Source organism: Cydia pomonella, chromosome 3 (assembly GCF_033807575.1).
Source record: "Cydia pomonella isolate Wapato2018A chromosome 3, ilCydPomo1, whole genome shotgun sequence".
Classification (NCBI taxonomy): Eukaryota; Metazoa; Arthropoda; class Insecta; order Lepidoptera; family Tortricidae; genus Cydia; species Cydia pomonella.
Genome location: NC_084705.1, coordinates 30921843 through 30993931, shown reverse-complemented (window position 1 = coordinate 30993931; position 72089 = coordinate 30921843). Strand labels below are relative to the sequence as shown.

The 72089-nt window shown below is 38.8% G+C and overlaps 3 protein-coding genes across 3 annotated transcripts; 1 reads left to right on the top strand and 2 right to left on the bottom strand.

Moving 5' to 3' along the window:
• Positions 1-33562: 33562 nt before the first annotated feature.
• Positions 33563-38066, bottom strand: LOC133516683 (uncharacterized). The gene is made up of 4 exons (XM_061849705.1): positions 38048-38066; positions 37018-37151; positions 34296-34411; positions 33563-33677 (listed from the first exon to the last, which is right to left on the bottom strand). The coding sequence occupies exons 1-4, from the start codon at positions 38064-38066 to the stop codon at positions 33563-33565; spliced, it is 384 nt and encodes a 127-aa protein (XP_061705689.1).
• Positions 38067-51898: 13832 nt separating this feature from the next.
• On the bottom strand, positions 51899-56810 carry LOC133516682 (uncharacterized). Its single transcript, XM_061849704.1, has 5 exons — positions 56786-56810; positions 56579-56705; positions 55733-55814; positions 53050-53185; positions 51899-51906 (listed from the first exon to the last, which is right to left on the bottom strand). Exons 1-5 carry the CDS (start codon positions 56808-56810, stop codon positions 51899-51901), a joined length of 378 nt encoding a protein of 125 aa, XP_061705688.1.
• Positions 56811-70223: 13413 nt separating this feature from the next.
• LOC133516680 (uncharacterized) lies at positions 70224-71171 on the top strand. Its single transcript, XM_061849703.1, has one exon. The coding sequence runs from the start codon at positions 70224-70226 to the stop codon at positions 71169-71171; it is 948 nt and encodes a 315-aa protein (XP_061705687.1).
• Positions 71172-72089: the final 918 nt, after the last annotated feature.

Below are 72089 nucleotides of genomic sequence, written 5' to 3'. Positions count from 1 at the left end.
CTCTTTATGTGCAATAATCTGTATACATAATAAAAATAAATTTATGATATTAAATTGTAATTTTCGACGACCGGTTTGGCCTAGTGGGTAGTGACCCTGCCTACGAAGCTGATGGTCCCGGGTTCAAATCCTGGTAAGGGCATTTGTTCGTGTGATGAGGTGTTTTCTATGTATTTAAGTATTTATAAATATTTATATATTATATATATCGTTGTCTAAGTACCCTCAACACAAGCCTTATTGAGCTTACTGTGGGACTTAGTCAATTTGTGAAATAATGGCCTATAATATATATATATATATATATATATATATATTTAATTTTATTATTAAATTTCACTTTATATCCAACGATCACTTTGTATACCATAAGTAATTACTTGTGTATTCTTTTACATTAACTATGAATATTGTATTGAGAGATGAATAAATAGATATATGTATATCGTTGCCTGTAGTCGGTGTAACTGGCGCCTACCTACCGCTGAACAGACGGATGTTTGCAATGTTTACACGCGCCTGCAGCATGCGATACCGAGCTATTACTGTAGTGTGGTCAACATGTAGTGTTCAATTTTTTTTTTTTGTTCAAATAACAAATTGCACCTTACAGTTAATGCCAAAGCAGCACAAATTGGAACACATTAACAACATAAAGCATTAACATTATAAAGCAATAACACATGAGCAGCTAAGACACAGGAATTCATAACGGTATAGTACTCTCAGGCATCTCTCTTTCTAATATCCTCTTGCATTCCATTATCACTCGCCCCATCGCACTCACAAACAATCGCGTCGCAAAACAATATGACCAACATGGTAGATATTTATATCGCTGCCTGTAGTTGGTGTAACCGGCGTCCAACTATCGCTGAACAGTACCCCTAGTGTAAATAAATTCGATTTCGAAACGTGACGTACGCGTTTGCGTTTAGTCTCATTTTGTATTGGATTTAGAAAGAGCGCGCCAAGCGGGACGTTTTGGAAACTCAAAATCCTATACAAAATGAGACTTAACGCAAACGCGTTCGTCACGTTATGATGTCGATCAAATTTACACTAGGGGTACAGACAGATGTTTCCTATGTTTACACGCGCCTGCAGCATGCGATACCGAGCTATTACTCTAGTGTGGTCAACATGGAGTGTTCAATATGACCAACATGGTACAGCATAATGAAGTGAGTTACGGTTTGACTTTAAAAGTTCAAGTAATCAAGATATTTGAATTTATTACCATTTTATAACACCATATATTAGTGGCTCTGTGAGCTCTTAAAATGTAGAAGCTTAAAAAAGGTAACAACAAAAAATGCTTATTATCACAGTGTATTCGCAATAGCCTTATGTGCCATAGACGCTAATAGCACTTAAGTCCTTTATGCTAATTTCGACCATTTTGAAAATTTTCCATAAAAACTAATAACAGAAAAATCTATCTAACTGAACTTGCTCACAAAATTTCACGAGAATCAGTTGAGAATTGCGAGTGAATTATATCGCATATATTATATTAGTGAATTAATTTTGAAATCTGAAACTACTATGTTAATTATTTAATTAAGCTTGGGGTTTGCTGATTACTCTCTACTAAGTCATTTAATTTGATATCATTTGATATTTACCAGTCGCTTTTCGGTGAAGGAAAACATCGTGAGGAAACCGGACTAATCCCAACAAGGCCTAGTTTTACCCTCTGGGTTGGAAGGTCAGATGGTAGTCACTTTCGTAAAAACTAGTGCCTACTCTAAATCTTGGGATTAGTTGTCAAGCGGACCCCAGGCTCCCACGAGCCGTGGCAATATGCCGGGACAACGCTAAGAAAAAGAAGACTTTATAAAACAAATCATTTTGAATTTCCACGTTGTGGATATGTAATCTCCTGTAGGGTTAAGATGGTCGGCTCTTTATCATTTGTCACCATATCTCTCACGTTCTAACAAGTATGTAAGCGCGAAACTGACGGGTATAGTGACAAGTGATATAAATGGAATCATACTGCCACCGCTGATTTACTTAATAATTATATTTATCTCTAAATATTTACTCAATTTACCTGTGAAATGAACACGTTAAATTACTTTAATTACAATATTGTTTATATTTTACCAATTCTATTCCATTGACACCGTTTAGTTTAACGAAAGACCGAACATAAATAATTTAATCAAGAATGCAATTAATTCTCTTTCATTTTGTCTAAACGAAATGTTTGTATTCAATTCGGGGAATTATTTATTTCAATGGTCGTTTATTCCCTTTAAACTCACGGTTCAGTAAGTTGACAAAGTTATTTCTTGAGGCCTAGAGCCCGATTCGAATTAAAAAAGCTTGTTATAATTTTGATCTTATTTCGATATGACCTTGACGAAATCAGCATGCGAAATGAAGTAAAAAACTGCCTGAGATGCGTGCCAATCACTAAGTGCCCAAGTCAATGGAGAAAATAGTCTACGTGTCGGAAGCCGGTGTTGCTCGAAGATTCCGCATGATTAATTACGTAACTTTAGCAAAAATATCACGTTGACCGGCTAAATTATTTATGAATGAGACTTTAAAAATATTTTACGAATACAATTTTTAAACTAACTAAACCTAATATAGTTAGGTAACCCAGTTTCACGTAGTTACCAACTCCCTAATATAAAATATCAAATACTTTTACACCTACCTGAACGTTTCAAACGACGCATTTCACGAGCTAGTGAAGTATAGGACTCACATCGGATTTATTGGGAAAAATGTATTGCATTCTCGGAATTGTGCAGGATTTCATCTACCTTACGTATCAGTGCAGACTTATGACTGGGAAGACAATTTATTAAGTAAAGCTTTGTAGATGGCTTCGCAGCTTAGTGTAGGTAATGGAAAAGTACGAAAAAGAACCTTTCTATGGAGACTCAAAGTCTCTTGCTATATTTGAAGTGAGCGCGATTGTAGTAGCGGTCTTTTGGCTATGAGGCACTTTAGTGTTAGACTGGTGATAGATGTAGGCTGACATTCACAAAATAATATAAATAAATAATAGGGGACATCTTACACAGATATATCTGGCCCCAAACTAAGCAAAGCTTGTACTATGGGTACTAGGTCACGATAGATAAGCAAATACATACTTATACACATACAAAACACCCATGACTCAGGAACAAATATCTGTGTTCAACACAGAAGTAAATGCCTTTACCGGGATCCGAACCCAGCACCATCGGCTTCATAGACAGGGCTACTCACTAGGCAAGACCGGTCGTCAAAAGCTTACATTTTTGCTACAATGACTAGCTGCGTGCTGTCCTTATGTGAAGGGCGCTTTCAGCAGTACAATCATACCCAGATTGCCGGAAGGTAATAAAACTCCTATCATTTCCTTATCAATACTTGTAAATTAAAATTCTCCAAGTCGTGAAATATTTTGTTCAATCGTAAATTAGTTTGAATGCTTGTAAACATGACTTTTACGCTCAATCGTGTCAATAATATTTCACCGTTCCTTTATATTTTCTAACAAAGGCTGCCACGGCCACAGAGAACTGTTTTAAGTATTCCCGTTGCTTGCAGGAACAACAGCGAGGCGAGTTGCCATCTAATTCGCCTTGAATGTTCGTCGTTGTTCGTTGAAAACGCTTCACTGAGTTGAAAAGATCGATTCATTATTTCTTTTTTAGTGTCCAAATTGTTGTGATAACTTGCTAAATAACTAATTCTATCCATTTGAATATGTGTTATAGAATTCAGTATGTGTCATCTTCCTAATGCTGCGTAGTTAAGGAGCGCCCTAACTGGTTACTGGTTAGTCCATGGTTTCGACTCGAAAAGCAATTGGATTGAGCTAGACCTCCCTTAACAAGGGACGTTAAGAACCTAAAGTTGATTTGTATTATTTAAACTTAATATACCTACAAATTATATTAACAACGACAAATTAAGTCGTTGAAAAGGAATAATATCCTGCATCAACTGTGCGGGCAAGTTGGGGAGCTTTAGCTGAATGCTTAGATATGCATTGAGCTTGTCTACTCGGCTGAATACTGCGCACCGACGTGGCTTGAAAATGCACATGTCCACAAAGTAGACAATAAGTTGAACGAGTGGCTATGAGCGCTACTTACATCTCTGGCACCAATAGATCGACACCGGTCCACTGGCTGCCGGCAATGAGTCACGTTGCTCTGCGACAACTACAAGCTTTGAAGAACGAAACCGAGAAAATTGTTAAAAATCTATACAAAAATCATTTATGTTCAGGCATCATAATAATTATAATCTTAAAAACTCTAAATCATTTTGGTGACATCAGTTTTTTGTTGCGTCAATTGTTCTGGTGTAGAATTCGGCAGATTCCCACGGAATTGTCAAAATATCACAACCTTCGGCCCAAAATCCGCGCTCACAATAGTTTCCAGCAGCGGCCGCGGCACTCGCATCGAGTTGAAGTGCATATAATGGCACGATTGCAATTTGAAAACCCCCAGCTCGGTTAAAAATCTCGTGCCACCAGAAATTTTCATGATGAGTTCTGCCATCCACCTCCTCAGTGAATAAAATTCCGAAATCCCCCTTGTGCTGCATCTCTGAAATTGAACAATTTCAACATCTCAGATTGGTGCAAAAGGGAGTGATCTGATGCCACAGCAGCGCAAACCACCAATATAACTGACCTAACCTGACACTAATAAGTGTTTGAACTCCCCCGTAATCATTGGTGCTGCCTAAATAGGTTGAGACCTCGACGTGGCCCCCATAAATCCGGTTAGGAAAATTCTCCACTCTGCAAATGCTGCGATCTTCCTCGCAGACCACCGATCATATTTTCCGTTGCTGTCCTCTCCACTCATATTCTTAACCAGCAGCTGAAGATTTGGACTCAGTCATGCCTGACTTGGTTTTATGGCTTAACAATCTCAAAGCTCTGTGCTACATTTTGCATGCCATACTATTCATATAATTCGGCCTCTATACGTCCCATAGCTGGACACAGATTTCCTCTCATACGCAAGAGAGCTTGGACTTTAGTCCCTACGCTGGCCTAATGCAAGTTGTAGGCTTCACTTATGCCTTTGAATTTCTTCACGGATGTTTGTTTTCTTTCACCGAAAAGCCAGTGCTAAATATCAAATGATATTCCGTACATAAGTTCCGACAAACTCATTCGAACAAGCCAGCTTCGGATTGAAAGTCGAACGTCAGACCAACTAGGTCTAGTTCATCACTATCATAATTTTAAGAGCCTGGCTCTTGTCGGTGGAGTAATGACTATTCCGTTCTTCTCTCTGCCACTGGTTTGAGCTCCTAATGGGTCCATATTGGGTTGCATACAGATTTTAGTAATTGTTTGATACGCATAACAACTTTTGTCATAATCAACATTGCGCATACAAATGAAAAGTAACATTATATTGTGTCATATATTTTTAGCCATAATATGTATTTGATGACATACATAGCAGTTGTCATAAATTTTTTGTGCATACCTAACGAACCTAACCTTAAAATTTATGCGAATTAAAGTAATGATTATTATGACTTACAATTTTATGCATAAAGTGTTATGACAATTAAAAATATGACAAAAGTTGTTATGCGACCAGAGGGAGTCCCGCTCCGGATACGTCACTACGTTGATTTTTTCTTTAGCATGGTCCAAAAATGCACGTCTCGGACTTCCTCTGCCTTGGCCTAGTTACTGTTAACTATTAAATAAATAAATCTATAATAATTTAAATGCAGTAAAAGGGAATATAAAACAATTTTCAATTAAAAACACTCAAATTTGAATGCTTCGATTGATATTTCAGTAGTGTAAATTTATTCGATAGCGTGACGTGACGTACGCGTTTGCGTTAAGTGGGATTTTGAGTTTCCAAAACGTCCCGCTTGGCGCGCTGTTTCTAAATCTCATACAAAATGAGACTAACCACAAACGCGTACGTCACGTCACGCTATCGAATACATTAACACTAGGGGTTCAGTTCAGGATTCGTTTGAAAGTTCGTAATTGTTGTTGGAGGCCAATTTGAAGCTAAAATCCTAAAGACGATGTGTTTGTCTTGTTACTTTTGTATCATGTGAGGTTAAATATCTTCGAATAGGCCTCTTCGTTTAATCTGAGGTACGAGATTCATTAGCAAGCATGTTTCTGCAAAGATAAATGTTGGTGTTCGGAAATGTTCGACTCGTTGAGTATGCGTTTGGAATAGCAACATTGCAAACCAAAATCCTTTGTTCTTTTTCCAATAATAAATACTAGTCTACGTTTGTTATTTCCTCTCGTAGAAAAAAAAGTTACCTTTCTTGTCGTTGAATCCGCAAGCACTAATATAATAGTGTTCGGTCATTTAACGACATAGTTACAGAAAAGTACATAATGTAGTCAAAATGTTAAAGTATACAATAAGTACGTTTTTCCAGGAACTTTCTGCCTCGCACAGCTAAACTGTGGAATGAACTGTCGCCTGCGGACCGATACGACCTTCAAACCTTCAAGAAAAGAGCGTACTCCCATCTTAAAGGCCGGCAACGCACTTACAACCCCTCTGGTGTTGCAGGTGTTCATGGGCGGCGGTAATCGCTTACCATCAGGTGATCCGTCTGCTCGTTTGCCTCCTCTACCATAAAAAAAAAAAAGTAAAAGACTTTTTTTAATTATATGTACACCTCCATTCAATTGAAGTCACCAAGATTTTTTTTATACCGCAGAAGAGAAAACATGCAATAAGTATATTAAAAGTAAGCTTTATGGATAGGTACTTAATACTAATTCACCTTGTAATTTAGAAAAAGATTTAAATTTATTTTAAATTGCTGAAATTTCGTTTCAATTATTTAAAAGGGACTTAAATTCTAATCGTCGTTAGTAGAATACCTAGTTTAGAATACCAGAATAACAAGTTTAAAAATAAATTAAATTGAACACCGGCCCGATTCGAAGAATAATTAAGACACGTTTAAGATCTTTAAAAGATCGATATCTAAACGACATGTAAAAATTTACGTTTATTTCGATTCCACTGTGATTCCAGAAAGATCTATTAACGATATTTCTAACGTCAAAGTGAGATTGGTTGCCCGAATCGAGCTGCTTCTGTTAACTACACGACATACAAACGATATCTAAATGAGAACTTATCTAAACCAGAACTTATCGTTGTCGTATTTCATTCATCGAATTGGGCCGTAAGATTAAAAAGAAAATGGTTAGAAATATAGATATAAATTTAAATAAAAAAAAGATACATTTCAACATAAAGTAAGCATAATTCAACAAAATTATTTTAAGAGTGGCAGGATAAGGTAAATCAGAATCCGAATCAGAACCATTTATTTTGCTAGAACATTAAAAAAATAAAAATAAAAATTTTATTGGCATTAAGGTAAGTACATTTTAGTGTTGAAGTCCCTGACTTCTGAGCTAGGTAAAAACCTGTGTTACAGAAGTCAGTGTCCTCTCCCAAACATAATAGTAACTATTAAGACATTAACCATTTTCATTTTAGACTTAAAACATTACACAGATATTACAATTTGTCATGTCAGTAGATAGGTTACATGAATGCATGTTCTGCCACACTTGGCATGCAAAACTTACACTAGGTAATACATTTAGCCTAAGTTTACAATAACATTAAATTTCTATAGCTAATAATTCGATAATTCTGAAGCTAAGAAAATTATTACGAGTATTATACAAATTTAAATAAAATACCTATTATTATTATTCATATAGTTTCTGTAAAGGTAGTTTTGGCAGGAAAACTCGGACTAATTGATTCCGTATTAACTATACATATAGAGTAGTGTTATTGTAGTACTGCATCCTTAAGATGAGGACCAACCCTCAATCACCTTTTTCATACAACCGTAGTCCTCATTTTCCTCTCTGAGAAGGAGCTCCGCTGATATATCCTCGTAATGACGATAAGTACTTAATTATCATCTATTAAGAATATTTTATGTACAGAATACAATACCTTAAAACCGGCACGTATCGAAAACGTTTATACAAATCCGAAGAGATACGGCTGTATTCGTATCTCAAGCTCGTCAAAACAAAACGAACAAATGCATAGTTGCATTAGCAACAATTCCAAACACGATCCAACTGCGTGTCGTAATAGCTTAGTGGGACATACTGCTGATGTCACTGACTAACTTAGAGACAAATCTGTACATATCATATCTATCTCTCTTATCCTAGCCGATTTCGATCTCGGCGACTGCATTATATTCCTTAGGTGTGGGAACTAAGCTGGACCGCCAGCTTGTGCGCCCTCATGTGACTGCAGTAGCCAATCTTCGTCTGGAGTTCTCGATCGGAAGAGGAGATGATAGAGGTCTCACTAAGGAGACTGTAAATAAAATTCGAGTGGCACAGAGAGCCATGGAGTTTGCCATGCTCGGCATCAAACTTCAAGATTGAGTGAGGAATGTCGAGATCCGACGTCGCACCAAGGTGCAAGACGTCGGACACGTCATTACCAAATTAAAATGGAGCTGGGCGGGACATGTTGCCAGGCAGAGGGATGGCAGGTGGGCCAAAATGCTAACGGAATGGTGGCCGCTTTCAGACGAAAGGAGTGCCTGGCGTCCGTTGGCTCGTTGGGTGGACGACATTCGGAAGACTGCGGGTCACTTCTGGATGAGATTGGCTCGGGACCGGGATAAGTGGCGTACTAGAAGAGAGGCCTATGCTCAGCAGTGGGCGATAAAAGGCTGATATGACGATGATGACTCGATCGAGGGCATGACAAGACTCCGTCTAAGTAGTTATAGGTTGAGGCTGTAGGTGGTCGGGTCTTCAGAGCATCTCTCTTATTAACATAATCATTTATACAGTCAGCAAAGATATAAGCTTAGCGACAGTACTAATGACGCGCTACAATACTTTTGCAGTAATGCTGCCGACTGCATTACTGCCGCAAATCATAAAATCACCTTTTTAAGGATTCCTGCAACAATCCAGTTTTACATACATTTGCTGCAGCAACGAAATCGGCAGTAATGTCGCGCTGCACTGCTGCAGCAGTAATGCTAGTATATAGTCTAAATGCCATCAAAAACATAACTTGTATAAAAAACAAGTCTCGCAACTCAGTTTTTCTATTGTAAAAAGTTGTGAGATCCATAGACCAAGTCGGTTAATTTATTCAGTCCGTACTTAAGGGATCTTCTGTCTTAAGGTTTTATGTAATTAGCTAACCTAACAGCATATTATAGTGATCATATCAATATTAAAACTCTTTTCTGTTTTAAATAAACATTATGACTCGGCCATCGCATGAAAACACAATATATCTCACAAGTAATACGTATTATATTATTTTTATTTTTTTTTTATTTTTAGTATGTATGTATGTATGTTTATATTAAATTAGATTGTTTAGTGCGATTTTTTTGCGCCGGATGCCCGGCTACGTGTCGTCTCGAGGATTAACGTGAAGGATTAGGTAGTGAGAGTTTTGGACAAAGCTTGTTGCAGATTTTATCTTGTATAGTCATGGTATTGAATATCGATAGGACAGAGTGCCAAAAATTTGTATACATGCAAGGGCTTTGGCAAAGTGTGAACATATTTTTGGCTCTTTGGCCGTATCGATATTTAATACCTTGACTACATTTATGACGAAGCCTGTGGCGGATTATCACTGATGTAGATTAGACGAAGCTTGCGCTGTGTATTTAGATGATGGTTTGTGTTTTAGTAAATTTAGTAATTTTCATTTAATAAATGATTGTTTTTAATTACAGAGACCTAACCTTTACAGAGATTAAGTAAATAACAAATGAAATACACGGAAGAGTGATAGAGAGAGATGACTACGCTACGCTACGGAGCGTTAACAATTAGCGAGATGGCTAAGCACCCTGATTTTCAAACATGCTGGTAATACTGTCTGCCCGTGTGTCGCAAGCTCCTCCGCCCTACAGCTGAAACCCTGGCCATTTTTCAACCGCCAGCCGGCATAATGGTGCATCATTTATACCTGTGATCACCGGCGTGTGTGCCAATTCTATTTGTTGTATATGTGTTAGATTTACATCTTTGTTGTATTTGTCTTTCTATTTGTTATAAGTGGAATAAAATGCTGTTGAGTTCGTTGTATTTTTGTATTGGATTTTTTTTATTGTTTTATTTTGAATGTTTGTGCATTAGTAGTAGTATTAGCCACTCACTTGCTTCATATTCTTCAGTGACCTCTATTATTATAATAAAATAAGGGTGACAGCTGGTAACTACAGTTACCAAAAGCAATTGAGTGGGTAGTAAACTCTTTATTGTACAAAAACACATAATAAAAGGAACTTACAATTAGGAAAATATTATTATTATATTATATTATATTATAGGACATTATTACACAAATTGACTAAGTCCCACAGTAAGCTCAATAAGGCTTGTGTTGAGGGTACTTAGACAACGATATATATAATATATAAATATTTATAAATACTTAAATACATAGAAAACACCCATGACTCAGGAACAAATATCCATGCTCATCACACAAATACATGCCCTTACCAGGATTTGAACCCGGGACCATCAGCTTCGTAGGCAGGGTCACTACCCACTAGGCCACACCGGTCGCCAAAGCTAAGTACAAAGGCGAACTTATCCCTTCAAGGGATCTCTTCCAGTTAACGTTTGAGTAGATGAGAGGAGAGAGTGAGAAGAGGGTGACAAATGCAGCAACATGTACAACAAGGTACCAAAAAGTAGAGGATACAAATGCATACAAAATTTATAGGATAAACATAGGTCCATATATTACACAAAAAAGTAATAGGGAAATGAAACTAAAAAAAAAGATTGAAAAAAGTGGAAAATAATTAGTAATTATACACTAAAAAATGAAAATTATTTAGCAGTCAGATAACCACAGCTTCTTCAGCCTAACCTTGAGCGACGCAACCGATTGTGCTTGTCTGAGCGGAATAGGCAGCTCATTCCACAGTTTGACTGCACGCACTGCGAAAGATTTGTCGTACCCACGATTCTTATGGGGGGGGGGGTATGGCAAGTGACAAATTCGCCCTAGAGCGCAGCCGGTGATCACTGCCATCAGTCAAGAATTAAAAATTTTCAGATAGGTAAAGAGGAGAAGTGGATGTAAATAGAAAATTAAATAGAAGAGAAAGAGTGTGAAAATCTCTATTAGGTACTTGAGTTACCACTTTATAGCATATACAGGTTGGATTTTCTTTGAGTCAGGGCAGCTACCAGATCCTGTGTCAAGTTTTGTAAGTAAAACTTAATTTCGCTGTATTATTTTAACTATAGTATCTGAAGCTACATAAACTAATTACAGCGGTGGCATAATGGTTCCATTTTTATTACTTGTCGCTATACCTGTCACTTTCTAACAAGTATGTAAGCGCGAAAGTGACGGGCATAGTGACAAGTGATAAAAATGGAACCATGGTGCCACCGCAGGACTAGATATACCTTATTCTATTGTAAGTAGAAAGTTTCAGAGCAGAGCGTAACCTCGTATGTATGGAATACCGAGCTTGGGTCCCTTAAGTTTAGTTACTTTTTGAATTAGGTACTTATTGAGATCTGCTATAGTGTAGGCGCCTTAAACTAGACAGTGCCATTCAATAAGGCTGTGGTCACATAAAAATAAACAAACAAGTGTGTGTCAAGTACGACCCAGATCACAAATAATTCAAGTGCGGGCTGACCCCTTGCAAATGGAATACTTTAGTAGTTCCTTTCAAAAGGCGAGTTTTCTAGTTGGTGCTAGAAAATGTAGCTAAAGTGTTTGTGGTGTCTGTAACCGCATGCAATTTAAGGTGTGAGATGCATTTGAGGTGATGTTCGGATACAGAGAGAACCTGCATTAATGTTGCAGTATTGTAGCAAGACATTATTGCAGAACTTCTTTGCAGCCTCGAAGCTTTTGAGGTTAGCCTCGTGATTAATTCCTTTGTTATTTGCTGATTAATATTGTTAAAAGTGTAATATCGATAGCTTATTATTCAGTAAACTAAGATAGGTAGTGTGCAGTGGAGAATTAATATTGAAACGCGCTTCACCACCATTTTGGAGTCAACGGCCGGTAGTCTACGTGCTACTTGTAAAGTCCAGTTATCGCTTTACAAGAGCTGATAAAATCACCGTACACTGTCTTGTACACTAACCGTACAATTTTAGTTATATTTAAAGCTCCTAATACTTGATAAAAATGAGACTTAACGCAAACGTCTACGTCACGCCACGCTATCGAATAAGTTTTTAATTATTAATTATAGTTTAGTAACATAACAATGTATTTGCATAACAGGCAACCAGTATAATGTCCACTTTGTATACTATTTTATACTCAGAACGTTTTTTATTCATGAAAACCAACATCATAATGTTGAAGGTGTGGTTTCACAATCAAACCACGGAAATTCGTTCATAAACTTTATTTGATAGAGTTTGCTGAAAGTTTAACAACACTGAATTACTAATTAATAAAGAAACATAAACATTATCTTTATGACATTGACGACCGGTCTGGCCTAGTGGGTAGTGACCCTGTCTATGAAACCGATGGTCCCGGATTCAAATCCTGGTATATAAGATATTTGTTCCTGAGTCATGGGTGTTTTCTATGTATTTAAGTATTTATACATATTTATATATTATATATATCGTTGTCTAAGTACCCTCAACACAAGCCTTATTGAGCTTACTGTGGGACTTAGTCAATTTGTATAATAATGTCCGATAATATTTATTTATTTATATTTGCATAGAACATAATCTAATTTTCTAACCGTCAAAATTACGTCTGTCGACATATCATTTTACCGCAAAGAAGCGGCCAGTGTGGGTTGAAACAGTACGCCCCCCTAGACCGTGGTTACGGTCGATGATAATCCTGGAGGTATGCTGGAAATCGAACATGTCGACCGCTCCGCTCCTTTGTGCCAGGTCTTAGTCTGGTGACGTTTCGTCATCTGTACCACGATCCTGATTCGAACCTAGAGCTGTTTCATTGCCTGTACATGCAGGTGATGAGAAATGGGGGACATTATCTTTAGCTAAGTATGCTGATTTCAATCGGTCTATTGTAACCGTAACCGTTTTTCCGTTGACTTCGATGTGATGATTAACTAGTTTCCCCCCGGGTTGGAAGATCAGGTGGCAGTCGCTTTCGTAAAAACTAGTGCTTACGCCAAATCTTGGTATTAGTTATCAAGCGGACCCCAATTTTGCCACGGCTTATGGGAGCCTGGGCCAGGCTCCCATAAGCCGTGGCAAAATGGACAACGCGAGGAAGAAGAATAGCATTGTAATCTTGAAATAAAATAACAATATGTAATAAAATAATAAAACAAGGAACATGTACAATTGATACATGTTCCCAATAGATCTTACTTCGTCTTTAACTTAAGCAAATATCCGGCAAGTTCCGATCGGTTTGGTAACAAAAACTAATTGGAGTTCAAGAGTTACGGCCGCCTTATTAAACGGGCGCATGGCATGAGCGAGCAGCGGGTAAAGGATAACTTACGCTAGACGGGGCCGGGCCCGGGCCGGAGCTTCCGTCGCTTCGTTTTCTATGGAAAGCACCAAGCGATCATCGATCAGCAGTCATAGAAAATGACGTATCGGAAACCTCGGCCCGGGCACGGCCGATGCTTCCGGGTATAGTTCGTTTTTTGCATTAGAATATGGGTAAACAATCTTGAAATGTCTTTTTTTTTTACAAATCAGTAACTACATATTACTTATGAAAGCAAACGAGTACAAAAGATCGTATATGATTTATAATTGATACATATTTTTCAAGTGTGTTTCAATAAAACGACACGTCAAAATCATTTACCTTCTTTCTAAAACTATTCGTAATAAAATGGACTAATATAGCAATGACGTAGTTGTAGAACTTTCTCAAAATAGAGAATATTACGCAAAACTCTGCGTAGGGGGCGCCACTAGCACAAACTCTAAACAATAGCCTTGATGCATCAATGTCATATTTATTAGTAATAAATAATCTGTGAAAACTTCTCAAAAACTGTTAAAGGCATAGTATATACAATGTACTCTATGGTTTATGATTTGTTCTAGTGCTACCTCTGGCGGCAGAATATTGCAGTATTACATATTACCCTAATGCCGAAAATTTCTGGAAACTTTCAGGAGAACGTTATTATGCATGTTTCTAGTTAGAAAATTATCTTCCAGATTATGAGTTATAATTATGAACAGTTAACGATTAGTTGTCAAGCCAGGCTTCCATGAGCCGTGGCAAAATGCCGGGACAACGCGAGGAAGAAGAGATTGGCGTTTGTGTCAAGCGGCATCGAAATTGTAACTATCTGTCAGAAATATTGTCAATAAACGTGCAGGAAAAAACACCGAGAAGTTTCTTTGATAATTTTGCAATTTCTAAACATTGTTTTTGGCGCATTACTACTTCCGGGTCAATTTGCATACCTACAAATGTTTATTTAGCTTAAAGCTTTAAAAAAATTTAAGAAATTTTATAATTTTCTTTCTCTCTTCTTCTTAGTCGTATACTCTTGTCAGAGTAGTCGTGGTCATTGCGGTCGTTGTATTTTCTTTGGGCGAGCCGTTATAAAAAGTTTATCAAAACTTACGTAGTGTGCAATACAGGCAGTTTATTTTGTACTAGAGTAACATGAGTAAATAACTTCTAAAAATAGGTAACGGACAGTCATAGTTTGTCGTGGCCGGCACTATCACCAGAGCTTTAAGAAATCAAACAAAGTAGTTAATCAAAACTTGACAACAAAGTCCGAATGAGGGACACACAGCGTACTAGATCGTCTTATACAACAGTTTCTTTTCTGGGTGAGATGGGAGTAAATGTAAAACTTTGAAAATAATACCTACTACATTCAAATATTTGTACATAAACAAGCCTTTTCTTGCCTTGAGATTTCACTTGCCAGTACAAATATCGCTTCCGCTTACACTCATAACATAGACACGAAAACTTCTGCCTGTTAGTAGGCAAATATTGCGAATAAACTTCAAATGTTGGCTTTATTAAACCAATATTTATATTAGTATGAAATGCTAAGTTCTGGTTTACCTTAATGTTTGTCCAACTAAAGTTGAAACCCTATTCAGGTACGATTGCTTCAATGAATTATCAAAACCCTTACCTACATAGACTTTGTGTTTACATAATACAAAGGTTACGTATAGACTACTTATAAGTAGGTAGATAATATGAAGTTTAAAAAAATGATGTATTTAGTTATATTTTTCGTTTTCAAACCTGACAGGTTATTCGTATCTTACAAGCAAATTTCGTCTTTATGGTAAGCGACAAAGTGGAACCTTTTGATTGGAAACGTCACATTGTTTATTTTTTACCGCACTTTGGATACATTTTGGTAGGTAGGTACATTGATTCATATTATTTAATCAAATTCAAATAAAAAGAATTTCAAACACCAAAATCCGGCTACTTACTCAGGTTCGAAAACATATGAAACAAGTCTTTATTTAATAGACGATAAATATAAGGTGTACTAAGTTAATTCCCGATATCTCAGAAAGTAGTGTAAATCCAAAAATCACTCTTAAATTCCATGACATTAGAGTAAATTTTCGGAAATTAAAGTATTTGCGATTCCCAAAATACCGTCTCTTGGTAAGTTAAGTAATTCATCCGTTACCTGAACGGACGATCTACAGCAAACTAACTCAAAGACAACGCTTCACTGTCGCCCTAACTTTATAACGATAGATCTAGAATAATCTAAAATCGGAGTGTACACTGGATTAGCATTTCGCTATTAGTTTAGTACGTGGATAACGTCACGGGCGTAGATATATATCTAAATAGACAAGCCAGTTGTACTGAAGATAAACAAAGTAAGTGTAAACCGATTATCATAAATACCATACATTATCGTAACAGAATTATATGTCAATCTTGATAAAAAGATAGTGTTCGTGAAATAGCCTAAATAATTTGTTTTCTTTATCTGTTTTTGTACTTTTATACCTTCCACCCCTTCCCAGAAAAAAGCCTTTAAGTGGTTTTGTCGTTTATCGAATAGCCCCAACGATTGGCTTTCCATTTGAATTGCTTGCCCGTTCATTCGACTTAGCTCTAGGCCTTCCTAGAAACCTCTTGGTTTCCTTTTTAGAGATACCGCTAAAATGAAAGGGTATCCCCTTCCTAACTAAAAAAAAATTATGACACCTGTGCTGTCAATGCACTAGACATCTAGTCCTTCACTTTAAACATAAATAAGCAATATTTGATTATATTTTTACGAAGAGAAAGTTGAAAATTGCATAACCGTTATAATTTATAATCAATACCCCTTCAAGAGAAACTCCGCTTAGAAACGGGTATCAGCCTACCCGTATTATAAAGCGCTTAAAAGCCAAATGAAAGAGGATTGAAATGAGGAGGAGGAGGAGAGATTTAAAAAATACCCCTTCCAAAATCATCGAAGGGGATACCGGACCGGTCCCTAATGTGACTAACGGTTCATATCCTTTGAGACTCTGGTAGCTCAAAAACTGTCTGTGTCAAGAACTGGCAATGTTCAAGTATCGACCCAAAAAAACCATTAGGATTAAGTTTCCGTCTTCACCAATTAGACTATTGTCAGTCCTCAACCGTGCGTTTCTCCAGAAACTTCCTTTCTGGCATAGCTAAACTGTGGAATGAACTTTCACCTGCGATATCTACGGTCCGATAAGACCTTCAAGAAAAAAACGTATTTCCATATTAAATTCCGGCAACGAACTAGCAACCCATCTGGTGTTGCAGTTGCATGTGTCCATGGGCAACGATAATTGCTTACCATCAGGCGATTCGTCTGCTCTTTTGCCTCCTACATATATCATAATAAGTAGTATGAGTGCGGTGTCCATTTAAGCATCTATCTATGATCACAGGCGAAATATATGTACCCCGAGTTCCCGCTTGTACAGACACTACTGACTGAGTTTGATACGAGTATGCTATACAGATACACTTTGGACACTTCATACATTATGTATATCTAACAGACTTTGAGCAAGCCCTTCCCGGTTTAGCGTGAGTCATCCTCGGAGGATGACTCACGCTAGACCGAGCCGTGCCCGGGCCGAGGCGACCGACACGTCATTTTCTATGGCGGCTGATGAGGTGATCACGTGGTGCTTTCCATAGAAAACGAGGCGCTGGATGCTCCGATCTGGCCCGGCCCGGTCTAGTGTGAGTCATCCGTAGTTCGTGCCATCCACGATGACGCGCAGATTTGTCAAATACGAGTCAAGGCACGCGTCTTCGTAAATGACACGATGTAGATCAATGTCGTAATTCATAGACAATCAGGGTTGATTAGTATTTTGGTTGATAAATAAATATTAAAGTAATTATTTTACAAGAAATGATCAACTTTTATAGCATATATATTTTATTCACTGATAATTTTTAGATCATTTTGACCACTGTTTATAACATCTCAAAAAAATTACGCGCATGCCAAAATTAGCTAGCAACTTTAAACTAATTCAATATAACAAATAAGTACGATATACGTTTAATTTTTTAATAAAAAGTTTTTTTACTATGTGCGTCTGTCTGTCATATCGCTAAATAACTCAATAAGTACTTACCCTAGGTATGGATTAGAAATAGGTATGAACAAGGCTTACCAGCCCTTAAGCGTCAGCACGCATTGAACGAGTTTTTTAAATTATTTATGGAGAATGCCTAATATTTGGCAAAATTTCAGTCTATTTACTAGGTCAAGTGGGTTATCCTTCGAAAGAGCTTTTTTATAGCGCAGTAAGCACAATACACAAATATATACTCTGGCAAACGCACTTTGTCAGAAGAAAAAGACGCAAAGTTCAAATTTGGTATAGGATTAACCCTTCGCCTTTTTTTTTAATTTGCTGCCTTTTTCTGATGGAAATGGCTTGTCAAACTATATGTCGATACGTAGACTGCTAAAATCATAGTCGCTTCCATAGTAAATAAATAATAATTAAACAGTGCAAAGACTGTTCTTTGCACTGTTTAATTATTAACTATTAAAACTCCTACAAGCTATGTAGCTTGTAGAAGTTTTATTGTCCCGTAATTGCTCTTATTTAGCATAAAATACCGATCACATCGATTTCGTATCCGGCTCGCTTATTACGAAACTTACCCCGACTCGATCTGCTTCGTTCCCATTGCACCGAGCGCTTGCGAGTCTAATGGACGATGGCTTTGTAGATTGGGGCGAAGGTCGTACCGTTCTGTTTTAGGTTACACTAGTAATTCTGCTGTAGTAATGAGTCACGACATTGCTGACGGCAGTATTGCTGTCGCAAATGTCAAAAATCTGTCGGCAGACTGCTGCAGTGATGCTGCCGACTGTATATTGCAAGAAACGTAAACTTTTGTATATTGATGTCTCGATTAAACGACCTTTTTGATGCTTCTTCCAACAATGCTGTTAGTAGCATCACTGCATCGCAACATTACTGCCAAAATCGAGGTTGTTGCCCGGATTTTTGACATTTTATAGGTCATTTTATCGAAAATTTAAATAATATTTGACATTTGCGGTAGTAGTAGGTAATGCAAAAGTAGGTAAATAGTACAAAAGATACAAGAATATCTCAAGTTCTTGAGTTCTCAAGTTGTTGAGTGGTTCTTGAGATGCGTAAAATCTAAGACAATTTCGTGCTTAGAATTGGACAGGTAAACGAGATGGCGCTGTACAGCTCCATACATTTTGTGGCAACTCTGACTGTCAAAAGTTGACGTTAGACAGTTTAATGACCATAAAACATATGGCGCAGTACAGTGCCACTGTTCTGGATGTCAAACTAAGGGGCACGTTTTTAGATTTTTATTTATGTATTACAATCAATTCTCTTTGATAGTACGCGGTACACTGGTTCGCCTCAACTCGCTCGCTCAAATAGGAACGTTCAGCCTGGAACGTTATAAAGTGATCTCCTAAAATAATACAACCCAATTCTGCGCTCCTAAAGTATGTTTTGTACAATTTATTGCTCTATTAGGGTATAATAATTGCCCATTTAAAGTTTCGAATTGTTTATAAAAGAAAATTATTTTTGTAGTTGTGGTTCTGTTGTCTCGCTTACTCGTGCTTGAGATTTGTTATAGATTTTCTGTATTTACTGGATGGTATTAAATGCAGCTTTGTATATATTTTACAGGCGTGGATATACGAATATTTGGGTGGAATTGGTGGGTAAAAGACGTGTTTGCTTCGTATATTTTACATCAATTTCAACATAATTAGACCAAAAATCAAAGAAAGTTAAGATGGCGGCCGGTATTTAAAATATTGACTACGGATTCATGTTAAAAGGACTTTCGGATCTTCTAATACCAATTTTCAACATAATTAGTCCGTAAGGGAAGAAATTGAAGATGGCGGTCGTTTGTTCCAATTTTGATAACGAATTCATTTTAAGTGGCTTTTCGTGCCCTCAGTTATAATTTTTTATCATGATCAGACTTGTGAAGAAATTCAAAAGAAATTAATTCCTTCCGCATACAGTCAGATGTCGATTTCCAACTAAGTCATAACCCCTCAATCGATCCTGCTCATATTAGAACTTAAAACATATAACACCCTTATATACGCTTTTACATTATTTTATTTAAATAAGATCAAATCTGATGAAGTCATCGCGGCACAAACTATCAAATATCAAAAACACTTTGAAATACCGGGAGGTGTAAGATGGCGCCGATGGATCCACGAAGTTGAATGTAAGAACTTTCAACAACAAACAAGAAGAAACACATGCGGCGGAGGACTTTGTTTTAAGGTGTAGTGATAACCGACAATCTTTCGCTCGACGCAGAGGTTGACGTTCGCATCGGTAAGGCAGCTACTACGTTCGGGAAGCTTAGTACTCGTGTATGGTAAAACAGACTCCTGACTACTAGCACCAAGATGCTGGTCTTTCAGGCTTCTGTGTTGAGCATACTCTTGTACGGGGCTGAGACCTGGACCACGTATGCTAAAGTCGAACGCCGCGTCAACTCCTTCTATATGCGCTGCCTACGAAAGATCTTGGGCATATCATGGCAGGACAGGGTGACAAACCAAAAGGTTCTAGAAATCGCACAGCTGCCTAGCCTGACCGCGCTTCTCAAACAGAGGCGACTGCGTTGGCTGGGGCATGTGTACAGGATGGAACCTTCTCGACTGCCACGCCGTGTTCTTCTAGGTGCGGTAGCGAATGCAAAAAGAGATGTTGGGAGGCCATTGCTTCGCTTTAAAGACTGCCCCAAGAGATGCGTTGGAGATGGTCGCAAGTTCTGCGACGAGGCCTGGTTTGCGGCACTAGCAGACAAAAGGGAAAAAAGGCACCGTAGCGAAACGTCACAGTCCGTCGCGAACTTCCCTTGCCAGCTCTGTGGCAGAGTATGCCGCTCTCGCATCGGTCTTTTCAGTCACCAAAAAAGATGTTTTGCGGACATTGCACTATAGATCGTCTGAAATAGACGCTAAGGCCAGTAGTAGTAAGTGATAGTGTTCATGTCTTTGTCTGGTTAATAAGAAATGCTGATTTATGTCAAGATATTGATATTTTAATAAAAATTTCTTTGTTGGAATAAACAAGTCATTATTTACTTTCAAATTCCTCTAAATAACGTATTATTTCGAGCGTAAGCCTACTATAGTGTTTGACTATTGTGAATATGAAAAATATTTTTATTGTAAATATAAATCGTGCTCCTTAATCGGGACTTCACAATTTCGGGGAATTACCTTTCAACAATGAAAATGGAAATACATTTTGCAAAAAGAGATATTTTGTGGAATTAACATTTCGATATTCAACTTTCGAAAAGCGTTAACATGGCCGTTTTAACTTTTAACGATTCTGATATCAAAGTACAATTTCAGTGCAGATTTTATTTCAGTTTGCATTTAAGTGTAAAGAGTACTTGTGGGGGCTTTGACCCTCGGCCTTTCACGAAATTTAAGCCGTCTCGATATCCAGTAATGTTTATTACTTTTTGTGTTTAATTTTTCATTTCAATTTTTAATATAATGTTTCTTTTACACTCAGTACAAAAACGAATTTAACAAAAATCTACGTGTGTTATTCGATTCTTTAACATTAGCATTGAGATTAAGTAAAAAGTATTTTGATTAAGTAAACTTGAAATTAATCGCTTCGAAAACCCAAGTTAAAGTGCCCTCTCCCTCTATGTTTTGAACCGGACGTACAAAAAAATTTGAAAATTAAGTGAAAATTATTTAGGTATAAGTAAATCATTATCAGTTGAGGCCTTAATGAGTTTTTTACTAAAGACTTCTCTTCTCATTAAAAATATGAAAGTGCTGTGAAAATACGCCTTTTTGCATGTATGATTTTTTTTGGTCCGTACCATTATGCATGGTTTGACACGCACGACAAGATAAACTATCTACTTAAAAATCAGTACAGTAGCGCGTACCTACTTGTTACCGCAAATATTATATAGCAAATAAAATCTACTTTTTAAACCACGTGGACGTAAAATGATTTATGAAAAAAATGTATATAATATGTGTATATTAATTTATAATAGACTACCTGATGACTTAAAGATACTCAGAGGCAACATATTCAAGGGTAAGGCTTTTGGACAGATGCTTTTATAGTATTAAGGATTATTTGAATAACTGACTTTGCAATTATTTTTCATTGACATTTTCATATTTTTTACTAATTATTATATTATTCTTTATTCATGTTTGTATTGATTTATGATTTGATGTTAGAATGTGCCCCTCTATAATCTTCGCATGTCTGCACGCAGACTGAATACACTGGAACTTTGTTTTTTTTTGTACCAATATGATCTGCATGTATATACGTGTATTCTGCGCAAATAAATTCTTCTTTGAATATGTAGTTAACTGTACATTTTATCTATGGTGTTTTAATACGATCAACATGGACGTAGAGTTAAGAGGGACGTAGAGTATACCACTTGATTGTCAAAAAGAGAAAACATTTTTCCACTTCTACATATTTTCCATTTCCATTATTTGTATTTTATTGCCACGATGAAAAACTAGGTTTATGGGTTTTCCTTTTTTTTTAATTATCATTACAAAAAAAGAGGTTTCCCCGACGGTATACAGTATGGGGTTTTAAAAAAAAAGCGGCCAAGTGCGAGTCGGACTCGCCCATGAAGGGTTCCGTACCATTTATGACGTATTAAAAAAACTACTTACTAGATCTCGTTCAAACCAATTTTCGGTGGAAGTTTGCATAGTAATGTATATCATATATTTTTTTTAGATTTTTCATTCTGTTATTTTAGAAATTACAGGGGGGGGGGGGGCACACATTTTTTCACTTTGGAAGTGTCTCTCGCGCAAACTATTCGGTTTAGAAAAAAATGATATTAGGAACCTAAATATGACTTTTGAAGACCTATCCATAGATACCCCACACGTATGGGTTTGATGAAATTTTTTTTTTTTTAATTTCATGACGTATTAAAAAAAACTACTTACTAGATTTCGTTCAAACCAATTTTCGGTGGAAGTTGGCATGGCAATGTATATCATAGGTATATTTTTTTTAGATTTTTCATTCTGTCATTTTAGAAGTTACGGGGGGGGGGACACATTTTACCACTTTGGAAGTGTCTCTCGCGCAAACTATTCTGTTTAGAAAAAAATGATATTAGAAACCTCAATATCATTTTTAAAGACCTATCCATAGATACCCCACACGTATGGGTTTGATGAAAAAAGATTTTTTGAGTTTCAGTTCTAAGTATGGGGAACCCCCAAAATTTATCGTTTTTTTTCTATTTTTGTGTAAACATCTTAATGCGGTTCATAGAATACATCTACTTACCAAGTTTAAACAGTGTAGCTCTTATAGTTTCGGAAAAAAAGTGGCTGTGACATAATCGGACAGACAGACGGACATGACGAATCTATAAGGGTTCCGTTTTTTGCCATTTGGCTACGGAACCCTAAAAAGGATTGTACCGGTTTTAAAGGGTCGGCAACGGGCATGTAACACCTCTGGAGTGGCAGGTATCCATAGGCTACGGTGATTGCTTACCATCAGGCGGGCCGTATGCTTGTTTGCCACCGACTTGATATAAAAAAATATTGTTTTTTATAAACGCGAAACTTATAATTCTTATAAAACTTGAATATATTATAATGAAGCGATCGACATCAAAGTGATTTGTTAAGATTTAGTTAGTAGTTAGTAGATCTTCCGAAATGGGATTTCATACGAAAAAGTACCGTGAATTCGTTAGGATCGCATTTAAAGCTATTCTTCGCTCTTAAGGTCCAATTATGTGGTGGTCTTTTGTTTTTTATATTTTTCCCTTTTTTGCGGCTCAAAAATTGTTAAAAATACTGGCAGTGGATGCTGTATATAATTGAAACATCAACAATACTCATACAATACACGCTATACTAAATTTTTAAATATTTGCCACCGCAAAACTACCACGGGAAATAAATTCTCAAAAAATCAGCCCATAAAACAGCTAACAAAGGAACAGTAGTGCATACTCGTTGCGACTCGGGGAGGGCTTTAAAAATTCCCGCGTACCTCGGCCGATAAATACTGCCGACTGCGGGTACATTTTTTAGAACTCACTGGTTTAAAAAAAAGAAACGTACTTTTTTAGTAAGTTCGGTTATTAGATATTGTTTTACGGACAGAAATAGTACATTACGATACAAGTGCGAAAAATAAGAAATTCGAAACGAGGGGAGTGTTTTAAATCGACACGAGTCGCGAATTACCTATTCGCACATGTATCGTACAACGTTTTACAGTACACATGGCCCTGTAAATGTTCGACACAGTAACGTAATATGCTAATTTTCGCACTAGTGTGGTAAAGTAGCACCATATGTACTGTAAATAATTATTTATTATATATTTACAGTAGAGACATACTAACTGATTGCATGTACATTTTCGCTTTCGTTTCATTTGTTACGTACATGAACGTAGAGTTCAGGTAAAAAAATTGTGTTATTATTTATTCCTTTTTTCTAGAACAATTGTGGCTGATATTGCAGTCTTTTTAAATATCTAGCCCATCATAAAAGTTGCGATTTATTTTTAAATGTTTACTATATAAAATTATAATATCAACAACGTGCCACCCACAAACACTTCACGGTCTACATTTTTTTTTTAATTTCTCACCGTGAAACTAGCAGCGTAGATAAATTCTCAAAAAATCAGCCCATAGAACAGCTAACAAAGCGCGTACTAGTTGCGACTCTGGGAAGGCTTTAAAAATTCCCGCGATGCCCCGGAGCGATAAAGATTGCCGACTGCGTGTACATTTTGTAGATTACCGAATCGTATGTACCGAAATTTATGAAATTATCCGGATCTGGATCCGGAACCGCGGATCTTCTCATAGATTTCAGATCCATCGTGGAAAGCCTAGCTGGCGCATTTAGTAAAAAAAAAAATTGTATCATAAAAAAAATATGATAATATTTTTTGGAAGGGTTTTTGTTTAAGATCACACAAAATCTGTGCCTTAAAGCTCCAATGCAATCAAAGTTATGCTCACATTTCAAAACGACATCTGTATATACTAAAAAGTGACACAGAAATTAGGTCCGTATGTATGAGTAGGTATCCTTTATATACAGTACGTATCTGTACCCCTAGTGTAAATATTTTCGACAGCGAAACGTGACGTACGCGTTTGCGTTAAGTGTCATTTTGTATGAGATTTTTGACTTTCCAAAACGTCGCTTGGCGCGCTGTTCAAAAACCCATACAAAATGAGACTTAACGCAAACGCGTACGTCACGTTTCGCTATCGACTAAAATTACACTAGGGGTACTGAACGTAAAGCAATTACTCAAACCCGTTAACGTTTAGGATATACTGAACAACTTACACTATGAGGCCAACCCCGGATTCGAGAAAAAAAAATTGCCTCTCCCATAGGAAATTTCAACATCAGACCAGCAAAATGTATGAAACAGCTAATTTTTTTTTGAGATTTCAGGATTAGTCTCATAGTAAAAATAGCACAGTATGACCTAAACATGAATGGCTTTAATTAATTGCTTTACGTTCAGATATAATATATATTGTATAATTAATAATAAAATATATTTACTCTGTGAAACAGTTTTTTTTGTTTCGTTTTAACTAGCGGTCGCCTTTAGTTTGATGTAACTCCTAAATGTATAAAACTTCGTTATTTTCCAAAGAATTTAATTTCATGTTGAGTATTAGATCAGATAACTTTCCATCTTATTTAATTTAAAAAAACTAATAAAACTCTAATAAAATGTAATACTGAATAAATTATATTCCTAGAAAAAATATCTCCTATAAGCCTGCCCTAGTGACCCCCAAGGTCATAGCCGAGATCCGTCGGCTAATGAAAGCCTCATATAGACATAACTTTAATAATATTAAAGGTCCTTTGAGGGATTAAAAACACAATCAATCAACTTCATTTTAATATACTCGTATTTTACAGTACATATGGTGCTACTTTACCGCACTATAGTGCGAAAATGAGCATATTACGTTACTGTGTCGAACATCTAAAGGGCCATATGTACTGTAAAACGTTGTACGATACAGGTGCGAATAGGTAATTCGCAACTCGTGCCGATTAAAAACACTCCCTTCGGTCGTGTTTTAATTTATCGCCACTCGTTTCGAATTTCCTATTTTTCGCACTTGTATCGTAATGTACTATTTATATATTTAATAATTTTCTCTCGCGTGACAAACGTCACTTGCGACACACACCTTATGGAACGTCCCGCGATAAAAAAGGAAAAAATATTAACATTGAATGGTAGATATTTTGACTGCACCTAAAATTGATCACCGAAGCTTACCGAATCTTACCGATTTTCCAATGAGAATTCCAGAGAATCACTTGACTACCAATCCCAGGATTAAACGTGAGCACTAGATCCTGAAAATCTAACTCAAAGGAAAAACTAGTTGGGATTCTGCCAATACTCGTAATATTCCTAGAAATTTCTTTCATAGAATCTAGTGGAAATCAAATGACATTCCGCAGATTACTTTCTGGGTAACTTATGTGTACGAGCTGCAATTCAAACAGAATGAAATTTGTATAAAAAAGTCGCAAGCATACCTTAGGTACTAGACGATGCTGCGGATGCTAATGGATAATTTTTTTTTTTTATGTCTCATGCTCTAAAAGAGGGTCATTGTTGTTCTAAGAAGAGTGCAAAAAGTGATACATTTCTGCAATGGAGCATTTTACTTTCCAAGTACGATTTTTAAAATTTTCTTACGATAAGCAATTGAAATTTTGTTTTGAATGGATTTGTGATACAAATTCTATTCTGATATTCAACTCCCAATCCCATAAATAACGATACTTTTACCTTAATGGTTAATTAAAGGTTGCCAGAGCTCAACGAGGGCGAGGGGGGGGGGGGGGGGTTGGGTCGGCAACGCGCATGTAACTCCTCTGGAGTTGCAGGCGTACATAGGCTACGGAGACTGCTTATCATCAGGCGGGCCGTATGATTGTTTGCCACCGACGAAGTATAAAAAAAATATTAAAAGTACCGTCAAGAAATGTATACTTAGTTATGTTATAAAAAAACACATGTATTTTTTTTCCGCGTATTCGAAATGACAAGGAGAGTGTTGAACTCAGATGAGAGGCATTGAGAGACTATAATGAGATCATTTCATTCCTTGATTAATAATTTACTATTGTGCACATGCGCACTTGTCACTATGCCCGTCACTTTCGCGTTTACATACTTGTTAGAACGTGCCAAGCATGGTGACAAATGATAATGAACCGACCATCTTAGCCCTGCCAGGTTAGATACACAGATAGATAACACGTGTAATTGTTGCTACAATAACACGCAGTATACCAATACATTGGCATTTATGAAAAAAAAACAAATGAGGCAAATAATTAAACATCAAATAATAATTAAAAAAATGGCTGTGACATAATCGGACAGACAGACATAACGTATCTATAAGGGTTCCGTTTTTTGCCATTTGGCTACGGAACCCTAAAAACTACGCGATTCGTTATATCTGTGTGCAATGTAGCAAAACGAAAAGCTCTTCGTTACGCTTTGCTCTTTCGAGCAAAGCACTCGTATGTACTAGAGCCCAGGTCACGTTAAATTAAACATTTTTATTATTAACTTCAATTAAACTGACTTGCGCCTAATACTTAAGAGGATACGGGAACTAAGATTTAAATATTTTAATAATATATAAATAAAATATCCGTCTCGCTAACGGAAGCGACTCCTAAAACTAGTCCGATAAGGAAAACGCCAGTTTATGCAAAAAAAACCTGCGTAATAATCTCAAAAAACGATGTTTCGTACTCAACTGTTTCCTCCTCCAACACTTAACTAAATGTAACGAAATTTTAAAATCTAAATGGTAATGAAATTATCGGTGTCGGACTGTTCTGCTTTTTAGGCTAATTGATGTCAGATTACCATGCTTCTCTTTGCGAATATTTGAAGTGCAATAGCGCCTTAAGAAACAAAAATATATAAAAAGCAAAACAGTCTGACACATATATTAATAATAATAATCTATGTTCAAAAAATCATTGCTCTAGCTTCAAAAATTACGGAGGAAACAGTCGAGTACGTTTGTATGAAGAAATAACCACTCATGTTGCCTCTGAATGACCAAAATACGACGCTTTCACTCGGTTGACATGTCTCATTTAGGTTACGTACTTTAACCCATTCAGCGCTATTCACGACACGTTGTCGTTCTGCTTCTACGAAGCATTTTCGCTACATACCGGGAAACCCATGTTATCAGCTACGATGTATCTCTACAACCGTAGCTCAGCAGTTAATGTGTTAAAGACAAGTACTTAGTCATTATGAATGGAGTGGTAACGCATTAAACAGATGATACAGTTGTAACTGTTATCTCTGTTCACGGTACTGACAACAGCAAGTTGAAATTTAGGTATCATACCAACCCATTGAATCTAATACATCAAACAAGTAACTAAATAAAATCGTTGCTAACAAGTAGGTAATTTAAAATCACATCCCATTTCCCCGTGTCAAACAAAAGAAAAATCACCGTGTTCCAAGTTCAAAAATCCCAACCGAAACAAAACACAGTCGGAACAAATCACCCACCGCTTGCGGCTGCGTTCTGAATTATTCATAATTCACGTGCAATAATAGCAGGTGAATATTATTTTTCTTTTATACTGCGTCACTGAATAGAAGCCTGCGACCGAGCGATAATAACTCATCGATTGTTTACTACGAACCTAACAGGGTTGAATGGAACCGCTTTTTGCTCGTGTGTGGATGAGTTGCTGAGTCGTTTCGAATGGCTGAATGCTTTGAAAAAGGGCCTCTTTGACTTTATGTGTAAAGAACTATGATATAATTTGCCATTGGAATAAGCTTAGAGGCTGCAGAGGGTTTATTGGGCTGATTTCATGGTATCATAAAACCAGGTAACTGTAGTCCAATACTGCAACATTAGCAAGCAACATTTAGTAGAATTTGATTAGATTGATAATAAACTAAATTACGAAATATTGTTGAAGCAGGGGGATAACAAAATAGTATTTAATACAATCATGATACAATAGAGAGCTTTTTAGTCGAGTACCGTGTTTAGGCGATGAAGCTTACTGAGTTGCCTAAGTAAGGTACGAAATAGAAAAGCTTGATTATATCACTATTATATACAATACTTTTTCTACGAGTCATCTAAAATAATACTTACTATAAAACCTAAATAATTAATGAAGTTGGTAAGTACCTGATCAAATATTTGTTCACATACTCAATAAATCTTCATCTCGACTTTAATAACAGTTTCACAGATAACCATTTTTTTGTAGGTAAGAAAACGCATCATGGAGGGGGAAACTTAAATATCGTACTTACACTAATGTTGATTTTTTCTACACTACATCGGTGGCAAACAAGTATACGGCCCGCCTGATGGTAAGCGGTTAACGTAGCCTATAGACGTCTGCAACTACAAAGGTGTTACGTGCGAGTTGTCGACCCTGACACCCCGAACTCTGGCAACCTTACTCACCGGCAGGAACACAACACTATGTGTAGGGTTTAGTGTTATTTGGCTGCGGTCTTCTGTAAGGTGGAGGTACTTCCCCAGTTGGGCTCTGCTCTAGATCTGGAATGATATCCGCTGTGCTGTGCCCTACCACAAAATAATCGGACAGACAGACGGACATGACGAATCTATAAGGGTTCCGTTTTTTGCCATTTGGCTACGGAACCCTAAAAACGTACTTCTGTTATTGTTAAAACTATATGTAGGTATGTATACATTCTAGGCATCTAAATATCGGATATAGGCTGTATGATGTGCAACGCAGTTACCTGAATTCACGATAGGTAGTAGAGATATAATTAAAACAAAATTATACAATGACTTTTTATTATTAACGTTTGCTTAACCTTCATATTTTTAATTATGTAATTATTAACTAAATCACGTTTTATTTATGCACAGTAACATTTTAATAATAGGCAAACAATAAATTGGTATAGTAGAATAATAGTTCACAATTTAATTATTTAGAAGTTACATCGATATTGGATGAGGATATAAATAAGAATTTAAAAAATATTCATACACAAAAATATTAAATCAAACTTTATATGGAAACTTGAAAATTTTTAAGCGTTTTAAAATACATTTTTTTTTATAAATCATTAGGACCCTCTTAGGCATGGAAATACAAAAAGTTATTTGTACACAAATGCGCAAATAATATTGTTAGAGCTTTAAAACATCATTTTAAGAAAACCTTCAACAGCATGAAACAGATTGTCTAATACTATACAAAACTATTTTACCAATTTCTATTTACTGAATCACATCTAGGCATAACGTTTTAACAATTAAATAAACAATATTTTAGTACATTAACTAATTCCTGTATAATCAGTTAGTCATCATATTGCTAATATAAATAAATAAATCATATCATATCATATATAACCATAACAGTAACAATAAACTACAATTAATTTGACAAACGTAAGTAAATCTAATGTAAATACTTGTTCATGAATGATGTGAACTATAAAATAATATTTCTAGTTCATTTATTCTGGGATTCATGTTTATTTTACATATTACTGTTTCTTTTTCAGATACGAAATCAAATATCGAAACAAAGGATATAGATTGAAATAGGTAGGAGCATATTTTATTTAAAAGATTGAATCCTAAACCTTCTAATTTCTAACTTTAACGTTGCGATGGAAGTCAATTTGGCAATGCATGGTACTTCGTAGTACAGAAGTTTAAAGATTTGTGGCCTGCAAGATACTTTAATAAAACATCGGTTGTTACAAAAAGCATTGCATTTGAAATATAACTTTTCAATTTCGTTATCAGTAAATTAACAATGAAATAGTTGCAAATTCAGACGAAAAATGTGAACATTATTGTTACAAAATTCATAAAATAACATACTTAAAATTATATAATAATTTGTTTCACAATACTTTTCCTCTATGTGGCTTTTAAATTTAAAGTAAACGTATTCAGGTTAGAGTATATCTTAAGTATTTACACGACATAATTACCTTAATTTTGGACTATTACTTATAAAGATTTAAACGTTATTTATATAATAATAAACATGGCATTTGATTTCACAAATAACAATGTATTATATACAATGTAAATTATTCTAAAATCAGTCTATGTTAACGGTATCTATAAATCGAATGAAAATGTTTTAAAATAACTTTAAAAACTTTTGATAGATAAAACTTATTGATGAAACTACATTTCATTTTCTGGAATAGCATGGAATTCGCAGAAGTATTTCTGACGTGACTTATAATATAAAAATTTCCTCAAACGTAGGTAACAAGAGACTCGATTGATGTGGACCAAACGCTTCTATCGCTCACATTTATTAGAGAGTGCTACTGTTCTACAGTGTCTGAGTATTTGAACTATCCGTAGACACATATGGCATTATTGAACTAGAAGTTGTCGTTGAGGCGCCCCAGTGAACTAGTTTGGAGCTGCAACTCATGTGTGCATGTAATGTATTGATTTAATTTGATTCCGAATGCTGAACATGTGATCCTAAATGTGTCTGAATTTTGAAGAAGGAGTGAGTGTATAACTTCGTGAAAGAATAACATTAAACTAAAGTATTCATTTTTGGTTAAAAGAAGATAATGATCCTAAAAAAGTTTGTTAAAGTTTCGGATCCAACCTTACCATTCATGTAACAAAGTTGTTATAAATAAATAAATAAATATTATAGGAAATTATTACACAAATTGACTAAGTCCCACAGTAAGCTCAATAAGGCTTGTATTGAGGGTACTTAGACAACGATATATATAATATATAAATATTTATAAATACTTAAATACATAGAAAACACCCATGACTCAGGAACAAATATCCATGCTCATCACACGAATAAATGCCCTTACCAGGATTTGAACCCGGGACCAGGCAGGGTTACTACCCACTAGGCCAGACTGGTTGTTGTTATGATAGGTAATACAATTATAAAAAAAGGTTTGGTAAAATTCAGATATATTAAATAAATTAAACGAGTCACTCTCGTTTATAAAACACAACGACATATTTCACTCTATAACGAGGAGCTTCACCATGAGCAGTTTGCTTTGGCTAACCGACGTCGACTTAATAAACTCGAGTGATCCGCTTGAATTTAAATCTTAATAATATTTTACAATACCTTTACGATTTTTCCTCACAACATGGCATTAATATTCAGAACACATTTGATTTACAATAACTACTCAGCTTTGGCCCTCAGTTATTACGTAGTTAACAATAAAGGTACACACGCGTGTGCGTAAACATGCGCATGCGCGTTGTAATATACAGATCATTATGAAAGACGGCATACCGCTTGCGTGACGTTTGCGTGCACGGCTCCAACAACGTGCCTACGTTCACGCAGCCGGCGTGTTTTGACCTTAAATGACATTGCTTTTAACTCCAAATAAACTACTTATACTCGTACATTAGTTACATTATGTAATCGCTAACTAAATCCGGGTTGAACTAAAACAGCTATCTTATTGAGGTCTCGACGTATTTTCCTAATAATATTTTAAGGAAGAATTGAAGAAGTAGTACCATTATTGTAGGTAGGCGTGTTTCTGCTGCAGCGCCTGTGGAATGAAAATAAGTTCTTTGACAAAAAAATCATTTTTGATACAAGTTTTTATCGCAAACTGTTCTTTTCTTTCAACAGGCAACTAAATAATATTTATCGAGAGAATTGTAACAGATCCAAACACAATTTTATTAGATTGTGTTGTTTGATCACAGAGTTCCTATGGTTACCTCCTATGTCCGTCATCAGATCAGCGCGATGGTACCATAATATTGGATTATTGGATTGTCACCCAACACATAAAACATATACATATGTGATGTTTCAGCTCAATCTAATAAAAAAATTGGGAATTTTTACTTGCAAGATTTGACCCAAACATACAAACATCGCAAAATAATAAAAGATTAAAAATTGGTTTGAATTTTTCTCAACTCATTTGCTTGAATTTTTAATTTCATTGTTTCATTGTCCAGGTAATAAAGGTCAGTGAGTGTAACGTGGTCAGTTGAAAAAAAATAATACTAATATTAAGTTGAAGTGACACGCTTCAAAAGAGAATTTAAATTCCTATTCCTGTATACGGATTCCATTAAAAACAAATGACGAAGAATTACTTGTTCCAATAACAGAAAGTCACGGTTAGCGTAAAGTGTAATTGAAGCATTATTTTGTATATGAATTATTTTAGCAACTATATTTTATTGCCAGTATTTAAACTTTCTTTCATTACCAATTGACTCTTGAAAAAAGTATGTGTATAATAATATATCGGAATTCCGATATAAAAGGTCCATTTGCATAGAAAAATCCAGTTCTGTTTTACCATCCCGAGTGGTAATAAGTATTGATATGTATCGTAATATAACGTCTTTTAACGTTTAGATGAGTTCAATATATTCAGATAACAACTTTCACCGTCTTAGTAAAGATTAGCGAAGTGTCGAATGTAGGCTTAGATAAGGTCGTATATTCCAACTGCATACCAGGCACGGGAGAGTCAAATAATTAAATTAACTAGCGTAATATGGCAGCTTAAAATTCAAAAAACCGAAGCGTCCAACACTTCAGTTTTCTACGGTGAAGTGTAATGAAGTGCCGGAAGCCTCGGCTCGGACCCTTAAGGTCTTAGCACATTGTTACAACTCAACAGCCACTCGACTCAAAATTAAATATTGAAATTAAAGCCTTATCTTCTATGTCCTATAGTACAATGTTTAAAATTTAGGTAACTGTCGGGTGGTCTACGCGTCGTCCACTCGTCGTTCACTAAGGTGAACCAAAAGTGAAGAGTTGGTGTGGAATTGGTATAGTGTGCGAAGACCTTTAGAGTGAATTATACCTAGCGCCTGGTTTCTCAAACCGTTCGCCTCACCCGCGTTCAATAAGCGATTGAATTAAAACCCAAAAGTTCCCTCCAAGATTGCCAAAGTTGCCGGCAAGCTGTAAAACCTCGGCCTTAGGTTTTACCTGTGAAACTTCGGCCTAAAGCCGAAGCGGGGTTCGCACTTCGCTCCCGAAGCACCAGAGTTTGACTCGTCGACTTCCATACATCGAATATGGAGGCCTCGCACCTGGAAAATATGAAATTGTTGAATGTTTTCAAATGATTTTACCTTCTGTTTCAATTACTCTGAAAATTTGTAAAATTTTGATCATCAGATCACTGGGGTCACTAGCTAATTTCTCTAAAATTATACCGCTATAGTATGCAGGGTATATACAACTGAAAATAAACTAGTGGCTTAGAGAGGTGTTTGTAGACCTCGTAAACCCATTTGGATACGCCTTTCGTAAAATTTCCATACATTGAATCGACAATAAAATTTTAAATAATTGTCAAACATGCTTGCAAAATTTCACGAGAATTGGTTGAGAAATGCAACATGTAGAATACATCCGGACGCAAAACATTTTTGTCCAACCTGAAATGGTAGCCTTCGCTCCGTTCGGCCAATGAAAATTAGACATGTTCTCATGAATTTTTACGATCAATCCAGCTGTAACCTTTTAAGATTTCAGTTAGAGTCTGCCCTAGGGAATATAGTCTAGATTCCGTGTGAATGTTTAGATGTTGTGTGGTTTCGTCAGCCCCCTTTAAGTACCTCCCATGTATGTACGGTGGACGTATCTTACATGTAGCGTGAAGTACCTTGTGTTGTAACAGGAACCTACCGAGATAAGCTTCTTACCGAATCATTAGGGTAGGCACGGGCGAGAGCGCGGCTGCCTCTAATTCTAGAGTGGCTTGACTCGACGCGTAGCCATTGCTGAAGTTCAGCACGTGGTTAGCTGTGAATCCAGGTACCTGTGGACAAAAGCAACACATTAATCCTTTGAGAAAAAATGCCTTTTTGAAAAAAAGCTGATATTCTTCAAACTGCTGGATAGGTTTCTATCAAACATAGCTAAGAACAGAAGAAATCGGTCTATACGTTGGAGAGTTACGATGCCACAGACAGATAGACAATGGCATCAAATATAAAACACCCCTCTTTTTGAGTGTGGTAAAAGGTAATTAATATACAAACGCGGAATACACTCTTACCCCCTTATTCATAAACGTGTCCTAAAGTTACGATGCCGCTGATCATCGTGTGTCCCTTTCCATCATACCAATACGTCGGAAAGGGACAAACGATGATCAGCGGCATCGTAACTTTTGTTTTTAAAGATCTTTGAGATATAGAGGTGATAAGACGATACATTGGTTATTTCGAGTTATAGAAGTTAAAATTTAATTTCCGATTTATGGAGGTAAAATAGTACCTACTGGATAATTGTGAAGGAAATCGTTGATAACTTCGAATTGGTAATGTTGAGTAATTTGAGTTATGAAGGTTTTTAGCTTTTATGGGAAGGGAGAACGGAGCAGCATTTTGTTTTGTTTTGACTAGGACTTTACCTGATTGAGGTTCAAGTTATCGAAAGTATGTATATATACATAAAATATTAATCAGGATTTTAGGTGGTATGAATAATATCTATCTCGGACACACAGCGCGTGTATTCATTGATATACAAGTTGGAACTCTATAACATTTGACTTTTGACAGTCATACATACCTATATGAAGCCGAAACAAATAGTTTTCAATTGATCTTCACCATCAAGAAATACTAAAAAAATTGATACCAGTGTAATGGTCAAGTCAAAAATGTATGACTCATAACTTTCAAAATTTCATTTACTTATTACGGATTTTTGACTATAACTTGTGAATGAAAGTTTACCCCGTGGAAGGAAGTGGAAACTACGTTTTTGTTTATATTCATATATCTATACAGAGCAAATCGTCTATTACTGGCCACCTTAACTAAAAACGATTGTGTTTAATGTTCACATAATTCAAGGAAATTCCAGAACTAGTGTTATTTAATTTACTTGAATACTCGTAGTGTGAATAAATAGAATTCTTATTTTTAACTATTTTGTTATAAGGTTATTGGATGGTGGCCAGTAATATACGGTTTACCTAACCTACCCTACCGACGAAGTATTTTTTTTATTACGACCGTTGTCTATCATTTTATAGATATATTTATGCACAAGTTTCACTTGATGCAAGCCAAAAATATATCTTCAAAATTTTATGCAAAGAAATAATAAGCCAATAAATTATTTTAATCAAAGAACAAATTTAACTTTCACAATTTCTTTCATGTTTCTACATCTTTTAAACTCAAAATTATTAAAATTTTATGAAGTTTAAGTATTTTTTATGATAGCTTGTATTCAGACCTTGAGCGTCATTCAAACATTGATTTACATTTTCACCTTGTGTGTTGTGCGCGAGTGAGATGCACAATGAGTGATGTCAGAATGAGAACTTTACTCGACTCTCGACTAGGACGCCGCTTATTTAACGACTTGCGACCCGATTCGAAGAAAGATTAAGACACGTTTAAGATCTTCGAAAGATCTTTAAAAGATCGATAACTAAACGACATGTATTTCGATTCCACTGTGATCCCAATAAGATCTATCTACGATATTTCTAACGTCAAAGTGACATTGGTTACTCGAATCGAGCTGCTTCTGTCAATTATACGACATAAAACGATATCTAAATGAGAACTTATCTAAACCAGAACTTATCGTTATCGAATCTCATTCTTCGAATTGGGTCGTTGTTTTCATTTTATTTTGATACCACCTCAAAGAGCGAAATATATTTTGCATTTAACATTTAGCTCTTATAATAATTAAGAAATCGAATAACACTTCTGACGTTGTTCAAGATCATATTTGTCATGCTTTATTGGAATAGCCTAGGCGTAAAGTTCAGTTTGAATATCGTCCTTGTGACTTAATATTATTATATTGTTTTATCTTATAAAGTTAAATAATTTCAACAATATCCACCATCTGCTGTTGACGTACCACATGACGTTGGCGGCGGGCAACAATGGCGGCGATGAGCAGTCCGCCTGTATGTGGTCACCACTGACGTACGACACGCGGTCCGACGACACGTTCAGACTTGTTTGATCTTTTAGTACCTAAGAGGCGAAGGGTCTAGCACATTTCGTCTTAATAAAAATACTTCTATAAACCCACTATTTTTATTCATAAGGGTATTAGACTTACGAATATTCTCAAGAGAATAATCTGTAGAAACATGTAATAATTCTGACGTGGTTTAAGTTCATATTTCACGCCTAACTGGAATGGCTCAGGCAGAAAGTTCAGTTTGGATATGACGTCATTTTGTCTTAACACATATTGGTTATAAATTGAATATTTCAACAAAACTTACCATCTGCTCGTTGACGTACCACGTGATTTTGGCGGCGATAAGTAATTCGCCTGTATGTGGTCGCCGCCGACGTACGACGTGGAGTCCGATGACATCCTCAGACTTGTTTAAAATCTTATATATACCGCCCAAACAAACATTTGAAGAAAACTCACCATCTGCTCGTTGACGTACCACGTGACGTTGGCGGCAGGCAAAGATGGCGGAGACGAGCAGTTCGCCTGTATGTGGTCGCCGCCGACGTACGACATGCGGTCCGACGACACGTTTGGACTTGTCAGTGGGGGTTCTGTTGAAGAATGTTACAATTAAAATTGTAAGTATATAAAAATCAAGGTCAAAATAATAGTACTTACTTTATTACAAAGGCCGAGAAATAGAGAATTATTGGCTGAGGCATAGTCAGCATTAAAAGTAGCATATTCTTTGATAGCTCAACAAAAAGAGAGAACTTTATCTATATATATGGAACAATTAAACGTTTGTAGGTGCTTTTTAATGCATACTGCCTATTTAATTTTTTTGTCTTTTAATTATTTATATAAGAATTCAAGCCTTGGCGACCCTCTACATCTCTAAGGATAATTTAATATATATTTTTATATTTTATCTCTGACACGTAGAGACTTATACATCTCTAAAGAATTTTAGTATTTTATGGTTTTATTTTTTTTTATCATAGTTTTTTTTTGTGTAATTTGACATTTAGAGACAGTATACATCTCTAATAATGTATTTATTATTTCATAGATTCGATATTTGTAATTGTTTTTTTTTTTAATTTATTGTTTGTAAAAATGGACATGTAAAAGTGCCCCTGTGGCCTATTTGCTGAATAAATGTTTGATATTTGATATATATCTCTATTTGGAAAAATAATCGAGTACCTAAGGCAGATACTCTTGACCAGTTGTTTTATCCGCTGCTATTGGTGCTGACTGTACGCATAGTTATATTAAAAAAATGCGAGGAAATGTTGCGAAACATGTTGTACGCCGGCAATGGATTTTCATACAAAATTGTTGGCCTAGACTGGCTGGTGTTTGGACATTGAACTTTTAGGTGATTTTAAGTTGTATTTCAACAATTTTTTGAGAAAAACACTGTACGTACCTCGCAATATATTCAAAATAGATTTACGTATAAAAATTCTTCACAAATTCCAAGAAGACATATCTGACTTACTTATACTTGTGTCATACATATTTGTTATTATTGTTAACTAGTTCGCGTCTTTCCTATAGACATCGTAAAGTTAAAAGAATCAAAAACTAATTTTTACATTGCACCTTTAAGGCGTGATTGGTACATTTTTTTTGTACTTGAGACTCAAATAAGAAAAACGTGTTATATAAGTAATGGTCCCTAGGTTGTTAATATTTATTGTTTTGTCTATAAACCTTTTACTGAAATATGTTTTCCCCACATAGATACCTCAACGCATTAATAATGATCCCATTGTAAATAGTAAACAAAGAAAATCGAGTTGCTATTCCAGGGGAAGCAACAAATTTCCTTTTCGAAACTGAATTGGGCCGACGACCTCCTGCAAAATGAATTTTCCATTTGAAGACCGAGCCGAATACACACTCATTCAGCTGAATTATTTGTCTTTTTGAAACGCAATTATTTATACTGTCTTTGGGAACAAGTAATGAATTATAGAAACGCGGCCCGATTCGAATTTTATGATACGTCAAAAATTTCCTGGATAAATTTCCTAAAGATACGATATGTCAGTGAAAAAAGTGACGTTTTCGTCACTTTCATTATTTTTAATTCTTTATTTCAGATAAAAATTTATCCATAGAATTGTTAGTAGTGCTTATGGCTACGTTAGTAACTTAACTACTACATTACTTATTTATAATTAATTAAACCCAAAATTTTAGGAAGGTACAATCCACCCTGTCAGCTATGACCTTGAGTATGCTGCTGTGACTGCCCCGACCCCGGCATAACAGAGACGCTATTTGCTTACGCCTGATGGCTTAGAAGTCATCAGTTCGTTCCACGGTGAACATCCCTGAAGCGCTGCAGTATAGAGGCAGTCCCAACAGCATCCTGAAAGCGACTTTTGAATGATATATCTAATCCATATCCTATCTTTAGCACATCCTGGTGGAAAACGTCCGTCTGGGCGTCCCAGATACCACTGGAGTGACGAAGCCCTAAAAGACTTGTCCGCCCTCGGAATACCTAACTGGCGTGAAGTGGTGCAGGATAGGGCAGAGTAGCGTTCCTTTGTGTCAGAGGCCTAGATCCTGTTTGGGTCACTGAGCCAGTGAAGTACGTAAGTATCTTTACAACATGTTTGACGTATCTTAAAATTCGCATTAGGCCGGTAGGTCTGGGGCCCATATCTCGAACGGCATCGCGGTAATAGACTAATATTACTAGTCCACGGACTGTCAAGTCGTATAGGTTACCATAGCAACACATAATAATATTAGACTAATACCTTTCGAGAAATGGGCCCCTGGTCCGGTCGGATGTGAAAAAGTCAACTTTTCAGGAGAGCCAGAACAATTGTTTTTTGTTTTGTGACCTAAATATATAATATTGGGTGGCATCGACAGTATGATAGTATTGATGGTGCTGTATAATGTTGTCCCTGTCACACGATGTTATCATTATGCCAATGTTAGAGCAACGCAATTAAGGATTCTGTAGATGGGGAAATATAGTAAATGGGTAGAGGTATGGGCACTGTGAATATTGTGATCTCGCTTTGTGTGGCAGGGCACAGCACAGCGGATGTTATTCCAGATCTAGAGTAAAGTCCAATGGGGAAGTACATCCACCGTACAGAAAACCGCAGCCAAATAACACTAGACCCTACTCATAGTGCTGTTTTCCTGCTAGTGAGTAAGGTTGCCATAGTTCAACGAGGATGCGGAGTGTTAAGGTCAGCAACGCGAATGTAGCTCCTCTGAAGTTGCAAGCGTAGATAGCCAACGGATACTGCTTACCATCAGGCGAGCTGTATGCTCGTTTGCCACCGACGTAGTAAAAAAAAACTCTACTGCTGCCAAAAACGTGAAATGTGTTTTTTTAAGAAATTTCTCGTAAAAATGACCTTTTTGCATGCCGTTTCTTGCAGCAGTAGTTGGTGTAGTCTGAATCCGAACGGTACCTTTAGCCCAGTGTTGCCAGGTGAGCGGAAGAGAATTATCGTAAAAATGAAGAAAAAATGAATGTCAAAATGATGAATGAGTGTCAAAATTAGCGATGAAAAAAATATCGTGCGCCTGTTAAAAAGGCACTACTCTCAAAATTTCTTGCAAAATAAGCTTACATGTATGTATAATCAAACAAGAACGCAATTTTTGTCTAAATTGCACAAAAAACAGTTTTATATTTGTGTATTTTTGTGATAGATCCAAACGTTTAACAGGAAATTCGATATTTTTGACGTGAATCAAGGAGCCGAACACCCAAAAGGTGCTAATTGTAGTCTATTTCTCAAGGAAAGTGTCATATTTTGCTTCAAAAACTAGACTTTTTTGGTGGCATCGTCTAATGGCTGAAATTATCGTATTTTTGCGAACGATAATGCTCTTTGGAACGTACAACGTACCGTACGACTATTATCGTACGCCTGGCAACACTGCTTGAGTCTCATATGGAATATTTCACCGCTCCTAATAAAATATTCTGTAAAAGGGGAAATATCGTGAGTGGGCAGAAGGGGACTAGATTAAAATGGTATGCAGCTGATACGCTAAAACGTTGCTTCGGGCGAAACAAGTACTTAAATAATACAGGTAGTACCGACGAGTAAATAAAAGAGACTGTCAGTCTGTATCAAACACGCTGTTAACTGGTGATATGTGAAGGTGCCGTTCGGATTCATATTACACTACCATTATTGCTGTTGTATTGGAGTGCGACATTACTGCTGATTTAATTGCTGCAGGAAGTGAAAAATAATAGGAATTTTATTGAGAAATGTTATAATAAATTATTCATTTATATTGTGATGGCGCGCGCAGCCACGCATCACAATACCACGCCACCGCCGCGTGATCTGTCCCGAGCTACCCATCGCGCCGCATGCCGGCCGCCGAGCGACTGAGAGTCGCTGCCCCCGCCCGCGCCCCGCGAGCCGCGCACTATAAAAGCCAGCGCGGTCGCCTAGATAGCAGGCACTGGATGGGGGACTGGCCGTCCTTGTGAAGCGTCAGGTCATCCACCAGCCGCTGCCAGTGCCGACAACTCTCCGGTCGTCATACGCCCTAGGCGTGGAAATCTGCGTCGACCGCCACCCTCTGCGTGTGTTTGCGTTCTACAAGCCACCCAGCTCTCGCCTTGCAGTGGCTGATGTCCACGACCTGCTGGACTCGCCGCTGCCCTCGATTGTAGCCGGTGACTTCAACTGCAAACACACTGCATGGAACTCCGTGAAGACCTGCCCAGATGGGCAGCGACTCCTTGCCGATGCAGAAGCCCAAGGATACGAGGTGCTAGGACCAGAGGTCCCCACGCACTTCCCGTACACGGCAGCCCACACACCGGACGTCATCGACCTTATGGTAGTACGCGGCCTGACTTCCTGGCCCGCGCAGGACGTCCTGGATGACCATCTCCTTTCTGACCACCAGCCCGTCTTGGCAACACTGGACTTGACGCCGACTCGGACGGCTCCGCCCTCACCTCGCCGACGACAGGATTGGGATCGTTTTGCGACCTACATGAGCGAACACACTCCATCCTTCCCCGTGACTACAGCGGAGGAAGTCGACCGACTCGCTGAGGAGTTCGCCTCATGCGCCACTGCCGCCCTGACAGACTCTTCCGCCGAGACCGGCGCCAGTCAGTCGCGCCGTAAGCAAAGCATCCCCGCCTTTATCCTGACCCTCATCGAGAGGAAGAGGAAACTGCGTCGACAATTCCAGCGCACACGATGTCCCACCATGAAGTCCCAGCTGAACTCTCTCGCCGAGAAGATCTCGCAAAGCCTCGCGGCTTACACCGAGGACTCTTGGCTCGAGTACATCGAGTCAGCTGGTGAGGACTGGAACGACATCCATCGTCTGTGCCGCAGAGTAACAGGAAGACCAGCACCCATCCGCCCTCTTTTCGCCAGTGACGGTACCCCACGTTACCGCGCAGAAGATCGAGCGGAGATTTTCGCTGACCACCTGGAGACGCAGTTCAGACCGAATCCGTCCGACGACACCGAGCACGAAGCAGCTGTAAAGCAGCACCTGGCGGACTACTTCGCCACGTCCATAGCTCCTGACGAAGATCCCATCATCCTCACACCGGGCCAAGTCCAGAGGATGATAAGACGCACCCCGCTGAAGAAGGCACCCGGCCCCGACCGCATACCGAACGAGGCGCTGCGCCACCTGCCCCCGCGAGCCATCGCGACGTTGGCGCGGCTCTTCACCGGAGTCCTGCGGACCGGCCACTTCCCGCGCCCCTGGAAGCAGGGTCGCGTCATCATGATTCCCAAGCCCGGGAAGAATATTCTTCGTCCTGAGAGCTATCGACCCATCACGCTGCTGCCTACTATCTCGAAAGTTTTCGAGAAGCTGCTTCTGCCTCACCTGACGCCCCACATTCAGCCACGCGACGAACAGTTCGGCTTCCGCCCGGAACACTCGACGACGCTCCAGCTTGCCCGCGTGCTGCACCTTGCTGCAGCAGCTTACAACAAGAGGGAGCACACGGTCGCTGTTCTTCTGGACATGGAGAAGGCGTTCGATCGCGTATGGCACCCCGGCCTCCTCTACAAGCTGTCCACGTCTACTACTCCGCGTCGAGTAGTCAAGACTGTGGCCACCTTCCTGGAAGACCGCCGCTTCCACGTGGCGGTAGAAGACGCCGTATCATCCGACCGCACCATCCTTGCCGGAGTGCCCCAAGGGAGCTGCCTCTCGCCCGTGTGTTATGGGCGCTACACCGATGACATCCCGGTCAGCGAGGGCGTTACGCTCGCGCTATATGCCGACGACGCTGCCTACATCACGTCATCCATCCGCCTATCACACGCAGCGCACAAAGCCCAGTGCGCCCTAGAGGCTCTCCCTCCATGGCTGAAGAAGTGGAGACTATCAGTCAACGTGTCGAAGACCCAGGCGATTGCTATATCCCGTAAGGTGCTGATGCCGCCGCGTCTCACACTCCTGGGGCAGGCCATCGAGTGGTCCCCGATGGTGAAATACCTGGGGGTGACCATAGACCGCCACCTCACCATGGCCCCTCACGTCAAGAACGTGATCGCCCAGACGCGTGCCGCTCGCATCTTACTTGCCCCGGTTCTGAAGTCCCGGCTATCGCTACGCGTGAAGCTAGGCGTGTACAAGACTTACGTCCGAACACGCCTAACATATGCAGCCCCCGCGTGGTACGCGCTAGTGGGAGAGTGCAACAGGAAGCGACTGGACGCTCAGCAGTCGCTCTCTCTACGCACCATCGTCGAAGCCCCTCGCTATGTGAGGAACGACGTTATAGCCCGGGACCTGAGAGCAGAACCGCTACGTGATTTCGTAGCTCGCCTGGCGGGTCGGATGTTCGAGCGCGCGGACCAGTCGCGCTGGAGCCACCTCCGTGGCATAGCGCCGTACCACGCGCGCCCGCCCGACCACAGGGGTCTGCCGCGCGAGCTCGCGCCTGCAACCCCTGCCACACCGGATTGACCACACCACAGACCGACACCACCCTGACACCGGTTGACGATCGCTGGCTGGGCCTCCCCCAACGGGGTCCCACCTGGCTGGCTTGATCTCGCCGGTGTGAGAAGACCCGGACACGACCACTGGGGCCTCACCCGAGGCCCCACCCCGACGACCCAGCCATATTCATGGCTGGCGGTTTGATACCGCTGCAGGGGGCCAACGCCCCGAACAGCATCCCCAATCCCCTGAGGGGGAATTGAGAAGACGTCCACTGCTGTGAGATAGCAGGCAGTCGCTCTCACCGCCTTCTGCTGTGAGGACCGCTGCTCTCCCGGTACGAGCCGGCGTGTTTTCAGACGCGTTATGGCTCCCGGTCCCTAGCCACCCTACCCTTCCTGATTCCCGTAGGCCAGTTGAGCCGGCGTGTTTACAGACGCGTTAAGGCACCTGGAGTACGTACCCTTCCTGACCCCGTAGCCCAGTCGAGCCGGCGCGTTTTCAGACGCGTGAAGGCACCTGGAGTACGTACCCCTTCCCGATTCCTTATCCCGGTTGTGCCGGCGTGTTTACAGACGCGTGAAGGCACCCGGGGTATCCACCCCTATACTATCTCGCTCCCGTCAAAACCACCCCTTCACTCTTAGGGGATACCGATCCCAAAACTCGCGAGTAGCTTAGGGTCCGCGCCGTCCCGTAATCCCGTTGCTATAAATTAGAATCATCCCCCGCGTCGTACCTAGCCTAGGACATCTAGATTTAAGAAACCTTTATTTTATAATAAACCGGCATAAAGGCCCGCCGATTTGTGTTACAGTATTACCTTTGGTTTCTTTGTCTCACCCTGCACCCTCTCTCTCCTCTGAGCTAATTAGGAAACCCTTGCTCCCGTCTGGAACAAGGGAGTTGTATGAGGCCACGCCCGCCCCGGCGAACGTGACCCCATCACATCTGGCGCCCAACGAAATAACTCACGTAGGAGTCCATACGGTATCCTGGAAGGAACCGGTGCTCGAGAGAGGACAGGGGTAGTTATAAATAAATAAATAAATATATATATATACCGTAGGGCTGCTACACCGTAGCATTACCGCATCCATTTGGGGGGAGTGTCGCTTCCCGCCCACCCGTAAATCACATCTGGCGCCCAACGAAATAACTCACGTAGGAGTCCATACGGTATCCTGGAAGGAACCGGTGCTCGAGAGAGGTCAGGGATAAATAAATAAATAAATAAATAAATAAATACTTCACATATACCGTACCGGGTATATATACAGTACAGCCGATATCCATAGCATCACCGCACCGATTTGGGGGGACTGTCGCATCCCGCCCACCCGTACAACACATCTAGCCCGCACAGAGGTACAACAGGAGTCCCGACGCTCCATCCAGGTAAATTCAACTCTCGCACTAATAACCCTTCTCCGTACAACCACTACTTACCGGTAGGTATTACAAATGCCTACAAGTTGGATATACCGACTGAAGAAACCCGAATTGATACAAGAAGCCACGAAACGTGACATCCCGACCGAAGACTTAACCGTAGAGGAGATACGTAAGGGCTTGGTGGAGGTCCTCAAGAAAGAAGAAGCCGGAAAAATGGCAGAAAACAACGCTAAGGTAATCACAAAGTTAATAAAAGAATGGAACCTCTCGTTTAAAACTACAGACAACGCCATCGAGTTCATCGAAAGGTTGGAAGAGCTAATCAACGCCAGCACGGTCGGAAAAGAGGACATACTTCCTGCACTACCACGTATTCTGCAGGGCAGAGCGCTCCTGTGGTACAGAAATAACGCCGAAACATGGACTAATTGGGACGAATTCCTAAAGGTATTTAAATTATACTACTTTCCGACCAACTACGGAGAGGACTTAATAGCCAAGATTGTGGCCAGAAAGCAAAGAATTCAAGAGAAATTCACCGACTACGTTACAGACATTCAAACACTGATGCGCAGGTATGGAAATCTCGACGAAGCAGAGAAATTGCACCGCATACACGAGAACATGCTACGTAGCTACAAGCTATACATAAAAAAGCAGGATTACAGTACCTTACCAGAACTGTTAAAGTTAGGAACTGAATATGAAAATATAAGGACACCCACGTACGGTGCGACAACATCATCAGGCGCATGGCGATACACTAGCGACTACGGCAAATGGAGAGACCACAACCAAGCAAACAGCGAACAAACTACCCAAGGTAGGGACGACAGACGCAGCAACAACCAGAAACCGAAACCAGAACACAGAGAGAGTACGAGCCAAACAGTACATCCAAGGTACGACCCCAAGACGAGTTGCTGGTCCTGTGGGAAACCGGGACATAACGCAGACGCCTGCAGAGGCAGACGCCAAGTATTTTGTAGCCAGTGCGGAAAGCTGGGAGTGTTGAGCAGAGCCTGCTGCAGGAAAACAACCTGGAAAGGCCAGGAAAAGCTAGGAGCATCCGACAGCCCACAAACGAGCGACAACCGCATATACACCGATTTGCACATAATGGGAAGAAAATACCAAGGCATTATAGACACAGGCTCCACCAACTCGTACATCAATCAACAGGTATACGACGAATGCAAGAGCTCCGCATACCAGACTAAAGTAAGAACAAGAGAAATAATACTAGCAAATGGGATCAGGACGCAAGCACACGACAACCTGTTGGTCGACATAGTAATCAAGGAGGTAACGATCCGACACTGGCTGAGAGTGTTGCCGTCAGCCACGGACATTATAATAGGGATGGACGTATTAAAGCGAGTCGGAATGTCCATACAATGGCCAGGAGAAAGCCAAGACTCAGATGACCGCGGTAATAAATATAGCCAGCGGCAACACAAAGAAACCGGAGAAGGAGAAGAAACCGTAGAAAGCACAGAAGAAAACAAGATCACACCGGAACCGCAACAGCAAAACCAGAATAGCACAACCACCGAATCCAGTCAACCGCAGCCAACCACACCGCTCACACAGGTACAACATAGAATAAAATTGAAGCAAACAGAACCCGTAAAACACAGATATTATCCACGAAATCCGAAGCAGCAAGAAATAATAAATAAACACGTGAGTGAAATGTACCGACCCTGTGTAGATTTACGTAAAATTATCCAGAAAACCGAGAAAGATGCGTACCTAATACCACAGATAAAGATACACCACATCAGAGAAAAAGCGGTTAGCAACCCGAAGGAGTATAAAGAAAATGAAGGCATTTCTAGAAGGCGACCAGTTCACCGTAGGAACGGACCAGCAAGCAATACATTGCTTGAACAGCATAAAAGACCCCACAGGCCGGTTAGCCTATATCGTGTGTCGGAGCGCAACGCAAAACGAGATAGCAGACGGCCTATCCAGAAATCCAGTAAGTACAGCGAGAGGATGGTACCAGGAAAAACGGCATCAGCTGACCAGGAACCCCGACGCAAGGAGGAAAAATGTAAGCAAGAACAAGCGTCGGCCATACAAAAAGGACATTATGACAGAAATAAACGTGAATGGGCCCCGCAAGTCAATCTCGTCCTGAAAAGAAATCACAATTTATCCAGAGCAAAGCGCGACTATGCGGCAAAGTTAGCACCTCAATACGTTGGACTGTACGTAAAAAAAAAAACCAGTGATATATCTATAAAAAAAAAACACAGTGAGGGCATCAGCCACCTTGAGAAAAGGAACATGGGATCCTTAAACGTCAATTTAGAGTAAGAAAAATACATATAGGGAGGAATAAACAAGTAAGTTATACACAAAGGGATACCCATACATTAGAAGAGCAGAATAGAATTTTTTTAAAAAGCCACGCGCACCCGCCCTACGAACGCCACCGCAAGAAGGAAAAGGGGGAAAAGAAGAATAGGTAAAAAAAAAATATATATATACATAGTGTAGTGAAATAAAAATACAGTGCAGTGAAAGACAATACCAGTTTACCAGTATAAAAGTATAAACCGTGAATATAATAATAATAAAAAACCTATAAAAATTTAACAGATAAGTAAAAAAAAAAACATATAAATATATAAAGTGTAGTGAAATAAATAGACAGTGCTGTAAAAGACAAAACCACTAAAAAGTATAAACCGTGAAAATAATATACGAAACAAAAGGATACAAAATAATCATACAAAATACAAAATACCTTTAAAATAAATTTATATAAGTGAGATAGTAAATGGATAAAACCATAGAAGCACGTAACAATAGTAAGTAGGATACATACACTGGGTAGGTAAATAACAATTAAGTGAATTGGTAGCATTACGATAAGTGAACAACAATATAGTGGGAATAGTATAATAGTGTAAAAGCAATATAGTTACAATAAATAACTTTAAAAAACAAACGACGCGGGTAAAACAGAGAACATAGGCTAACAATAAATGAAGATAAATAGACACATAATTAAGATAGCAAGTATAAACGAAACATATGCATACAAAATACCGGTACGACATAAAATAAAATGCCTCAAATTAAATAAACATACAGAAAAAAAAGGAATACGAATACTTAGGATAAACACAAAAATAATAGATAAATAGAATAGCGTCCAGTAAATTTCAATAAAAAGACAAAACAACAGTAAACGAGGAGAGGTAACATCTTTCAACCATCATGTTCTAATTCGGTGATTTTTCCCAATAGGTAAAAATCTCCAGACGGGTGACGGGACTGTGATGGCGCGCGCAGCCACGCATCACAATACCACGCCACCGCCGCGTGATCTGTCCCGAGCTACCCATCGCGCCGCATGCCGGCCGCCGAGCGACTGAGAGTCGCTGCCCCCGCCCGCGCCCCGCGAGCCGCGCACTATAAAAGCCAGCGCGGTCGCCTAGATAGCAGGCAGTCGCTCTCACCGCCTTCTGCTGTGAGGACCGCTGCTCTCCCGGTACGAGCCGGCGTGTTTTCAGACGCGTTATGGCTCCCGGTCCCTAGCCACCCTACCCTTCCTGATTCCCGTAGGCCAGTTGAGCCGGCGTGTTTACAGACGCGTTAAGGCACCTGGAGTACGTACCCTTCCTGACCCCGTAGCCCAGTCGAGCCGGCGCGTTTTCAGACGCGTGAAGGCACCTGGAGTACGTACCCCTTCCCGATTCCTTATCCCGGTTGTGCCGGCGTGTTTACAGACGCGTGAAGGCACCCGGGGTATCCACCCCTATACTATCTCGCTCCCGTCAAAACCACCCCTTCACTCTTAGGGGATACCGATCCCAAAACTCGCGAGTAGCTTAGGGTCCGCGCCGTCCCGTAATCCCGTTGCTATAAATTAGAATCATCCCCCGCGTCGTACCTAGCCTAGGACATCTAGATTTAAGAAACCTTTATTTTATAATAAACCGGCATAAAGGCCCGCCGATTTGTGTTACAGTATTACCTTTGGTTTCTTTGTCTCACCCTGCACCCTCTCTCTCCTCTGAGCTAATTAGGAAACCCTTGCTCCCGTCTGGAACAAGGGAGTTGTATGAGGCCACGCCCGCCCCGGCGAACGTGACCCCATCACAATATTATCTAGAAGTCGGCGCACTCGATGGTAACCACAAAAGAGTTGAAGTGCATATAATGCCGCGATCAAAGCTGGAATACCCTCAGCGTGTAGCCAGTGTGTAGTGTGTAGCATTTGCGCCAGCTGATAGGCTAAAATGTTCAGCTTCGGGTAAAACAAGCACTTAAATACACACAATACGAGCAAGTAGCAGCGACAAGTAAATAATAAAGACTATCAGTTAGCCTTTTTCACGCTGTTAACGGCCTCTTAGCCTAGTTGGTATGGAGCAGGAGGTCCCGGGTTCAAAAATCCTGATGAGGCCATTTATTTGTGTGTTCACCACGAATAATTGTTTCTGAGTCATGGATGCTATCTATTTATCTGTGTATGTATTTATCTATATAAGTATGAATATCGTTGCTCAGTACCCATAGGTCATGCTTTACTTAGTTTTGGGGCTGGGTCTATATGTATGAGAGTGTCCCCAAAATATTTATAATATTTATAATTTGCCCATGAAGCCGATAATTCTGGGTTCGAATCCCAGTAAGGGCATTTGTTTGTGTGATGCGCACAGATATTTGTTCCTGAGTCATGGGTGTTTTCTATCAGTAGTATCTATCATTTAGTGTACAAAGTTGGACTCCCAGAGGTCGATTCTAATTTAAACATTTATTGTGGTTTGGAACTTGGATTGTCTTGGTGATTGGCGCACAACTCAAATGTAGATAAAATCACTCACGCTTATAGATAAAATACAACATTATAATTTATGAAGAATAAAAAAACCTTTATAAATCTGATGTTGTGAAAAATATATAACATAATAGATGGCGATTTGTTGAACGAAATATAACGCTCATATCTGACGTGAAGACGCAATTTACATTAATAACGAAACACACAACTTCATAATGATGAACATGGATAGTCCTTAAGTTGAAGTGGTCTATGACCGCAGGTAAAAAATACCTAACGCTTAAAGACAGAACGTATTTAAATTGAACAGAGGAAAAGAAAAGAAAATCTTGACAGACGCAATTTACATTAATAACGAAACACACAACTTCATAATGATGAACATGGATAGTCTTTAAGTTGAAGTGGTCTATGACCGCAGGTAAAAAATACCTAACGCTTAAAGACAGAACGTATTTAAATTGAACAGAGGAAAAGAAAAGAAAATCTTGACTCAAATCCAACTCATTAGAAAAGCTTTTAACTTAAAAAATCCATCATTAAAATCCAAGATAAATTTACGCAATTAAATAGGAATACAACTACGAAAAACAGGAGGAATTAAAGGAGGAAAAACGTCCCGTTTCACTCTGGACATTAACCCCATATCTCTGAGCGGGGAATACCAGTAATTATTTAGATGGGCCAACTCTCGGGCGAGGCGTTCTGGCAAAGTAAGCTTAGTAACAGTATGGTAACTTTGATCTTACCTGACAAACGCTTTGATAAAGTTAGTTTAGCTAAGATGAAATCTTTTTCTATAGTATAGGTGGGTATATGGTGGCGCTCCTTCAACTAGGGAAGGACCGACTGAGTATGGTAACCAGTAACAGCACCTTTGCTACGCGTACCGACTAAGCTCGTAAATTTTGAGCAACTGTCTCTGTCTATAGAAATCTTTGTTAAAACTCCAGATTGTTTATTTTGTACCAAATGTTACTCTATTCATTGCTCCTCTCCTGCATACATCACTATCAAATTCAAAAGTAAACACTTATATAATTCGTATGTTTAAAATGACTGATTCCGGACCTTAGCTATGCCCAAACCCTCTTGTAAATGGAGGCCAAAAGCCCTACCGTGAAAAACATTTAAAAAAAATTTTTTTCGTTAATCTGCCTCTATGGCTCTTGCATATTAAAGCAATAGAAAGGTAAATATTTAGATTTTCATGTTTTGCGTTAGGGCAATTTATTAATACACTTATTTAAATATTTAGATGCAAAAAAAATGCCTAGATTGCCCAGGCAATATATACTCACCACCTTATTATACGGCCCACTTGTCAATGCGGCGAAATCCGTATGCGTATTTTTTTATATACGAACGTATTCTTCTCAACCGTATGCAATAGAGCACACCTCCTTTTAATTGCTAAAACTAAAAGTAATCACTATCTTTTATTACTATCTGTGATGAAAATAACAATCGTGTACCTAGTATTCTTTAAAAAAAAGTTTATAATACCTACGGAATTTACCGCAGACGGATTTGACCGCATTGACAAGTGGATTGGTAATGATATATTGTTTTCTATTGCCTGGGCAATCTGGGCATATGTTTTGTAAAGTGTATTAAACTTAAATCGACCGGGATATAAACCGTTATTACCTTTTATATTGTTTTGATTGCGCTCCCGATATTTCGACGCAGCCACATGCATCTTGTTCACGGGTAACTGGAGATAGCGATAGCGGGAAAGGTAATCATGGTTTATATCCCGGTCGATTTAAGTGTAGTGAAACCAAACGTGAATCATTCAAAACTGTTAAGTGTATATTCAAATTAAAATCTTACTGATCGTTTACTACTGTGGTGCTCTTGTTGCATTTTTCACAGTGCCGCAGATTAAAATGAAGTTTAGTGTTTGTGAATAACGGAATACCTGGCCTCGACCTTTGTAAGTGCAATTTCCAGTAAAAGATTAATTTAAGTTCAAACGGATTTATGAGGCTCTTTCTGCGTGGAATATAGATAGTTATAATGTTATCAACGATGGAGTTTGTAGTAGGCTGGTTCGAAAAAACACTTTTTCATTAGAGTTTTTGAGGTACCCCTAACTTCTTTTACCAATTACTGTCTCTCTATCTGGAATTTCCTTAAGTAACTGAATGTATTTTTTTTTTTTTACAAAATATGTACCTACCTTTAAATATGTACCGTTGTATGTAAATGTTAGTTATCTGAAAGAATAACTAATAATCTCAAGATAAAGTAATTTTTCATACATCCTAGGCTGTAGTTAGTCTTAGCTGCTACACTGTTTTGAAAGATTAATATTATTTCATTGCATGTTTGAGAAAAGCACTATACCTCGCTACACTCGGCCGTCTACATGTACTTGGCCGGAACCCCTTACTTCCCGGCCTCTTTTATGTACTATATATTCTAATTTAAAAATTAAATAGCAGAAATTATCTAACCTACGACCACGGTTCTCTATTAGGGTGCATTTTGACCAGAGATGTGCTATGCTGTGCTATGCTATGTTTATTTATTTATTTATTTTAAACTTTATTGCACATAAAAAAGAGTAAAACAGGCGGACTTAATGCCAATAGGCATTCTCTACCAGTCAACCATAAGGCAAACCAGAGAAACTTCAAGGTGGGTGCAGTGATAATTAAACAAAAAAAAAACGTAAATTTTAAGCGAAATAAAATTTCTAAATAAATACTATAATGTATTATGTAATTGTAAATAAATACTATGAATACTAAATATGTTTCATTATACCTTATGACTATGAGTACATAAATATATACATATATATGGATAAACAAGGATAGATACATATACATACAATTGCACGTGCGTTATGGGTTACTTACCGACTAATTCCCACTACGCCTGCCTTAGCATATATGTATGTTTTCATACATTGAAACATAGCTTAGCAAGCATATGATATCTCTGATCGAAAGGCACCCTTACAGGTCTACCATATCCCTTCTGATAACGACTTAACCCTAAAGAAACCCAGTAAGCAACTTTCTTCTGCCGGTTCTATGTCTGTGTAGAAAAGCGACAACCTTGCACTGGTATTCTTCCAGAAAAATCCAAGCTACTTCTTATCGTTTATAGTTTGAGCCAGCTCGAGTAACAGAAAGTAATAAGTTATATTTGCATATACCCTAGAGGTTCAGGGAGCTAACCGCGTAAACAGAAGAAGCCAATTCAAATCTGGCCTCTGCCACTGGAGCGCCTGGCTTGATTATTTTCTTTTTCTTTAGTATATCATCTATGCTCAGCAGTGGGCGATAAAGGGCTGATATAATGATGATGATATGACATCTATTCCAGTTTATAAAAGTAAGTGAACTTACCTACTACTACCATTTCGGCGGCTTTAATATCTGTGTGAAACAGCGGAGCATCAGCTGACACTTCGCACTGATACTCTCCTGTCAGAGTTCGGTCTACTTCTGTTAGAATCACCCGGTTCGCGTCCGAACCTGCCACCTGTGGACATAAAACAATCTGTATGAATAAGATAAAAAAAATCATCAATTGCACAGATTCAAGAGCCCAATTCAGCGTTAGCAATCTTTTACTAACTATTTTGGTCCAGTGATCCAAAAAGCATCGTGGCCTCCGAAACGAGAGCGTGCCACCTGTCCCGATCCTGCGTAACTTCCTGCCAGTTACTGACGTGAAGCTGAAGCAGATTCGCCGCCACAGTCTTTCCAGCGATACCAGGGAGGGGGGGATTCGCAGATTGCGGGGATCTTTCTCTTTTCCTCTCACTAAGACGTAATTAGATCAACAGAGCAAAATGCCCGCAATTGACTAACTTCGATTTTTCCGATTATAATTTATAGCCCTGAGCCGACCTACCGGACGGTGACCAGTCGTCCCAATAACGCCCTATTGATAGCAATCTTCAAGGTCATATCGAAATAAAACCAAATTAGTAACAAGTTGTTGGATCCGAATTGGGGTTAGTAGTAGTAATAGTTAGGAATTAGGTATTTTGACGAAATTTCATTAATTGTATAGATAGGACTCGGAATCGAGAAAGGAATGAATAATTTGGTCAAAATATAAAACTATTGATAAGTAAATTACCAATAGGTAAATAAATCATAAATTCTTTAAGGTATATGTTTTGAAAAGTGGTTACCCACCGAGTTTCTTGCCGGTTATATTGGGATAGCCTACTCCAATTGAAGGGGAATTTAAATCTTCTCAGATCAGAGGTGTAGGGTTAGAGCCGGCGTAGCTTTATTTGACGTTCATATTAAGCGCATTATAATATTCCCACTTGAATAATAAACTATCTTTATCTTATCTTGCCCATCTTAGCCCAGTGCCCTGTCATCTAAGAAATGAAAATGGTGAAGAATGAGAATGATCGGTTTAAGAAGGCTCATATATGGTGGAAAAATTCACTGTAATGAGTACGGTCTTAGTAGCTCAGATGGCAAAGCACTGGGCTAGCGATCCAGTAGTCGTGAGTTCCAGTCCCACCCAGGTCAGTGAAATTTTCCAGTTTTAATTTGTTTCTAAGCTTATTAAAACTTTTTTCTGGAAATGAAATGCCTGTCAAAAACTTTATTGAATTCATTTAATTAAAAAAAAATAACAAGCAATTCACGTATAAAAGCCACGGATCAAAAATGACGCCGCAGGTAAAAACCCCGCATGTCCCGGGTTATGTCAGCTGCGGTGCCCTATATTCAGTAAAGCCCCGTGTCGGAGCCGTTAAACTGAACAATTTTATTTAAAAACAACCGTACCCTTACCACGAAGCCGACTTACAAATTATTTTAAATTCGTCTCAATTTGAAATCATTTATCCGTCAACTCGCTCTTAATTATATCTGTATATATGGTGCCATTTACTAAGACGCGCGCCTTGACTTGTAATGTCATGTTATTAAATGATAGATTTGACAAAACTGCGCGTCATCGTTGATGACACGAACTATATTAGCTTAGCTTACCACTCCATGTAATTATGATTTTATGTTTCTATTTTTGTTTAACCCCTCGGGCTACAAAATTACAGTAAACAATTCAATGGGTTTCATAATATCAATGAAGCCTATTCAGACTTACATTGTGACATCAAAATGGTATCCAATTTATGTCCGCCTGCATTTCACTTGTATTATATCCGCACATGTATTGGCGTCACATTTAGATATCATGTTTGAATTGGCCTCAATGTCGGTTATTATTATAGGGGCCGAGTGGCCGTAAGCTCGCGTAAACTCATGGTAAGGGTATACATATTTCCGTGTGGGTTAAAAAAGCTGTAACTTTGTTAAATACTAATTTTAAATAACAGGTATTTTTATCATACTACTGATTCAAACTTTCAGGATTTTTACACATTATTAAATTATAGAACGGGACTTAATCGCTCTTTTACCGCCGAAGTTTCAAGGTCGGCGTTGTCCTCGTCTCCGAGAAGACTGGCTAAAGTTGACATCAACATCTTCTAGCTGAGCGGGCGGTATTTTTTTGATGACAAATTTTTGACGGTTGCGTAAATGTATTTGTTCTTTGTTTACGTATTACGTTATTAATCAAATATAACATTATTTAGTTCAGTTACGTTTTACATAAACACCATATTTCTGGCGTGGTTAGGGACTTTACCAAGCCTTTCTAGTTCTTAAAAGTGTTAGTGTTTAAAAACAGATAAGGTAAGGTTACCAAAAAGGTGTATTTACAAAAGATAAGCCCGATCCGCTAGCTGATGCGGTTGCACGGAACGGGTGAGCGGGTTTACGAAAAATAGTATGAGAAACGCTAAACTGGCACGGACGCATGGATTTTACCTACAATGGCAACGGCTCACGTGCGCCCGCTCCTGCAACCATGCCAGACTATGGAAGCCTTAAAAGACAAAATTATAATCCAACAAGGAAAACAAGAAATTGCTCAAAAAAGCCACATTCTGCCCACCCGACTCAGAGCCTACCGAGAGCCAAACTTAAACTGGTAACTGCTATCTGGTGATGCAAATCCTTTGCGGCATTTCGGGACAAATGTACTTACGTCGACTTTGATCTCAGCGACGGGGAACACTTTCGTGGCCGGCGACTCCTTCGGCACGTAGCGGTAGAACTCCATCATGTTTCTGTTATTGAATTATTACGTTAATGTGGTATTTGTAGAAACTGCTTGCGTATATTTTTATGGGCCATAGTACAGGCAGTGGATGGAATTACGGAGGGTAAGGAAAACACTCTTTATATATGAAAAAGTGTCCGTCAAAAAACTTTAAACAGGTGGCGCCACGGTACTTAGAATATTTGATCAAAAAATTTTTACATCATTGACAGCGCACTTCACTCCGTAATTAACGGCTAAGTTCATAGCTGTTCTAGCGCCACTCTGGAAATATTTGGAACTGTGATTTAAAAAACTGCAAAATTAATCAATTATCTAAACTGTAATTAATCTGTAATTGGCTCTGTAATTCTATTGTAAGTTCTAGATATATTTAGCGCTGGTGAGTTTTCCATATAATAAAATAAAATAAATAAATAACTCACATATGTGGGGCTAAGCTCTTTATCATTTGTCACCATGCCTGTCACGTTCTAACATGTAAGTAAGTGCGAAAGTGACGCATGACAGGTGATACAAATGCGACCATGATACCGTTGCTAGAAACTTTTGCAACTGTTCTCCCATACGAGAGTTTTCTCCTTACCTCTACCCTCCATAGATGGAACTTTGTCAGGTTTTGTAGCAACGAATCTATGGGTTTAGTTTAGGTACTTTTATGTATGACAATCGATCAAAAACAGTTCACATTGAATAAGTTCCTAGTATATACTTTCTTGATTTATATGCGTTATAGGTATCTGCAAAATAGTGGCAAGTTTACCCCCATACCTGTACCACCTGATAGAGTACAACTGGGCACCTTCCAACTCGTAAGTACACATCAGCTCCGCGCTCGTGCCAGACAGCACAGCCTTTGGTACGTGAATGTGCAGAGATTTCAGGGTGTTCACTGTACCTGGAACAAAAAAAAAATATTTTAACCCTTTATCCGCTAAGGACGGCAAGTGACACGCGCCACTACGGCCGAATATCTACCTTCGTGTATGGAGACAAGGTTCATGATGACGCACTGCATACGATAGACGGCATTCAGAAGGTAAGGGTAAAATAAATATTTTTGAAGGAGATTAATGATGTGGCATATTGCAAGGTGCAGTTGAATGGACTGGGAATTTATTGGATTTTATGGAATTGCAGTCTCATAGTTTTCATATTATGTGCGGTTTTGGAAACATTTTATTCAACTCCAAGTTTATAAGAGATGCTCAAATTATGTACACTTGATCATATTTAGAGATAAAATCTTCATATAAAGTGAACTGGAATCGGCGTAATTTCAGAGATAGGTAACTAGGGTTAATACTCGTATAATTTTGGACCAAGCTAATTCTGCATTGTTGTGACAAGTAATGTGCGGAAGTGCGACTACAAGGGAATTTCTATGAAAATATAACGTTTATAGTGGCACTCCACACTTTGTCACTACCTACAGATTCTGTTAGCTTAGACACATTTTAATCGTCATTTTGTTTATAGTATATTTGTCTACTACCTAATTATTACATCACGGGCATGTTTTTTTTATATAAAATACACATTACACTAGTTCCGTAAAGCAAACAAGAGATACACAGAATATTTGGTAACTATCCGGTACTCGACCTATCTGGTTTTTATTTTATTATCCGGCCAGATACCGGATAGTCACGTACTTTCCGGCCGGATACCGGATAGTATCTTTACTTGATTTTGGGGTAAAAAAATTGAATCCAAAAACGGTAACGAGCATAATCATAATACTCGTTTATAATAAGGAGTCTATATTCATATTCATATTCCTTTTGATAAAATTACAAATTTTACACGTCAAAGAGGAATTTCAATGGTCTAAAACGGACTCAAATATAGATCTTCGTTCCTGCGTGAATATTATCAGAATGTTGCAGTTCTGAGGCAAAATATTTCCGAGGCTTATCACGCACTGCGTTTCATTGCGGTTTCAAAAAAAAGCGGCCAAGTTAGTGCTAGTCGGACTCGCCCATGAAGGGTTTCAAACCATTTACGACGTATTAAAAAACTACTTACTCGATCTCGTTCAAACCAATTTTCGGTGGAAGTTTGCATGCTAATGTACATCATATATATTTTTTTTAGTTTTATCATTCTCTTATTTTAGAAGTTACAGGGGGGACACATTTTACCACTTTGGAAGTGTCTCTCGCGCAAACTATTCAGTTTAGAAAAAAAATGATATTAGAAACCTCAATATCATGTTTGAAGATCTCTCCATAGATACCCCACACGGGTCTGACGAAAAAAAAAAACTTGAGTTCCAATTCTAAATATAGGGAACCCCCAAAATTTATTGTTTTTTTTTTATATTTTTGTGTGAAATTCTTAATGCGGTTCATAGAATACATCTACTATGACAAATATTAAAGTTTTAAAGGAAAATCTCAAAACATGTCTGTTAATTTAAAAAAATATATTTTGCTGTTTTCTTCGCCAATATGTAAATAGAAATAACGAGTCGTGTGTAAAACACACACATACTAACAAAAATTTTTTTTGCCGAATTTGACCAAAACTTGGAGTTGCAGGCGTCGGCTAGGGTACGGAGACTGCTTTCCATCAGGCGGACCGTATGTTTGTTTGCCATCGACGTAGTATTAAAAAAGAGCAAACCGGGACTGGAACCTCAGGTGGCATGAGCTGTCTCTGCCAAAAATGTGGGAGGTCGTGCCGCTCACGCATCGGCCTGCACAGTCACCAAACCCGTTGTTTAAACAGCAATGCTTAAATCGTCTGCAATAGATGCAAAGGCCTGATGAAAATGATGATGATGAGTATAAAAAAAGGCATATAACATATTTTCGCTCCTTATGGAATTCGTAGTAAAAATATGTCGGGTTATGTGCTCACAGTGTATAGTTTTACAAATTATCTTTAAAATTTCACATAAAATTATAAAATACATTCCAAGGAAATCCCAAGATTACGACATCTCATAGCTTAGCGCGGACCGCGGAAGAAAGGTCATTACTCAACTTTAAAGTGACAGCAACTTCAGAGAATGAATAACGTTCACCTCCATTATTTTATGATTATAACGTGGAGGGTGGCGGCAAAAATCAAACAATGTCATATTTTCAAAGGCTGTGGCAAAGATTATTTTTACTAACAAGTCAATTCAAGTTTAGGTTATTAAGGGTATTCACCATTATCACAATGTAGTAGATAGCCAAGTATTGGATAACTAAATAACAAATAAATTGCCAGATAAAACTTTCTTCCAAACTTCATTTCACTTTATTTACTAGTTAAGCTTATTTGAAGATTATGAAACAGCAACGATGACTTTACTCGTCAGATAAGTGGCAAGTAGCTTACTCAGGACTTTACGTGGACATTGATTGGATTACTTTACTTGGACTTGTGAAACAGGCCCTAAATCTTATTCCAATATAATACTGATCTGTCAATGTCAAAATGACGTTTTTGGATTCGAGTTTTAGTTATTAGATCTCATTCTAATATGATATCCATCTTAGTTTCAAAAGTGATGTTTTCGGTTTAAGGTTAACATTATTCGCAATTCAGCAGGTCCTAAAGGAGACTGGAATCATTTGATATTGGAATGATATCAGATCCATGTTAGATCACATTATTATATTGTTGAAATTGGCCTGATGTATTACTAGTAAAAGGTTTGTAACTGCAAGCCGATATTTATCGCTGTATTTCAAACGTGCTCCTTATAACTAATTTAGGACTTTCAATATTATAGGTACAATAACTTTTTATTCCACATCTCATCTCAAATAATAACAATTCATTAACAACAGGCGGTCTTATCGCTACAATGCGGTCTCCTTCAGACACCGTTTTGGACATTGCTACTTGCGTTTAGTAATACAAATACAAATATTTTATTAATAACGCCAAGTTACATGTCAGGTACATTATATATCAAATTTAAAAGTAATTGAAATATTTTTTGATTTTAATATACACATTATGATATAGATACACAACAAACACTAATGTGTAAACAGGCCCCAGAGCGATGACCACACTTACCCCTTCACGACCTAGGGTTCTAGCCAAGATGACAATCGGTAATAGAATACTTTTATAATGTATGGAAATAGTTACGTGACTTTTCATAGCAGCTGACATCCCTGCCTGTATTGTAAATCGCATGCAATTATTTGTGACGTTAGTGTCTTAATCATTTTAGCCTTCAGTCGTCCACTGCTGAGCGTAGGCCCCTCTTTGTTTTGTATACGCCACGCCGGTCCTGGGCTAGTCTCATCCACAATGGCCCCGCGATTTTCCGAATGTCGTCCACCTAATGAGCCAACGGACGCCAGGCGCTTCTTTCATCCGAAAGCGGCCACCAATCCGTAATCATTTTGGTCCACCTGCCATCACCCTGCCTGGCAACATGTCCCGCCCAATTCCATTTAAGCTTGGTAATGACGTTACCTTGGTGACCTAGTGCTCATCATGAACGCTTTATAATGCGGTCCGGTTAATTTGTGAAATTGTCTCCTTCTTCCTAGCGTTGTCCCGGCATTTTGCCACGGCTCATGGGAGCCTGGGGTCCGCTTGACAACTAATCCCAAGATTTGGCGTAGGCACTAATAATTAATAATTTGTGTGTGTTGAGTAATTTGTGAAATTGTATGAAGCGAAAATATTTTATTTTTGCAGTAACATAGGTCGAACTTTACGGCTTAAAAATATAAAAAACACAAAACCCGCACCTCACTATAAAAATGACTACATTTAAGGCATTTGTCGTCACAATTTGCGAGTGCAACATTCCACGTCCATTTAACGAGCGCCGGGAAAATAAAACATGGCGGCAATAAAACACAGACTATCACCTACTAGATAGGACATATGGTAACATTCCTGTAAATTTCCTTGATAAATAGGGTTGGCCGATCGGAGTATTTTACAAATGGCGCCAGCATAGGTTTTACCTGTTAATCCTACAAAAAGGGTTACAGTCTTATTTTTGTTTTGGAATTTAATGGCTTTTTAAGCCAAATCTCATAGAACAAAACTAGAGAGAGATAAAAGCTATGCTGGCGTCATTAACTGCAAAATTGATGTAACGCTGCTGTGCGTTCGTGATTTGAATATCACTTTATGTTGAGCTACGGTCAGCACACTTTGATACTTATATTTTGCCAGTATATATTTAAGTCCAAATCAGCCTATAAACATTATAACATTTATAACAATATCATGAGCACATTTTAAAGTTGGAATGCAACTTTTGTAAAGCAACAGGAGCACAGATATATTCATGAAAAGAATATGATTTCAGAAACAGATCAGGATTGGTGTATAAAATTGTGTACGCTATAACTGAGAAATATGGCTTGAAGTGTAAATTCCTCGAGAAAAATAAATAAAAGAGCTTTCATAACACTTAAAAAGTCAAGGACTTGTCCAAAAGAACCGGAAATATCACCAACATTTAGATCTAAGTCGTTAAAAATGTATCCAAAGCATTAGCACCAGGACGAATCTTAAGGGCAATAAGAATGGGGCCAGTACAGCGGCGTCACGCACACGAATTCGAGCCAATCGTGCAGTCTTCAGTTCGTATCACACGCACGATTGGTAGCAACTATATGCATTAGACTGCATGATTGGCTCAAATACGTGAATGACATCAGTGCAGCGCAAGTCCTTAGATATATGCCAATGATCCAAAGGAGACTGTAATTCTCTAATATTGGCCCAGTATAAATTGTAACTGGTGATAAAAAAACATATGTAAACCCTTCGCAGTGCGGGATCGTCAGGAGGTATTCTGTACAATAAAATGTTGAGCACAGAGTGAACGAACTAGACGTGTGTCGAAAATTGTTTTTAATTGGATTGTTCGGTGGACGGTTGCGGATTGAAAACAGAAAAGAACGGAGCGTTAAAATTTTCAACCGACATTAAATTCGTCATAAACAACATTCGTCGACAACCTTTTGAACGCCAACCTAAAGTCGTCGTTACTAGTCGTGCCCACAGCATCAAGGACAACCTATAGGTGTTATGGCGGACGCTGTCAAAGTAACCTTCACACTTTTGAGTAAGGTTTACATTAGTTCTCTTACGTCTGGGACTTTGGCGTTTGTGTTTTTGACATAAAGCGTTCAAAGGGTTAAAAACCAGTGTACAAATTATGTAATGTTTTAACAAACTATGAAGCTATGAAACTAAGAAGCATGAAGTATGGAGGAGGCTGCGCTGGACCGTGAAAAATGGAAATCCCTTCTGAGAGCCCTATGTCACTGATGAGGGATAAAACGATAGCATCATTATCATCATCATATGAAAAGTTAATAATGAAAATATAATAAAATCGTAGACAAGAGCGGAAGATTTCTCCAGCAGCATACAAATATAACAATGGAACATAATTTAATATAGATCCCGATAAAACAAGAAAATGGACGTGCACTTTTCAATATTTACGATCATAAATTCTACTACAAACACACACTGCGAACGGCCACCAGACAAACAGTAGATAGGAATATCCACAGGGAATAGAACCGGCGTCTACTGGCAAACATGTTGGCAAAAATGTGCAAACAATGGCTATTACATGGCAGGTTTCGTTTGTATCTAGCAGGTTCTATGTATACGAGTAACGCTATTGCTGTTACGGGTAGATGTTTCTTTATTAACTCCCGACGCAAAAAGGTTTCACACCAATGTCTGTCTGACTGTCGGTTTGTCTGTGTCATCATAGCACTCCAACGGATGGACTAATTTCGATGCGGTGACTTTCCTAAAGATTGGAAAAGACTCTCAAAAAACCGCGGGGAGTGGCGCCACCTGGAGGAGGCCTATGTCAAATTCAATGCTGGTGTGGTAATCTGAATCTGAACGATACCTTCAAAACTCCGAATGCAATAATAAAGATTCATAAAGGTTTCGCAATGTCCGTTTGTTCGTATGTCGGTGATAATGTAACTTGGCATGTATGAAACATATCAAAATATGAAACAGTTGCCTTTTTCCTTTCTCGATTTCCTTTCATGTCACTATATGATGTTACTATAAATGTTGTATTGACTTGTAAAAGAGCCCTTGAGGCCTACTTGCAGAATAAATTTTTGAATTTTTTGAATTTGAATTTTTGAATCGACTTGAAACTTGCTCGTATATATCTCTGCCTACCCCTTCGGGAAATAGGCGTGATTATATGTATGTAGGAGTTACTAATAGAGTAAAGTCAATGCTAGATTTAAATGAGCTTTTGAATTCTTTAGATTTCTCTGGAACTCTCACAGTTAAATGCAGCAACTGCCTCAACATTTCCAGAATCAACATGAAACTCGTGCAGAATAATTAATCTGCAAACGTAACGCGTGATAAAACACAGAAAACATGGCTTCACTCTGGTAAACTTTACTGAGTAATCAAAACGCGTGAGTCTGCATAAAATATTCCCATTCGGCGCATATTAAAATAATATCGGGTCCGCAAACGCTAGGATTTCCCAAATAGTCTGTTTCATTTCAACAAACAAACCATAAATTCGGAGATTTAAAAAGCTTTTATCTCTTTGTTTGCTAGGTTTTCTGTGCGATACCGGGATAGCATAAACTTCAGCTGTTAAACTGTGACGCGTTTTTAAGGTTTTCCGATATCGGTGCTGGTTTACTAAGTGGCTTGTAAGCGTGCCAAATCCTTGTAGAAGATAAAAAAGTAAAGACCTAGTGTAAAGATGAGTGTGCGTAGACCTGCGATAATGCTGTGCTGATGCTGCTGTGTTCGAGCGATGCACGCGCACGTTACGCAAGCGGTGTGGGGTCACTCATAAGGGTTCATACATTACAATGCGCAAGTGCACGTGTAGACACACGCATCCAGTGTGCACTGGCGTAAAGGTGCGTTTTGATCAGAGATGCGTGAGGATACGTAGCGAGGGATGTGTTTGTTAAGAAGCACAATCCGGAGGTCGCGGGTTCAAACCCCGGCTCGTACCAATAAGTTTCTAGGAACTTATGTACGAAATACCATTTGATATTTACCATTCGGTTATCGGTGAAGGAAAACATCGTGAGGAAACCGGACTAATCCCAATAAGGCCTAGTTTACCCTCTGGGTTGGAAGGTCAGATGGCAGTAAATTTCGTAAAAACTAGTGCCTACACCAATTCTGGGGATTAGGTTGTCAAGCAGACCCCAGGCTCCCATGATTGAGCTGTGGCAAAAATGCCGGGACAATGCGAGGAAGAAGACTTAATTAGTGTAGTGATTATCTCGGTTCTTTACAAACACATCCCTCGCAACGCATCCTCATACATTACTGGTGGAAACGCAGACTTAAGTTATGACGACAAAGCAACACTGTATAAATACATTTTGAAAGCGATATAATATATAAAAAATACAGTCGTCACGTCGTGATTTTTGAAAATTATATCGTAACATATCAAATATATTAGTAGTATTTTTAGTCATAGAGTGCTCGACATGTTTCGTTCCTTAATTTATTTATAATGGTGTCGCTTAAACGTAATGTTGCCATGTCACGACAATAAGTATATTACAAACTGTCTCACTGTCTCAAAATAAAGTCTGCTAATGATCCAGTTTGCGTTGAATTTTGTGTTAAGACATCTTAACAATCTGTCCAATTTGTCTCGGAAAGGGCTTAGCTGTCTGCCCGAATGACATGACAGATAACATCAATCCTCATTATAACTTTTTTAATCTTCAAAAACAAATCATGCGCCCAAATGTACCAGGCAATAATAAGTTGGTAGTACTGTCAGATTTGAAGAGCAAAAAGAGGCGATAACAGCGACGTCGTTTAGCGTTATGACCCAAGTTCTAACGACGTGCCATAAACTGAGTATTTACTTTCCCCACCTTCGAGGCAAAGGTTTTGAGGTAAAAATGTACTGCACGGCTATCGTAAAATCTAATGCCTCGCGATCTCTGCTCTCCTGGTGCCCGAAAACCTTTGTCTCTCTATTTTAATCGTTCCCTTTTTGTGGTTGTAATAAATGATGGGCTTTCAGTTTAATGGGGTTGCCACAAAATCTTTTTTACTAGTTTCATAAAAAGGGTGTATGAAGGTTAAAGCTTAACGGCTATTCATTTAAAACTTTTGAGGCGAAGTACAGTTTCATATCGTGGGCTATAATGGGCATTCTTGGCAGAATACAATTTGTTGCTCGGTACCTGGTACTTTAAATGCTACTGTCCATACGTTGCATTCGATCTGATTACCAATGCGATGAATTTGCCATGATATGCGGAATTCATGGTCAATTGCCTGGGATTTTAAAGTTCACGTATAGTGTTTCATTAATCCTAAAACCCAAAAAAAGAAATACCAAAGGGTTGTTAATTTTCATCGTTTTTTTTCTCTAGGCTTTTTAGTTGGTAAAAGTTCTCGGTACCGGTACGGTAACAACAAATATAAAAAAGAAACTGGAAATGTGCCATGAAATGATCTTAACTTACAACATAAACACAATGGATCAAAGTGACGTATAAATTACCAAGTTCTGTACACATTTACGAACCTTCACATTCGGGATGTTAAACGATGCCCTCCGGCTATGCAGAACGACGATATACGCAAAGTACCTGGTTGTGTGTTCACGTTGTATGCGGGAGTTGCGTTCCCGACCGGTTTGATGTGATTTTGAGGCCCATAGTAACTATCTACGCTTTATCAGTATATATTTATGTACGCTACCTATAAAGTTACCATATACTGAAATTATATACTGGCAGCGTTTGTGTTTGACACGGCGTCGAAAAGGTTAGGCAGTAAAAATGATTCAGTAAGTGCCTATACCCGTTTTATACAATACAATTCGTTTAATTTCATAGAAGGAATCCCGACCAGTTCAATAGGCAAGCCTTAGAAGAGAGGCTCAGGCCATCCCAAATAATCCTGGCGGCGCTCAGTGGCATCCAAGTTGACAAGTTTTTCGTTCTTCAGCAGAGACCAATCTCGGAGAAGACCGGCTAAAGTTGACATCAACATCTAGCCGCGCGAGTTTTTCGAACTACCCGAACTTGGTCTTGTTTATTGACTTGAACATTTTGTGCACCAGGGATGCTAATCTGACACTTAACACTAACGATATTCGATTTTTCGACTGTCGATATTCGTTTTCGTTTACAAATAATAAATTCCAAAAATTAAGTCCCGTTTCTATAAGTTAATAATGTGTGAAAATCATGAAAGTTTAAATCAGTGATTGACCAACCTATACCTATCTCTATCGTACACGCATAATTATATTGCTGTCCCGCTTGTACAGTGGCACAAGCTTGCGATAGAAATAGGAACAGGCGGGTCAACGTATGAAGTTCCTGCTTAGCGTCCTTACTGTAGAGTAGGTATATTAACTATTTTACTTTTCAAGTTATATTTTTAATTAATAGATAGATAAGTATGTAGGTACATTATTTTAATGAAAACGCAAGACGCTTCACTGAATTGAAAAGATTGATTCATATATTTTGCTTGCGGAGATATATATCAATCATTTCGCTCATTTTGCTCAGTAGATCTGTAGACTATATTGTTCACGAGTGAGTTGAGAGAGATGTCAGTCAATCAGATTGAATAAAAACATGAGTGCGATCAAGCTGGCGAATCACGCGATACGATCCCGCCATGTTTTCCCGACATCCTCCGAATTCTTCCGAACCGCTCCGAAACTTCGTCTCACTCGTTTGGCTTGGCCAATTTATTCGAATCATGAGTGGGAAAGAGTGAGCAAGTAACACTGAGATCGATGAGTTACTGAGCGAGTTAAATCTTCAGTGAGTAAAATAGTAAGTGAGTTCAATCTAAAGATATAGGCTCTTTTAAATCAATATAAGTACCAAGCAATATAAGTACGTAGTTTGTCTCCATAAATCAAGACCTAATTTGCCATAAATTGTATCACATGATAATCTGAAAAACCCTTACATATCACGATATGTCCCACTCAAGGGTTAATTAACTTAATAAATAATCAGCGAAGCGGAATCACTATTATTAAGTCGTGACGCAATAATTCTCTCTCGTGATGCAATAATTTATCGTCACGTGACGCAATAATTTTGCGTCACGTTAATTATGGTCTCTGCAGGAAGTGCCGACTCCGACACAATTTGTTTGTTTTGTTTATAACTGCTGGATCATGTGTAGGGTGACCATACATGCAGGATAGTTTGGGGACTTTTAGAGTATTCCGTCGTTTGAGGTCTTTTGGAATAAAGGTAATCATAAGCTTCGAGTGCTAGTGTTTTATTACATCAAAATCATTGGAAATGCTTAAACATATTTTCCGATGTAAAAAATTCTAAAAATCTAGTTTTTCACAAGTTGCGCTACTTCAAATATCAAACGCAAGTTGTGCTGGCTCAGCAACGGAGTCCGCGGCAAAGTCTAAGCACGCAAAGTACTCTGCGTTGGATCAGGAAGTACTGTGCCGGTGGCTATTGAGACAGCGGGGCTTTGGGGTTCAGAGGCTCGCTCTTTTTTCAAGGAGTTAGGGCGTCGCCTGCGAGAGAGGGGCTGCGATCCTCGCTCTGGGTCGTATCTGGTTCAAAAGGTCTCCATTGCGGTTCAGCGAGGAAACGCAGCCGGAATAATGGAGACCTTTGAGCCAGGTACGATCCAGGAGGGATTATTTTAGATTTAGTTTTATAGTTTGTAGATTAAATGTTATTTTATTTATAATTAATTTTAACGTGACATGTTTTACTTATTTAGAAATGGGTTGAAATGTACATGACTTCACAATGAATAAATGAGTTAAACGCAATTTGACATATGAAGATCATGGAGGCACCGCAAGACGAGTTCAGCTTTGACCGACAAAGTTGACATTCAAAATTATGAATTAAAAGTTTCAACTTTTTTTTGAGATAAAGTGGTAACTTCGCAGTTCCCAGTCCCATTTTTATTTGACCAGTCAAATTAATACCATATTTAGATTTTTAGTTTTATATAGTAGTTTTAGTTTAGTTAATTGTATTGAGCCAGTAAAAGCGGTGGTGGCCGAGTGGATATGACGTCCGTCTTTCAATCCGGAGGTCGTGGGTTCAAATCCTGGCTCGTACCAATGAGTTTTTCGGAACTTATGTACGAAATATCATCTGATATTTACCACTAGCTTTTCGGTGAAGGAAAACATCGTGAGGAAACCTGCATACATCTGCGAAGAAGTTCAAAGGTGTATGTGAAGTTCCCAATCCGCATTGGGCTAGCGTGGGGACTATAGCCCGAGCCCTCTCGCGCATGAGAGGAGGCCTGTGCCCAGCAGTGGGACGTATATAGGCTAAATTATTATTATTAATTGTATTACGTTTGTAATAAGTAATTGTAAAAAAAATACCATATAATAATGACGAAAATTCCCTAACGAAACAAAGGGATATGCGTTAACTACTTATCTCAGGCGATTGGTGATGAACGAAATTAAATTTCGCGGTGATGTACGAGTAAAAAGTAGCTGACATTTCGACGTTTCCTGCAGTAATGCAGTCGACTGCATGAGATCATGGTGTCATTTTAAACAGTTTTGTTAGGGCAGACTCGTATTAACACTTATTGTATACTCAGTTATCCTCAAACGTGTGGTCACCACGCGCGGACAGGGTGACAAGAGAAATTTCCCAGGGAAGTTGTGATTAACTACCCCGACGCAGACTTCCGTTACTGATTAGCAAGAAATTCGCTTGCTGGCTAGACCACTTTATTTCTTTTCCTTTTGGGGTCCAGCGGTCACTACACACTAGTAATAAGGAAGTAAACTTTCTAATAAAATAGCATATAGTAACATGTAACAAGAACAGTCGAAAGCTCTAATCAAAGGGTTCAACAGAAAAACTGCTAAGGAGTTTCTAGGGATCAAAAGACACATAACCTGAGCGGTGACTAGAATATTGACTGAACACTGCCAGTTGAACAAACACATGTTTCAAATTAGAAGTTAAGTATAAATTAAACAAAGTACTTAAGTTCTTTTACTTCTGCTAATTATTTTAAGGCAAACGTGTCATGTACATTCTTCCTTTAATAACTGTACTTTCACTCGCAAAAATAATGAAAATGAAAAATGAAAAAATGAAAAATGATTTATTCAGGTATCAAAATTGCAGCTTATTACACAGTAGAAAAGTATTACATTTTTAGAAGCATTCTATTGTTGGAAAGCCTAGGAATAGTGTCCTGAGCCCTAAACTAGGTAAACCTGTCTTATAGGGATCAGGGAACCACCGCTATTTTTAGAAATGCAGCAAAGGTTAGTTGGTACACAAATCTAAAAATTGGATAATCATTTTGCTTAATTAAGTATATACGTATATAATATCAGTAATGTGTGTGTGTGTGTGTGTGTGTGTGTGTGTGTGTGCGTGCTTGTGTGATGAACTTTTCATTATATATTATTAATTTATCATACATATACCTACTGCTGGTTGTTGGTCAACAATAGCCCTTACGTATATAAGACTATGAGTGGTTGCAATATTTTGATTAGATCGCTTTTTATTGATAAGACCAACTGTTACAAGATTATTTTACCTTTAGTACGAAGAAGAAGAAAAACTTATTTAAATGCTTATCTTACAGAATCAATCTAGCTAATCACCTTACAATTTCAAGGAGTTTTTCAGTGTTAGCGTAGTTTAGGGTCAGAGTCCAATTACGGATATTTTTAATTAATATCTAATATCTGCTTAATAAACATTTGTGTGTTATATAATTAAAAAAGCACATATTATTTTTTTAAGGATAAGTATCGATAAGGAGATACATTGGTCAAACAACATGTTTACTCCGTTTGTTTTTGCAATCTCTTCTAGAAATATTTTTCTACAAAAAGACGGGAGTGGACGAACGTGCTATGAAAAATATAATTTTGAGTAAATAGCAGTTAAAGATGAATCAGCTGTAAAAATGTTTAACAATGGATAAGACGATGCTTTTTTGTGAAAATGCAAGATATACACTGATAAACAAATAAATATAATCATTATTTTAAAAGTATTACTATATTTTTTTAGGAAAAACATGTGGTGACCATAAACTCCACACTAATTACTGCTCCAGCGGGCCCGAAGTCAGGCGACGGCGGGAGCGGCCCGCAGCCTGGCGGTCCCTGGCTGTGACGTCACGCCCCCACCGCGGCGCGGCCGGCCGGAGCTCAGTGCATCGCCCGCGCTCGGACAGAGGCTCCCAGAGATTCGCACTAAACGCACGCCGCTTTTCTCCGCCTTATCGCTAGCCTCTGCTTACGCGCGCTACGCGATTATAATATTCTATTTAGCTTCTTTCTGTCGCCTAAACTCTTTCCGTACTTTGCACGCTTGTAATAATCTTTTAATTATTATAAATTTTATATGGATCTCCGAGTTTGATTTCTACGCCGCTGAATAGGGATCCATATCTGGTGACCGCGCGACGTTTCTAAAACGCGATGTCGGACACGGAGCACGAGCAGACAAAGGAGCCAGCGAGCGGGGCAAATGTCAAACCGCCGGGCAAGAAGGAAAACGTGGCCACGGCTCCCTCGTCGGATAATGACGTCTCGGAACCCTTAGTGTACGGCGCAGTGAATCGAGTTGCTGTTCGTTTGCCCCCGTTCTGGCCAGACGACCCAGAAATTTGGTTTGCCCAGGTGGAGGCGCAGTTTGAAGTTACGGGTACGAAGACCGACTCCACTAAATTCTACACCGTGGTCCAACAGCTAGATCAGAACGCTGCCAGGGAAGTACGCGACATCATTACAAATCCACCCGCGAAAGGCAGGTATGAAAAATTAAAATATGAATTGGTGCGACGGTTATCGATGTCACGCGACGAGCGCTTACGGAAACTTCTAGTAAAGGAGGAGCTAGGCGATCTGAAACCGTCCCAGTTTTTGCGTAAATTACAATCGCTAGCCGGTACAGGAGTGAGTGACGAATTTTTAAGATCGCTGTGGTCGAGCCGTTTGCCCATTAATGTTCAGCAAATTATCGCTTCGCAAAATGTAAGCCTCAGTGATTTAGCAGATTTAGCCGATAAAATAACTGAAATATCGCCACCTAATAATATGCTTCAAGTAGCCAGCACCAGCTCAGCGGCCGTTCCGTTGTCATTTGAGGGTATGCTTTCAAAAATGGAAGAGTTCATCACAAGCCGTATTAAATCCGAAATTACCCAACAGATCTCTCAGCTGAACATTCGAGAACGACGAGGCCGCAGCCGTACGCCACAGGGTCGAGGCAACCGGTTAGCCCGGTCTAGAAGCAGGGGTCGTCAACATTCGCAGAGCCGTACTCCAGGTATTTGTTGGTACCATAATTTATTTGGCGATGACGCCGAGAAATGCACCATCCCGTGTAGTTACAAATCTTCGGGAAACCTGAACGACAGTCAGTAGAGGCGGCAAATGACTGTCTTAAATCTACCAGCCGCTTATTTGTTACTGACAAAAATACTAAGGTGCAATTCTTAATAGATACTGGCTCAGACCTTTGCGTTTTGCCACGTAGATTCGCCCGGGACAACAGAAGGCCAACTGGTTACAGCCTGACAGCTGCAAATGGCACAGTTATTAAAACTTACGGGATAATAAAGCTGCATCCAGAATTAGGCCTGCGACGCGACTTCGCCTGGAATTTCGTGGTGGCTGACGTAGATAGGCCGATTATTGGCGCTGATTTTCTTTCATTTTACGGGTTGCTTGTTGATTGCAGAAACAGACGCTTATTGGACAGCTTGACCTTATTGTCAAGCACCGGCGTAGTCAAGACGTGCCAGCCGCCGGGCATCAAAGCTATTTCGGGTAACACAGAGTACCACAAACTTCTGGCCCAGTACCCGGACCTCATCAAGCCATCCGGCATCATGAGAGAGGTAAAGCATTCGACTGTCCATTATATACGCACTACAGCTGGACCACCTGTCTTCTGCAGACCTCGACGATTAGCACCCGACCGTTTGAAGGTAGCAAAAGACCAATTTGACGAGATGCTTCGAGACGGAACAGCTAGACGCTCAGATTCTCCTTGGGCATCTGCATTGCACCTGGCACCAAAGAAAGGGGACTCCTGGAGGCCCTGCGGCGACTACCGTGCTTTGAACGCACGCACGGTACCTGACAGGTACCCTATCAGACACATAGAAGACTTCTCGCTCAGACTATCTGGTTGTAAAATATTCTCGACACTGGATCTGGTGAAGGCTTACAACCAAATCCCAGTGTATCCTGAAGATATTCCCAAATCCGCCATTACGACGCCATTCGGATTGTTCGAATTTCCGTACATGTCATTTGGGCTCAGGAATGCGGCTCAAT

Coding starts and splice junctions, on each gene's coding strand:
- LOC133516683 (XM_061849705.1), bottom strand. Junction 34,412..37,017: donor GGTACGTCAACGAGCAGATG/GTGAGTTTTCTT, acceptor TTTTGTCCACAG/GTACCTGGATTCACAGCTAA. Junction 33,678..34,295: donor GTGCCTACCCTAATGATTCG/GTAAGAAGCTTA, acceptor CATATTTTCCAG/GTGCGAGGCCTCCATATTCG.
- LOC133516682 (XM_061849704.1), bottom strand. CDS start 56,810: ATGAACCTTGTCTCCATACACGAAG. Junction 55,815..56,578: donor TACTCTATCAGGTGGTACAG/GTATGGGGGTAA, acceptor ATTCAATAACAG/AAACATGATGGAGTTCTACC. Junction 53,186..55,732: donor TCGCTGAGATCAAAGTCGAC/GTAAGTACATTT, acceptor TTATGTCCACAG/GTGGCAGGTTCGGACGCGAA.
- LOC133516680 (XM_061849703.1), top strand. CDS start 70,224: ATGTCGGACACGGAGCACGAGCAGACAAAGGAGCCAGCGAGCGGGGCA.